This window comes from Macaca nemestrina, chromosome 7, assembly GCF_043159975.1.
Source record: "Macaca nemestrina isolate mMacNem1 chromosome 7, mMacNem.hap1, whole genome shotgun sequence".
Lineage (NCBI taxonomy): Eukaryota > Metazoa > Chordata > Mammalia > Primates > Cercopithecidae > Macaca > Macaca nemestrina.
In genome coordinates this window covers 69211560-69283648 of record NC_092131.1, presented here as the reverse complement: position 1 = coordinate 69283648, position 72089 = coordinate 69211560, and the positions used below count along the sequence as shown (strand labels likewise).

The following is a 72089-nucleotide window of genomic DNA, read 5'->3' as shown; positions in this document are numbered from 1 at the left end:
ACAACAACATCAACAAACCCAACTCCCGAGGCAAACAGACAGGTATTGATTTGCTTTCCAAAGGACCAGGGGCTTCAATGAATCACACTTCTGGCAAACTGTTCTTTAAACACTTGATAGTTTTGCAACTGAACTGTGAAACTCAGACTGGCACTTTCTCTCTAGGCTTTGGTGATTTGCAGGTAGGATGTGTAAAAATTTTCCCCTGTCAAAGAGCAAGGGGTTTTTTTCTTTTCCTTTCACAAAAAAAGGAAAAAACACTCACATCAGCAATGAAACAAGTATTTTTAAATCATTTTTTATATTAATTATCTTCATCAACCCCTCTTCATTCCCACCCCGCAACAGCTCTGTACACATCCTCCCACACCTTTATCATACAAATATGTTGAAACATAGGTACACATTCACAGTTTCTTGGTTATTGGACTCTATACAAATGAAATCTTGGTATGCATATTATTTTGAAGTTACTTTTACTAGCTTTACATATATCATGAACATAACTTCGGATCAATAAACAAAGGATAGATTCACTCTAGTAGCTAAATAACATATTATATATATATATGTGTGTAACATAGTGTATTTGATTATTTCCATATTGAAATGTATTCATGTTGTTTTCAGGTTTTTGTTTCTACAAATAATTCATCAATAAACTTCTTACGTACTGGAGCTTTTATTTTATAGGATAAATTTCCAAAAGTGGGAGTCCTGAGGCAAAGAGTACCCATTTAGCCTACTCTTCTTAAATGTCATGTAGTAACTTATAACCCTGCTAGAAAGAAAATAGCACATATTTTTTCTTTTTTTTAAATTTAACTTTATGTTCTGGGATACATGTGCAGAATGTGCATGTTTGTTACACATGTGCACATGTGGTTTGCTGCACCCATCAACCCGTCCTCTAGGTTTTAAGACCTGCATGTGTTAGGTATTTGTCCTAATGTTCTCCCACCCCTTGCCCCCCACCCCCTGACAGACCCTGGTGTGTGATGTTCCCCTCCCTGTGTCCATGTGTTCTCATTGTTAAACTCCCAGTTATGAGTGAGAACATGTGGTATTTGGTTTTCTGTTCCTGTGTTAGTTTGCTAAGAATGATTGCTTCCAGCTTCATTCTTGTCCCTACAAAGGATATGATCTCACTCTTTTTTAAGGCTGTATAGTATTCTATGGTGTATATGTGTCACATTTTCTTTATTCAGTCTATCACTGAAGAGCATTTGGGTTGTTCCCAGTCTTTGCTATTGTAAATAGTGCTGCAATAAATGTGTGCAAGAGCACATATTCTTTCATTGGCTATTGTCACTCTAGTATTTGCCAATCTGATAGATGGTAAGTGGTATTTCATTGTCGCTTTATTTTTGTTTCAACTTTTATTTTAATTTCAGAGGGTACATGTACAGGTTTGTTACCTGGGTATAGTGTGTGATGCTGAAGTTTGGGCTATTCCATCACCTACGTACTGAGTATAGTACCCAGTAGTTAGTTTTTCAACCCTTGGCTCCCCATCTATCCTCATTCTAATAGTCCACAGTTTCTATTGTTCTCATCTTTACGTCCATGAGCACTCAATGTTTAGCTCTCTCTTCATGAGAACATGAGGTTTTTGGTTTTTTTTTTTTTTCTGTTCCTGTGTTAATAATTTGCTTAAGATAATGGCCTCCATCTGCATCCATGTTACTGCAAAGGACACGATTTCTTTTTTTTATGACTGCATAGTATTCTGAGGCATGTACGTAACACATTTTATTTATCCAATCCATTATTGATGGGCACCTAGGTTGATTCTGTGTCTTCGCTACTGTGAATAGTGCTGCAATGAATATGCAAGTATATGTGTCTTTTTGGTAGAAAAATGTGTGTTTTCAGGAACAGAAAACCAAACACCACATGTTCTCACTCATAAGTGGGAGCTGAACAATGAGAACACATGGACACAGGGAGGGGAACATCACACACTGGGGTGTGTCAGCGTTGGGGTCTAGGTGAGGGATAGCATTAGGAGAAATACTTAATGTAGATGATGGGTTGATGGGTGCAGCAAACCACCATGGCACATGTATACCTATGTAACAAACCTGCACATTCTGCACATGTATCCCAGAATTTAAAGTTTTTTTTTTTTTTAAAAAGGCAAAACAACAAAAAAAGAAAAATGTGTGTTTTCTTTTGGATATATACCCAGTAATGGGATTGCTCAGTCAAATGGTAGTTCTCTTTTAAGTTCTTTGAGAAATCTCCCAACTGCTTTCCACAGTGGCCAAACTAACTTACATTCCCACCAACAGTGTATAAATGTTGCCTTTTCTCCAGATCCTCGCCAGCATCTGTTGTTTTTGACTTTTTATTAAGTTTTATTTCTCCTAATGTTGTGTTTTGAGATGGTTCTCATTGTGGTTTTGATTTGCATTTCTCTGATAATTAATGATGACAAGCATTTTTTCATATGTTTGTTGGCCACTTGTATGTCCTCTTTTGAGACGAGTCTGTTGATGTCTTTTACCCATTTTTAATGGGGTTATTTACTTTTTGCTTGTTCAATTGTTTAAATTCCTTATAGTTCTGGATTTTAAATCTCTGTTAGATGCATAGTTTGCGAATATTTTCTCCTGTTGTCTCTTTACTCTGTTGACAGTTTATTTTGCTGTGCAGAAGTTCTTTAGTTTAATTCGGTCTCACTTATCAATTTTTGTTTTTGTTGCAATTGCTCAAGGACTTCATCATAAATTCTTTCCCAAGGCCAAGGTCCAGAATGGTGTTTCCTAGGTTTTCTTCTAGAATTCTTAGAGTTTGAGGTCTTACACTTAAATATTTAATCCATCTTGAGTTAATTTTTGTATATGGTGAAATGTAGGGATCCAGTTTCATTCTTCTGCACATGGCTAGCCAGTTATCCCAGCACCACTTATTAAATAGGGAGTCCTTTTTCCATTGCTTATTTTTGTTGACTTTGTCAAAGATTACATGGCTATAGCTGTACAGCTTTATTTCTGAGTTCTCTATTCTGTTCCATTAGTATATGTGTCTATTTTTGTACCAGTATCATGCAGTTTTGGTAGCTGTAGCCTTATAGCATAATTTGAAGTCAGGTAATGTGAGGCGTCCAGCTTTGTTCTTTTGCTTAGGCTTGCTTTTGCTATTTGGACTCTTTCTTGGTTCCACATGAATTGTACAATAGTTTTTTTCTAGTTCTGTGAAAAGTGACATTGTCAGTTTTATAGAAAGATTATTGAATCTGTAGATTGCTTTAGGTGATATTGCCATTTTAACAATATTGATTCTTCCAATCCATAAGCACAGAATGTTTTTTCATTTGTTTGTGTTATCTATGATGTCTTTTAGTAGTGCTTTGTAGTATTCCTTGTAGACATCTTTCACCTTCTTTGTTAGATGTATTCCTAGGTTTTTGTGTGTGTGGATGGCTATTGTTAATGAGATTGTATTCTTGATTTGGTTCTCAGCTTGAACGTTATTGATTTATAGAAATGTTACTAATTTTTGTACATTGACCTTGTATCCTGAAACTTTACTGAAATTGTTTATTAGTTCCAGGAACCTTTTGGTGGAGACTAGGGTTTTCTAGGTATAGTCCATGAAGAAAAATAGTTTGACTTTTTCTTTTCCTACTTGGATACCTTTTCTTTCTTTCTCTTGCCTGATTGCTCTGGCTAGTACATCCAGTAGTATGTTGAATCAGAGTGATGAAAGTGGGCATCCTTGCCTTGTTCTAGTCCTCAAAGGGAATGCTTCCAGGTTTTGCCCATTCAGTATGATGTTGGCTGTGGATTTATCACAGATGGCTCTTGTTATTTTGAGGTATATTCCTTTACCATCTAATTTCTTGAAGGTTTTTATTTTTTCATGAAGAGATATTGGATTTTATCAGAACTTTTCCATGTCTACTCAGAGGATCATATGGTTTTTGTTTTTAATTCCGTTTATGTGATGCATCACATTTATTGATTTGCATGTGTTGAACCAACTTTGCATCCTAAGAAAGAAGCCAGCTTAATCATCGTGAATTAATTTTTTTGACATGCTGTTGAATTCAGTTTGCTAGTATTTTATTGAGGATTTTTGTGTCCCTGTTTATCAGGGATATTGGCCTTTAGTTTTCTTTCTTCATTGTGTCTTTGCCAGGTTTGATATTAGGGTAATGATGCTGGCTCCACAGAATGAGTTAGGAAGAAGTCCCTCCTTCTTAATTTTTTTGGTATAATTTCATTAGAGGGTACTAGTTATTGAACATGTGATAGAATTCAGCTATGAATCTATCTGGTCCAGGGCCTTTTTGATTTGGTAGTTTTTGTTTTTTTGTATTACCAATTCAATTTCAGAATACAATATTGGTCTGTTCATTTCAATTTCTTCCTGATTCAATCTTAGGAGGTTGTGTGTTTCCAGGAATTTATTTGTGTACTTTCTCTAGATTTCCTAGTTTGTGTGTGCAGAGGTGTTCATAATAGTCTCTGAGGATCTTTTGTATTTCTATGGGATCAGTTGTAATGTCACCTTTGTTGTTTCTGGTTGTGTTTATTTGAATCTTCTCTTTCTCTCTCTTTTTTTTTATTTTGTGTTAATCTAGCTAGTGGTCTATCCTTTTGGTTTTATTGGGTTTTTTTTTTATGTGTTTGGGGGTCTCAATTTAATTCAGTTCCTCTCTGATTTTAGTTATTTATTTTCTTCTGCTAGCTTTGAGGTTAGTTTGTTCTTGTTTTTCTAGTTCCTGTAGATGTGGTGTTAGATCATTAATTTGAGGTCTTCCTAACTTTTTGAGTTAGGCATTCAGCACTATTTAAAAACTTCTTTTAAGTATTTGAAATAAATAAAAACAAAGACACAGCATATCTCTTCTGCCTATTTAAGTATTCTTGGGAAGTCCTATTAGCCTGATGGGGTTCATTTTGTATGTGATTTGATCTTTTTCTCAGCTGCCTTTAAGATTTTTTCATTAACATTGACTTTGGACAGTTTGGTGACTTAAATGCCTTGGTGATGTTCGCTTTGTATAGTATTTTACAGGTGTTTTCTGGATTTCTTGTATCTGTCTACCTCTCTAGCAAGATTAGGGAAGTTTTTTTTTTTTCACTTATTCCCACAAATATGTTTTGCAGGTTATTTACTTTTTCTTCTTCTCTCTCTCAGGAATGCCTACAATTTGTAGGTTTGGTTGCTTTACCCAAACCCATATTTGTCAAAGAGTTTGTTCATTTTTTTAATTATCTTTTTATTTATATCTTGCTGGGTTAGATTGAAAAACTGATCTTCAAGCTCTGAAATCCTTTCTTCTGCTTGGTTCGGTCTCTTGATAAAGGTTTCGATAGTATTTTGAAATTTCTTAAGTGAGATTTTCATTTCGAGAAGCTCTGATTGATTTATTTTTAAAATGTTTATCTTTCCCTTCATTTTCTGGGTTGCATTAGAAGTTTATTTGTGTTGATTTTCAACCTTGTCTTGGATCTAACTGAGATCCCCTACAATCCATGTTTTAAATTATCTGTCATTTCTGAGTTTCCTTTTTGATTAGGGAACATTGGTAATGAGCTAGTGCTATTCTGATGGTTAATACTGAGTGTCAACTTGATTGAATTATAAGCATGCAAAAAGTATTGTTCCTGGGTGTGTCTGTGAGTATGTTGCCAAAGGAGATTAACATTTGAGTCAGTGGGCTGGGGAAGGCAGACTCACCCTCAATCTGGTGGGTACAATCTAATCAGCTTTCAGTGAATATAAAGCAGGCAGAAAAACATGAAAAGGCAAGATTGGCCTAGCCTCCAAGGCTACATATTTCTCCCATTCTGGATGCTTCCTGCCCTCAAACGTTGGACTCTCCTTGCTTCTCAGACTGGCTCTCCTTGCTTCCTAAGCTTGCAGACAGCCTATTGTGGGACCTTGTGATTGTGTAAGTTAATACTTAATAAACTCTCCTTTATATATATAAACATATCTTATTAGTTCTGTCCCTCTAGGGAACCCTGACTAATACAGCAATTCTCCAGTGGTGTCACTATATTCAGATTTTTCATAGTGCCAGAATTCTTGTTCTAGTTTCTTCTTCTCTGGAAATGCTGGCATTTCTAATTTTTGTAATTATTTTCATGCGAGTAGGATTTTTTCTTTTTATTTATTTCCCCATAATATTTTTTTCTCTTCCTTTCCCCTACTCCAGTGTGCAACTGGAGAGAGTGCTGGGTAGGGTCTTTTGGCTTTGCTTCTATAGCTCTATGCATTTTTTCAGTAGGTTTTATATTGGGCTGTGCAGTTCAACCTATATGCCAGTTGATGGTGCGTATAGGTAAGAACCAGCTGTGGAAAACATGGCTAGGTATATACTTGATCCTTGTTTACTGGCAGAAGCTCTCTGTTGCCTCAGGCAATGGGCTGGTTCATGGAATGCACAGTGGTCTGGGCTCCCTTCTTAGTCATAGCATGGGTGGGGGCCACAAAGGGCAGGGCCAGGCCAGGCAGGTCCACTTACAAGTCCCCTGATGACAAACACAAATATCAGGCACCAAGGAAGAATCCAGGGGGCAGCCACTAAGCACCCAAACATGTGCCTAGGCATGGAGCTGGGACACTTCCTCAGCCCCAAGTTCCCTGCACATGAATAAGGGGAGGTGGCCTAAATTCCAAATCCAAGAGAGTGGATACTCCAGATGCCTGGAGAGCTGCCTGAGTGTGGTACAGAGTGGGCCCCTACTGACCAAGATCTCTGCACAAGGACTGGTGACCCAGGCTGCTGGACCATGCAAATAGGTGCTCTGAATGCCTGGGGATCTGCCTGAGTGTGTAGCAGAGAAAGCCCCTTTGTACCAAGGTCTCTGCACAGGATGGGTGGGGCAGCTCAGGCAGCTGATCCAGGTGAGCAGATTCTATAGACTCCTGAAGATCTACCTGGGCATGGTGCAGAGAGGGCCTCCATGGCACCACAACTGATGTCCCAGGAAGAGGGGGCCAGCTCAGGCTATTGAACAAGATGAGCAGTTCCTCTCAATGCCTGGAGATCTGCCTGCACCAGGATCTCTGCACAGGAAGAGCAAGATGGATCAGGCTGTTGGTCCAGGTGAATGGGTATTCCAAATGCCTGGAGATATGCCTGGAAATATGCCTGGACGTGAAGCAGAAAGTCCCACTGCACCCTGATCTATGTCCAGGAAAGGTGGGCATCTCAGGCTGCTGAACCAGGCAAGAGTGTGGAGCAGAGAGGGCCCAGCTGCATTGCAATCCATGTCCATGAAGGATGAGGTGGCTTAGGCTGCTGGTCCAGAGAAGTGGGTGCTCAAAATGCCTAATTCTCTGCCTAGAGGTGGAGCAGAAAGGGTCCTGCTGCACCATGCACTCAGGGGAGCACCAGGGGCACCCAGCAATGGCACATGCAAATCAGTTCCAAGTCACCAAGTCAGTCTTGGCTGCAAGTCTCACCGCCCAGGAGAAATTGCAGCTGTAGCAGGTCTCCTCTCACCCCAGACTTACAATGGGGGAAAGCACAATTCCAGCATCTACTTCTGAGGCACTTCCCACATTTCTGACTGTGGGAGCTCCTATCCTACTCTAAAGCAGGCTCTTTAGTCTCTGGCCCAAGACTGAAATACCTGCATGGTTGCATTGCCAGGTCATCTAAGAATGGTTGCCTTTGTATGCTCGTGGAGTAAAAATGGCTTCCTGCTCAGTCCCAGGTCTGGGAAAATGTCTGCAGCTTTTCCTGATATCTTTCCCTTACAACATCTTCAAGCCTCTCCTCAGGTTAGCCACAGGGCTTGAGAGAAACAAAGTGCTTTCCCTCAGCCTGGGTTGCTTATATCCCCAGTGGAAAGAAAGTCATAGAGGGAGGCTATCTATCTCTCTCATACTGGGGCTTCACTCACTTTTATCAGCTGGACGCCATCATGAGAGCTGCTTGCTCATGCTCTCCTATCCGAGATCTGGGGTGTCATTCATAATTCCAGTGTACTCTCATTTCCCTTCTTGAATTAAAGCTCATAGAGTCAATCTTTATTTACTACCTTGCTATCATGAAGTGGCTGAGGAATGCTAAGAACCTCTAATCTGTTATCATCTCATGGTCGTTTTAATTTGCATTTCCCTAACTTCTCATGAAGTTGAATGTCTTCTCTGTGGTGTTTATTCTGTATTTGTGTTTTTCATTTGTTTGTTTAGCCTTTCAGTTTTTTAACTTGAGTTTATTTTTGCTATCAATTTATGGGAGAACTTTGAGGACTATAACCTCTTATTTGACATATTACTAATATCCCTCAAAACTCTCCCAAAAATTTCCATATGTGATGTCATTTTCTTCTCAGTCCATAGCTCTCTTTTATTTTTGATGTCTTTTACCATATAGGTTTTTTTTTTATTTTTTATTTTTATGTAATTGTGGTGGAGACTACCAGTTGCCTGCTAAAACCCATTCTACTTGCTTCTTTGGCATGTGGCTGCACTGTACTTCCCTGCTCCCTTGCAGTTAGGTGTAGCCCTAGGACAAATTTTTATCAATGTAATACAAATAGGATAAATGTGTACCTCTTCCCACATGTAGATCTTAAAAAGTACTCATGCCCCCTCCATGTTCTCTCTCCTTCCACCAGATAGAACTTGGACATGACAGCAAATTTTGACCATGGAGGGGACCATATCCTAAGAGACAACAAAGCCACATGTATCAGTCAGGTTCCAGTCAGAAACTGGGTGGGAGTGGGGCTTAATATAAAGTATTGTTAAACTCTGATAAATGAGTGACTGTAAGAGAAAACACCATGTGGTACCCAATACGGTTTGGCTGTGTCCCCGCCCAAATATCGAACTGCAGCTCCCAGAATTCCCACATGTCCTTGGAGGGACCCAGTGGGAGATTACTGAATCATGGGGATGGGTCTTTCCCATGCTGTTCTCATAAGAGTGAATAAGTCTCATGAGATCTGCTGGTTTTATAAAAGGGAGTTCCCCTGCACATGCTCTCTCTCTTGCCTGCTGCCATGTAAGATGTGCCTTTGCTTCCCCTTTGCCTTCTGCCATGATTGTGAGGCCTTCCCAGCCCTTCCCAGCCATGTGGAACTGTGAGTTCATTAAACCTCTTTCCTTTATAAATTACCCAGTTTCAGGTATGACTGTATTAGCAGCATTACAGCAGACTAATACAAGGGCTAAGGAAGAGCTCCTGAGGAAATCCAAACCTAGAGAGGACCCCCTTCCCCAAGGCTGGGGTTCAGTCCACTAGATAGCAGAGAAGTTTACTTGTTTGCCCAGGCCAGAGCTAACTGCAATCACTGGACAAGCAGGAAGCAATCTTCTGGAGTAGAGGCTGGGTACAGGCAGTCAGCAACTGGGGATCTGGTGGCCTGGGCATGCAGAGTGAGTGGGGCTCTTGGGCACAGGTCTGCAAAGCAAACTGCACCTGTAGGGGCAGGAGGCTTTCAGAAGCCATTTTTCAAGTGAGTCAGGCTACAGAAAGGTCATCCCCAGGCCAGGCTTAGGCTGTAACATTGTTAAAGGACCACTCATTCTGAGTGCATGGTTAGGGCAGAACTCTACGGGATGGCCTCACATTGACACTGCTGACCCACTGTGTAGCTGCCAGAAACAGCAGAAGCCCCTTTCACTAGCAAGGTCCCTCCAGCACCCTCTAATGAGAAAGTGTAACATCTTATCCACTGTAAATGGAAGATGGTTGAAGGAATTCTGTCCACTGTTATCACAGAACATATGAAAGAATGAATGTGGAGCTTAAAAGCAATGAATTGTTAACTAGCACACTGAGACTTGTCAACTTGAAAGAGCTTGAGTTCCTGAATGACCGCAAGGTCCCCACCAGTGGTCAGCAACCACCTGGAATGCTCGCCTCTGAAATGTTTCATGAGAGAAAAACAAGCTTTTGTGTCCTTTGAGCCACATGGAGAGGGGAGGTTATTTGCAATAACAATTTGGTTTTATCCTAATTCACTATTCTTTCCTTTTAGAGTTTCTTGGTTTCCTGCCTTGTTTAGGACGATTCTCTAGAGTTTATTTAAAAATATGTAGCAGGTGATTATCTGATTAGGAAAAAACTAGTCAAAAGAGAATATTGTCACTTTGGTTATGGTTAATTAACAGCTACTTCCTGATATAGACAAGTAAGGAAGAAAATAAAAAGGCAAAGGAACATTGTGTAAGTAAAATGCCATAAACATAAACCACTCTAGCTCCTTTGAGTAGCTTCTGTGAATACTTTCCAAAATGCAGACTTAAAGCAGCTACAGAGAGGATGTTAATGTAAAGTAATCATAACAATTAGGTCTCCTAGTATATCGAGTGTCTTGACCACTCTATACAAACATTGGTTAATTAAGCAGGAGGCGTGAGCAGCTGGAAACACGAAAGGTATAGTTCAGTACAAAGTTCTACACTGTCTTATGCCAGAGAATTCCTCTCGGCATTTGGATTGCCCTGTCATGTGAAAAGTTAATTATAGCCTCTCCACATCGTCTCCTTCGTCCTCCTTTCCTCTAGCATCATTTCCTTCTTTGTGAGAAGTGAGTGTGGGCCTTACAGATAAAGTCAGTCAACATTTATGGCTGTGCTGTGTATGCACATTATATTGCCTGGCACTGTGGGAAAAATACGAAGGAAAAACAGGCCCTCATTCAGATTCAAAAGCATTTATGGCCTATCAGGGAATCGGAACCAATACATCAGCAATACAGAATAGGCAGGCCAAAAGAACATATCATTAATGAAAGCACCAGTTGTAACAAGTACCCACCCATTGTAAGAACAATGGAGAGATGCTGAATGAACACATTTTCATCTCCCCTTTCCTGTGAAATCAGCATATATGTATGTGTAAATACTGGCTGACTAATCAAGTCCACCAAAAGACAAGTCAGAATTTGGTGATTACCTGAAGGTGAGTGGGGATAAATATTTTTGATGCTGGTGCTTTTTGCATATAATGGATTTATTATATTTTAGCCACTTGTTCTAAACAATAGCATAAAATCTACTGGCAAATATCATCTTTCTCACTGTTGTTTTGTTTTTTTCTGGGGCTCTGTTCTGAAAATCAAGGCTTATAGTTTAGGGTAACAAAAAACAAAATCACCTACCGTGCTCAACATTTAAATAACACCTTTGCGCCTTTCTACCTTCCTCCCTGTAGGAATTCCCTGCCTCCCCGACCCCACCTGCCTAATGAATTCCTGCTACTCTTTAGACTCAGTTCACACAAAACTCCTCTGTGGGGCTTTTTCTGAGTTCCTCTAGACAGAGTTTATTCAGCTAGTGTGAGTGTTGTCATTGCATTTTGGAAACATTTACTACATGTCTTTATCTTCTGCTGATCTGTGGCAAGGATTTTTGTCTTCGATATTTATATTACTATGGCATGGCATTTGTAGGTGGCCAATATAAGTTTATTAAATGAATAAATTGTCACTTTTGCTATATAGTTTCCATAATCTAGTGTCAGAACTTCAAATTCTTAAAACATGTCACGAATCGACTAATAATATTTTAGTAAAATTGTGTGTTGGTTTGTATTGAGAGCAGTGTTAAAATTTGTCTTTCCGCCGATTGTTCCACAGCCCATGGCAGCATTGAGTTGTGTCTTGGAAGTACACTGCCCTCTGCTGGCATACTTTTCAACAAGCACATCAGTGCAAGGTGAGCTTTTGTTTAGATGGTGGTTCTAATCCCCCCACCATGCTGGGCAGCAGCTAACCACATGGCCATACCTATTTATAGAAGGACAGTAGTGTAGAATATTAATTTTCATTTTATAGTCTGTGAAACATAGGCCGGGTATCAAATAGGAAATAAAGGCTGGTAAATTTCTTTATGTGTATTTTATATGGAGCCCTGAGTTGCTTAGAAAATTCATATCATTTTTATTGTCTCATAATTTGAAATGGCTTTATATCGGTCTTGCTAAGACCATGTAATTGTATCAAAGAAATATAAGACATTAACACCACAGATTAATACACACACACGTGGTGTGTTTCTAATTTTGTAAATACATGTTCTATATGCACATATCTGAAGGAGGAAAGTTCAGGAATAATGCATCAGGATGCTAGTAAATGACAAGATTTTTAGCTGCTTTTAATTTAATTTTTGTTATCTCCTGTATTTTCTAATCATTCTGAAATAATCATGAACTACTTGGAAATAAAAAAATGAGGAGAGAAAAGTTCATAGATAACGTTGCCAGGGGAAACAGTAATAGATAAGGCCTAAAGGCAAAATTAAAACTATCCTGCCTCGTGCAAGTAAAAGAAGTACCTTCTGATGCTAACATCACTAAGAAAAATAAATCTATAGTTGTCAGTTACAGGAAGAAATGTGCTTGTCCTCTCAGGGAGCTGCTGTTTAGCCCACCCCTCCAAGACAGGTCCTGTGAGGCTTGGTTCAGCCCCATTTACCTAGAAATTAATCATTAAGCCAGCCTGTTCTTCATTAAGAAGCCAGTGAAGTCTGTCTGCCATAGTCCCAGAAATATGGCTTGTGAAAGACTGCTTGAGTTATTCCAAAAAGAAACCAAATCAGGCACTTGAATACACTAAGAAAGCTCAAGAAAGGGGGGAAATGGCATGAACACTTGGCAAAGAAAGCTCAGTAATTTTCTTTTTAATTATTGAGATAAGAGAGTGAGTTTGGTTTCATTTAGCTGTTCAAATAGAAATCTATTTAAATATTTAAACAGAAAAGCCTCCTGATCTACCATCCTGCCCTCCTGTAACAGCTATGTCCTCTCCACAGAGATAAATTTTATAGTGGATTTGGTTTGGGAAACTTCTATTTTATGGGTTAGAAATTGATTTCAAGAGCCTTCAGCAGAGTAAAATACACACAATTGTGTATTTGCTTTGGGGGTAAGTCCACACTCCCTTGCAGTACAAACTAAATCTCCTGCTGGTAAACACTAGGATGTTTGGCGTTTGAATTGCTTCTCTTTTAGAGATGTGGTCCTGATAATCTCTTTCACAAACTATTAAGGGCCCAAACCCTCCACGAATGCCTGGCCCTTACTTCCTGGGCATCATCCTGCGCTGTTTTTCTTCATTCTATTTGGGCAAATAAAATGCAACAACCTCAAAGCAACAAATATTTGTTATATGCCTACTTGTTGTCCCCAGTGAAAATTTACCCTCCCAGGTGGCTCCTGATAATCAGACAAATCTTGCTGCTTTCTTCCACAACCAAGCCTATTCCAGAATTTAAAGATTTCTTTAAATTATACACCCTTCAAGAAGCAATTCCACAAGATGGGGAAAGGCAGCCTGTCACAGCATTTAACCCATCAGACATTTTATGCTTCCAGTGTTTTACTTTGCCTAGAACGTCCAGCCCATTTTTTCCTCCAGCAAAATCCTTTAACCTTAAAGGTCTAGCTTGATTGTCAACACCTCAGCCTCCCTTGAAGCAGCACCTCTCTGAAGATGTAAGTTTCAATCCTTCCCTGATCATCGTTTCCAATTTCCTTGATCCTACTTCAGACAGAGCTCTAACATTGTACTGCAATTTTCTGCAATGTCTGTTTTTCGCCTTTAAATTGCAAGTTCCCAAGGAAACAGACTGCCTCACAAAATAATATTCCCAGTACCTACTGTTCAATAAATAAATACTGAGTGAATGAATGAATGAATGTAACAGCCCCTAGAGAATCCAGTTTGTCTGTACACTTTTATACGTACAATAAAAAGATTACCAATCCAAAAATCGTGAGAGCTTTATTTCAATTCTTCACAATATGTGATAAAATAGAATTGAACAAGTACTATTTTAATTAATACTTAACAGAATGGCATTTATTAATATTTCTGTAGAGAGTAGTGTGAAAGCAGCAATTTTCACTTTGAGATTTCTCATGGGGAAAAAAAATCAGCTTTTCAAGAAGAAAAGTAGATTTTACTAGCAGCTCAAACTTCCTTTCACCAAATTCTGTTAAACCAAATCAGCTAGCCAAAAGCTGTTGCACATTTGTCACCCCAAAGAATGTGATTTTTTTTTCTTGCTATGTTGGTGTGAGCTTTCCCACATTGCTTTATTTGGCTGTGTGTGTGCCATTGGTGGCTGAGAAAAGAAAATCTCAGATATCATTCCTTCATCCAACAATTATAAATTTTGTAAAAATTTGTAAAAATACAAATTGTAAACTTGTATGCTCCTAGTTAATTTAGCATTTCATTTTTTTAAATCACACTTCTCTTCCTTGGGAAGCTTATGTCTCCTTAATTATGAATTGTACTTTTCCCCTAAACTATTCCCTGTTATTATTCCTGAACATTCCACACATAAATTCATCCTCTGACCTTTTAGATTAATCCCTTTGTTGTTTAAGATCAATTTTGTCTACTTCCTGGTAGCCAGCAAGCCTGTTGGAAAAATATATTCATTCTTTCAAGTCCACAGTAGCACAAAATGCATTCCACAAGCTAGTAGAAAACCATCTACAAACCAGAGGCTCCCAGGCTGGTAATTCAGCAAAGGTCCAAGCTGTCACTAATCCATCATGTAAATTGTTCACCTGTGAAACCACAGGTTCAGTATATGGAAATACAAAGTTAAGTCATTGTCCTCATAATTCAGGTTTTTTCAACCCTATTACCTGAATATTTCAGATGAATGTGGAGATTAGGTCAGCCTGAACAGTACAAGTAGAAATGGTAGGTTAATACCTTTGCAATAGCTAATGTCCATATTTCATAGGCAAATCAGTATACTTTGCCTAGATTGACACTTCTGTTTCCAACTTAAAGATTTGTTTAACTGATTCATCTCCAAAATGACTAAATTCTATGACTAAATTCAACCCTTAGGCAGTTTGAACATTACAGTTTTGTTGAACTTAGCAAAATGACCATTTATGTTATGCATACTCCAATTCTCAAGGCTGAGTTAACGTTAATATCACCTTGATGTGCTAAGATCTCCTAATGATGTGGTACCCAAAATCAATCTTCTTGCGTGCTGATTAGAGATTGATGTGAATTGAGTTGTGACTTTATTCATGATAGACACAAGACAAAGCTTTGGTGGTTTCAAAAAGGAAAAGACCATCCTTGGCAACATGGTGAGTCCCTGCCTCTACAAAAAATACAAAAATTAGTCAGGTGTGATGGTATGCACCTGTAGTCCCAGCTACTTGGGAGGCTGAGGTGGAAGGATCACCTGAGCCCAGGAAGTCGAGGCTGTGGTGAGCTGTGATCAAGCCACCGCACTCCAACCTGGGCAACAGAGTGAGACCCCATCTCAAAAAAACAAAAAGGAAAAGATTATAGAATATCAAATGTCTTTTATCTCCTAAGTTAGATGCATAGACTAGCTTAGTTAGATGCATAGACTTGCAAACAAGGATGAACACACTCCACCCGTGCATCTGTGGCAACCAGACACTATAGTTCCACGGTAGAATTATTATATAAAGTTGGATTTCTTTATTCCTAAGCTGCTTGGGGTTGTAAGTAGAATAAAAACCTATATTCTGAATTTAGAAACTGGAAAAGCAGGTGTGCTAAAATACAGAACATGATGGACAGCATAGCATTAATCTTGTTTTTGGATTTATTTCCCTCATGGAAAATTTCTTCACAAAGAGATTTACTGAGGGAGAGTCCAGTCCCCATTGTGCTGTAAAAAATTCAGGAGCTTAGATAGAGAGAGGCCATATAACAAAGTTAGAATATTTGGTTGTGATGCAAGGCAGGGGGTTTAGGAAATCTAAAAATCATATTAAAAATTTAAAACACTTTGATTTATCATAAATTTGACATATGATTTATCAAATTAGAAAAACATTTACTTTTAATAATGCTTGAAGCTAATACTGCAGCTACTGTAGTTATGAATAATTTAAATTTGAATTTACATGTTTAATCATTTCTGTCTTAAAAAAATAGCAAAATGCAATGTTAGGTTGACTGTTTCTCTGATTTCCATGTAAATTACCAGGGTTAGTAAATTTGCTTGTCACTTAACAGAGTCTAGAATTATTTAATTACTGAGTATTTCTTCCTATGTTTCTATATTTCTCTTATAAGGTCTTCTGGAAGAAAAACTTTGTAGTAATATAATACCTGGCTCCTTTGACATATTGGAGTAAATATTACATTTTTAAATCTAATAAAAAACAGATTATTTAAACAAAAATTAAACCTTGAATCCAACTATCTTATTTCAAATGTTTGTTTTCTTTACTTTTACTATTAATAACATCGTCTTTGAAGCTTAATAAATTTTCCTTTGTGTTTTGCTCAGTGCATTTGACATATTTGTTTTAGGTAAGATCTCATTCAATTTAGTTGAGATTCCTGTTCTCTAAAGGAAATGGGCCAGGGAAAGGTGAGAGGGGAGTAATAGAGCTGTCTGAGGAATTGTAGAACTTGAGATGATAAAACAACAGGTGGTCAATGATTTTAATAAACCTATACCTGAATACAGAGAAGAAAAGCTGTGCTCCAGAAGAAGACAAGCCCAGAGGTCATCAGCAAGTTGTGCTGTCTCAAGAGCTCTGTGTCAAAGGGAAAAATTTTCACAGATATCAAGAAGCTGACCCAAGCCAAAGACCACACTTAGACCAAACTTTTATGACACATGAGCTTCATCCTGTCACTCTACTTTTCCCCTCACTTTTCCATGAGCTACCACCAACACGTTCTTTTATTCACTTATGTATTCATTTAGCACATGCCTGTTGAGCATGAAGTGTGTGCAAAGCACTGGACCATGCACTAACGCCATAGGCATGGCTAGCCCCATGCCTGCACCTTCAGCCCCTTATGGAAGTCAGCAACCTGCACATGCTCAGACCCCTACCCACACCAGGAAAAAGCACACTGACTGTCTCCAAGTGTCAATATCAAACAAAAAAATTCCACAGAAACCACTTAAAATCAGAAGACAAAGTTGAAGCCATATATGTTGAAGTTGTTATTAGACTTGCTGCCTGTTTCTCTTTAGACTAGCAATTTAACCTTTATTCTGGTAATCAACACTTTTTTATGTACTTCAATATCATGGTGCCCAGACCAGGACTTATATTTTCATAGCTAATTACACAAATATACACATATTCCCTTAAAGGTATACAAAATTATTATCTTGGCCTAGATAACTTTAAAACCCTTTGTGCTTAAATTCCCCTATGGTTCATTGGAAGTGCTGCAGCCAGTGTCCTCAAGGTAGTGAAGAACCATGATGGGCAAGAGTAGATGCAGGAGATAACATGTGCAATGATGAAAACGTCTTTGTTTCCTTACCCTGTGCCAGGCTTCGTGCCGTGTGCTGGGGCTATAAAGATAGATTTGACCACAGGATGAAAATAATCACAAGTTAAATTCCTGCCTCAAGTTTCTCATGCTTTCTCAAGGCACACAGACACGTAAACACTAACCATGCAATTGAATAGACATATAAAGACACAGATGAACTGGATACTGTAAAACGGAAGCATTACAAAATTAATCTGAAAACAGGAGAGGAGTCAGAGAGAGTTTCACAAAGTAGGTGACAACTGACTCAAATCCTATCAGACAAGTGGGAGCTTTCTAGATAAAAAGAGTAGAAAGGCATTCAAAGCAGTGAAATAGCCTCTTGCATTTGGAGAATTGAGGAACAGTTTGACGTGGCTATAATAAAGATGTGGCTGAAAGATAAGCAGAGATAAGATCCCAACGAGCTTTGAATTCACCACTAAGGATAAGCTTGAATTTGGGTTTGGAGAGTTACATGATTAATTTGGGTATGAAGCTAGAGGTATAAATTGGGAGTCTTTGATTTATGGATTGAATTTAAAATACATTATATAGATAGAGCTTGTGAGTCAGAAGAGAGGCTGAGAATCTAACTCTTTTGAGCACCATCATTTAAGAAGCAGGAAGAGAAATAAGAGTCCACAGAGGAGTTTTTAAATGAGCAGCCAGGAAAAAAAGAAGAAAATCATAAATGAGGAAGAAACCACAAAAAGGGAGTTTTGAGAAGGAAGTCTCTAGCAGTGCAGTGAAGAGGTCAAGTAAGATGAAAAAATAAGATTCTAATAGACTCACCAAGCAGATGATCCCTGGTAGAAGAGGAGGGAAGTCAGATTGCAGGAGGCTAAGACAGAAATAAGAGACAAGGGAGTGAAGACAATTCAGCCATGCCTCATAAAGAAACATAAGGCTAGAGACGAACAGGGAGCCATGAGGTTTTGTTATGAAGATAAATGAAACTTAAGCATTACACCAGAGGAGAGGAAGAGGTTCAAAATATGAGACTTCCAGAAGGTCACTGCAGAATTGGAAGTGTCAAAGGCAGTAAGAGCAGACAGGACTGCAATGTCAACAGAGGAACTAACCTTGGACTCTAAGAAAAAGAGAAGAAAAGAAGAACAGGTGTAGTTGAAGACTATTCTTAAAAAAATCAATGTTAAGTTAACAGTGTTTATTCCTCCTAGGTCTGGTGAGAAGAAAGGGCTAGGGTAAGAGACATGAGGAAAGTCATAAAAGTTGGAACAACTTGGCATAGGAGGTAGGAAAGGAAATTCAACAAAACCTTGGAGGATCACTGGGTGGTTTTGAGGGTCTACTTAGGATTAGAGATCCTACCTTTTTCTAATGACATTCATCCACAATGCTCTGGGTTTCCAACAATAAAAGGAGAGATGAATTAATCCGGGTTTGGGCACCACATGGTAAATGGGCAAGAGAGTGGAAGGTGCTAACAAGAGAAGCTTAAAAGATGCAGGTGGAAAAGGGAAGGAAAGTAATCCAGCTGATGCATGTTACTCAGAAAGTAAAGGGAAATGTCAAGGAACTAGAAGTCTTCACAAATTCAAAGACCAAAGACGGTAAAACTTAGAAAGTGAGACAACTGTCAAGGACAAAAAGCAGTAGTTCAGAAATAGATGAGTTCCTAGTTCCTAGTGGTGACCAGATCCAAGGTGTGACCGTGAAAGTGAGTTCTGGGAGCAGAGTGAAGGTATAGGTACTGGCATTGAGATAAATGAACTCCACACTACTGATTGTGCATACCAACTGTGTGTTTCTCTGGACTTTATTTATTAGGTACCAAGCATAATACCTCTAACAACCCTATGAGATAGAAACTATTATTTTCATCATCCTCATTTTACAGATGAAGAAACTGAGACACAGAAAGATGAAGCAACTTGCCTAAAGTCATACAGCTATACTAGAAGGACCAAGGATTTAAGCCCAGGCAGTCTGGCTCCACAATTCTTGCTCCCAACACTACACTACACAACTTTTCCTAGAATGGCACAGCAGCATCTTGGAGCTATAAGCAGCATGGCTGAAATCAGGAGATATTTTTGTAGGAAGGTGGAAGATGAATGATCACCTAAAATGTAACGAAATGCCCTTCCTAACATCCGCAGCATAAGTACTGCATTTATTGAGCTTCCACTATGTGCCAGTTTGTGCTATTTTAAAAGAATTGATCCTAGTATAGCAGCTATAGAGCTAGGATTTCATTTTGTCCGTATTCCTTCCCTGAAATTTGCACAAACGTGTTTTGTTATTTAAAAAAAAAAAAAAAAATGATACCCTGATATTCAGCCTGCTGGGTAGCAGGATCTTAAGTTAAATTTTTCTATAAAAATCTACTGCCTAGCAGCCAAATATACTCATCTGAGAAATAACTGAACAATTCACAGTAGACTCAAATGGTACTGCATCCACCGGAATAACCAGCTGGTGACAGTTTACTTTACAGCCCACCTACAACAAAACTGAGAAGCTGCACCTGACACTAGTCAATCTGGCCATCCTAGAACTATCTATCTGCAATCTTAGCACATCCTAAGGAAAATATTTAGAGATCACACTCATTTTTTAACTCCGATTTTAAACACCCTAGAATACTGTGGCTATGTGAAAGAGCTCCTCCTCGCTCAAATATTCAACTACATCATGTTGCTTTTGTCCGTTTGCAACATTTTCTGAGAATTATACCACGAATTGTGGCTTGGCTGTCAGCATTGCATAAATTTTCTAGCACCTGAGTTATCGGTGGAAGTAGGATGTCAATATAATGTCATAACATACTTTATTCAATATTTGTGATAATAAACTTCAGAATGAACTATGACATACCATAATTTTTCTGTGCTAATAAAGGATGGAGTTGCCTGTGTTTAAATTTTATAGGCTCCTTTTATCAACAGTTACAATTTCATTGGTCTTCTTCCAAAAATTTTTGTAGGAAATATCTTATCCCTTCCCACCCTCCATCAAAAAATACTAAAGTCAAAATGCAGCCATAGTAAGCTAAAAATTTAAAGTTAAGAATCATCATTCTCTACAATGAGAATTATCAGGACTTACTAATCAGCCATAGTAAATGCAAACACTGGCATTGAAATAGGAATTTTTGGAAGGCAGGATAGCCTAGAGGCTTCAGTTTGAATTTCTTCATTTGTCTAAGTATGTTTCCTTGTCCATAAAATACTGACTTCTTCCCACGATTGTTGTGAGAATCACATTTATTCAAGCATTTGCCACACTGCTTAACTTAGCACAAAACTAAATAGTATCATTTCTCTTTTTGTCCTTTTCATTTGACTTCACAGCAGCTCTTGTCTCAGTGGCCCTCCTTCCTTCTTGATATACCCTCTTCTCTTGGGTTTTCTCATATTTTCTTTGTCTTCTGGTATCTTAAGGACTCCTTTGCTGGTTCTTCTTTATCTATGCTATCTCTAAATGTCACATTCCTTCACAACTTAACACTAAGCCCTCTTCTATTTTTCTCTCTCAGCTCTCTCACCAGGCAAACTCATCCTCTCCCAGGCCTCAAAGAATACCTACCTGCCAAATTAACAGCTCAGTTCTCTCCTCCTAGTTTCAGACTTGTGTATCCTTTGTAACTACTTGATATCCCAACATAGAGATCTTACAGACATCTCAAAGCCTCATGTTCAAAATCAAGTCAGAGCTGACCCCTGATGACCTTGCCTGCTCAGACTTGCCCTTTCTCATGCTCCATCTCCCTGGAAATGCTCCACCATCCACCCAGTAGTTCCAGGCAGCAATCTGAGCATCATCCAATTCTGTTCTTTCTCCACCATCCATGCCAAGCTCTGTCTGTGCCCTATAAGATGATTCTCATATTCCCTTTCAATTCTAAAGTCTCGGCTTCTTAGAGCTGGCATTCAAAAGAATTAGCATATTTCAAAACCCCCTACTAAAGTGTATCTTAAAGACTATTTATAAAGGGTTTGATCACAACTATAAAAATATTAATAGTTTAAAGGCAAAGAATATTCCTTAGAACACTCAGTGTTACTACATTTTAAAAAAAAGATACACGGTCAAATAAGTTTGGAAAATGCTAGATTGAATAGAATTAAGCAGGTTTTCACTGTTGTCATTGCTGTTTTTACTCCAGACTTCTCAGCATTTTTGAACAATCCTCATGAATCCATAAGAAGAACACGACCCGTGTGTCATGCATTCACTTCCCTCTGGTTTATTCTTTCAAAAGGGGCCCAGAGCCAACTTCATTCTTATCTGGACCACCTCAGTTTCCCTAAGGACTGCCATTCACTTTATATCTTGTTTTCATCTGGAACTCCTGAACTCGTTTTCCTTTTCACATGACATTCCTCTTCTTCTTGGCATCAGCTAAGGGGTAAATGTGAAGTTTACCACATATCCTTAACTGCCCTTTATTTCCCACAAGAGCACCAAACGAGTCTCCATAAAAATATCAGACTTTCCCAAGGGCTTGGAGAAGCAAGGAGCATTACGTCATAGCAATTCAAACACCTTAGAAGCAAAGATTAGATATCTCCATTCTTAAAAGTCCTCTCCTCCTCTCCACCAGAAACCTCTAATTGACCACCACTGTTCATTTATTCCAGAGTACTGACAGACTGCCTAATCTTTCTCCTTCTTCTTGCTCCCTTCCCTCTCTTCTCTACTCTTCTTGGCTTTTCTCCCCTCTCAAACTATACAGTATTTACTTTTAATGCATATCAGATTGACTATTTATTTGATTCCTTCTTCTTTTTCAATCCTGCCAATCTACTCCCAACTGCTTACCAAGTCATTTTTCTAAACAAAGCACTTCCTTCAATAGAAAAACTGCAAGATACAGCTTCAGCTACCAACCTAAAATAATTCAGCATCTTATAGTCAGCAATTGAGTTCTTTTGAAGGGAAGCGTCTTTGCTTAGAAAACTTTGATTGTGGTATCCCTTTATTTCAGAACATATCCTAAAATTTCTGTTTCATAGAATTCTTCTTGAATCACAAATTTTAAAAAAAGAAAGACAAGACAGAAACAAATTGACATCTCATGGTAGGTGAATGTTAGGAAGTGGATGTAAAGAAGAATCAACCTGCTACTTATATAATTGTCATGTGACCCAGGACCTCATGCCATGCCCTTACCCATCCCTGTGGGCACAGCAGTTGTCTCAACAATGATCAGACCAGCAGTCTGTTAGCACAAAATACCCTACTGATTCTCCTCCTTTTTCCCACACCATCCTCACGCACAGACACACATACAAATGCATACACCTTCCCAGGTTTTCCCCACGGGGCTCTCTGGATGTTTGCTCAGCAGTGTCTTAAACCCCTGCATTAGAGCAGGTTGTTGCCGGAGGTCCCAGAATCACTCAGGTCTGGATGGACCACAGTCCAGTGTGCTCAATGCCACCGTGTTCCAGAATATGTTGCTGAGACATCACTAAAGCCACCATGAACTCCGCTGCACCTCTCCTATCCATTGGAGTTGCTGCTGGCCATGTTGTTACCCTCCCCAAATCACCCACTTTGACTCTGATTGAGCATCAGTCAGCACTATAGCTTCGGCCTCCTGCACTCCCTCCTCTCTCCCAGCGCTCAGTTCTCCTCAAGGTTCTGATATACCTCCCTCTTCTCAACATTGCCTGCTCTTAAAGGAGCTCCTAAGCAGACCTGTGTTTTTCAGCTACTATGACCCTCTTGGGATTTTATGCTGAAAATTTTCTCTTCCCCAGAGGCATGTGTGCCATCAGGATGGCTAATCCCATGGTCATTTTCTCAGGGCTGCTATAGAGCAGGGAAACAATTCATGGGCCAAATCTAGCCTGCCACTTGATTTTGTGAAGTTTTATTGAAGAACAGTCACACCAATTCACCTACACATTGTTTAGGGTTGCTTTCTACTACCATGGTGGAGGTGAATGGGGTGACAGATAAAGACCTTGTAGCCCACAAAGCCTAACCTATTTACTTTTTGGTCCTTTTCAGTAAGTATGTTGATCCCTGCTATAGATGAAATAACAGAACTGTATTATTCCTTAATTTAAGCCAGCATAATTTGAGGAGGACCCCCTTGGTGCACACGGACCAGTAATCTTATCTGGAAAACTAATAGGATAAATCAATCAAAGGATAAAACACTATTCTAACACATGCCTGGGACACTGTTGGCCATTCTGATCATGAAAACTAAATAAACAAATAAAACAAAAAAATTTTTTGAGAGGAAGTCTCACTCTTGCCGCCCAGGCTGGAGTGCAATGGTGCCATCTCGGCTCACTGCAACCCCCGCCTCCTGGGTTCAAGCAATTCTCCTGCCTCAGCCTCCTGAGTAGTGGGATTACAGGGGCCCACTACCATACCCAGCTAATTTTTTGTATTTTTAGTAGAGACAGAGTTTCATCATGTTGGCCAGGCTTGTCTTGAACTCTTGACCTCAGGTGACCCACCCACCTCAGCCTCCCAAAGTGCTGGGATTACAGGTGTGAGCCACCGCACCTGGCCAAAACAGGTAAAAATTTAAAACTGCATGGGAATAATAACCCCAAGATAAAGATCCTGACTATCTGTGGGTAAAGGGAAAAGAACACTTTCAGGGATAGGTAGAGAGGATTTCAACTGTATTTATAACAAAGGCTTCGTAGATTCAATGGTAAGTACAAATGGATTCATTTATTTCCCTATGTTACATATCTTCCAGATTTACTCCCCCTTTCTCTGTCCTGCTCTGAGCCACAGGAGGCTGGCTATGTAGACCTCACCAAAGGGCTCTTTTGCCTCCTGTTTTCTGACTGGGTCCAGCAAATAGTCAACTGCAGCAGGACAGGGAAGAAAGACAGGGTTTTTATTCCCCCAACTTCCTGCACACTGAATGTGGCCCTTGAATGAAAGCCACAGCTCTTAGCAGGAGACCGTCACACAGCCATCTCTGACTCCAGGAACCGCTTACTGCTTCCTCCCCAACTCCTTGAATTAGCCACCTATTGCTACATAACAAGTGACCCCCAAGAACTGCAGCTTAAAACAACAATCATTTATTATCTCAAAGTTCCTAGGGGCTTCTTCCTAAAGATCTCTCGAAAAACTGTAATCAGGGTATTAACTGGAGCTGTGTTTTCCCCTGAAGGCTCAACTGAGGGAAGATCCACTTCCAGCTCACTCATATGGTGTTGACAGTGTTCATTTCCCCACAGATTGTTGGACTGAAGCATCCCTCAGTTTCTTCTCATGAAGGCCTTCCCATAAAGCAGCTCCAATCATGGCAGCTGGGTTCCCTCAGAGCAAGCAAGACAACCAGACAGAATCTACTGTCGTTTTGTAATCTAATCTCAGAAGTGACATCCTATTACTTTTAGTGTGTTCTGTTTATTAGAAGCATATGACTATGTTCAGGCTACACTCAAGAGGGAGGAAGTACCCAAGGGCATGAACACCACACTCACTGGGTAGTGGGAACCCTAGAGATGGTTTACCACACTCTTTTAGGCCTAGAGCAATAACCAGCTCTTACTAGTCCTAGGGTTACTGAAACATTTCAGATTTCCCTAAATTCTAGTAGACAGTCCCTAATTAAGCTCCCTGCAAATTATCTCAGCTTTCCAGGACCCTAATTTGAAAGTGTAATTAAAGTATACTCACACCAGGAAAGTGGTTGCAAACTAAGCTTAGAAATGAGGAAATCAAAGACTACTGTACAGAGAGTTTGAAGGCCACAAGGGTAACATTTAACTCAGGGCTGATACTTCATTTTTCCAAACAGCTCAGTGTAAAAAATAACAGTAAAAATTGCCTGAGAAAGGTTTTAAACAAGCGGAAAGTAGAGATACCCAAACAAAAGGAGGAAGAGAGAATGAAGTTCAAATAAAACTTTTCCATTGTAAGTAATTCCAATCCTTCCTTGGTCCTAATGTGAGAAATAGAATTCATTCTGATAGAACACGGAAAGATAAGAAAAAGGCAAATGGGGAACTAGAAATACAGATAAGCTAAAAGCAATAATGAAAATTAATTGTAACATCTGGGAAAATTTAGTTGACCTTTCTGGGAGCAGAGACACAAATTTCACTAAGACTAATTACCTTATTTTCAACTTTGACTTTATATTAAGGTGAATCTAGAGGGTAAAACAAATGTTTACCTTTAATGAAATAATTTTCAAGTAATAATACATTTATGTCTCTCAGGTTGAAAACTTCTTCCACCTCTAACATTTTTGCTGATACATAAGATTTTTATCAATCACTGTCATACTTATTAACCTGAACTTCAGTACTAATGTTAAAATAATTTACATTTTTATTAAAATTCCTGGTTTCCTAGAAAATTATTTTTATCTCAATAGTATCTACCATGCCCTGAAAAAGAAATAGTAGGCAAGACTTTACATGTTAGCTCAATAGCTACAGATATTAATAGGATCCCTTGTAGTTCAGAAAGGAATATAGAATAGAGCTAGGGTTCCCACCCTTCCCTTCAACTCTTCTCCATCTAAGTATAATTCACCAGGTCAGAGTGGAGGCAATTCATTTATGGGATATCCATCCATTAGATAAGAGATGCAGACATAATAGCCAAGGAATAGGTCTAAAATGCATGGAAATTTGTATCCTTAGTTATTGAATGAGTTATGTATTTTCTAATTTTCTGCTGGGCCTAGAGAAAAAAATGACCAATCACTTTGGAAAGATATTGATGTTTACGAAGTATAGCCTCTGAATATCTCATATACAAAGGAAAGACTATATTTAAACCAAGGAAAAAATTTTATAGTTAAACCAAGGAAAAAATGAGTATAATTTTATTACTAGGGACTAACTTTCATATATAATAATGGCTTACACATAAAAATTCATCTATGACATTAAATACCAATTATATAATTCAATTAACTTCATTTTTCCCTTACAATTATCTGAAAAATTTATTCTTTTACAGTGAACAAATTCTTCCCACTCTTCTGAGCAACCATCTCAAAATATAGTAAGTATTGGCCATTGAAATGAAATAAAATTCTGTAAGTAAGCTCATCATTGGTAGTGATGACTCACCACTCTGTTTATAAGTAGGCTATAGTTGAGTAAACACTGTCAACACAAATAAATCACTTCAGACCATTATGCTGAGAAGATCATGGTTGTATTAACTGGTTTTCACGTATGCCTCATTACTTCTTTTTCTAGATTATTCATTGAGAGGAGCATTATCTATTTAATTTTTTTAATGTCATGAAAGAAAGTAAAAGATGTGTAATGGGCACAAAAACTCTCCTGTGAATGTTAATGTTAACTTTCACTTGATTGAAAAACTGCAGTATAATTTTTACCTGAAAAGAAACTTTGCCTTGAGTATAATACCTTCAAATTATGTAGAGCTTTTGTCCCTTAGAGTTCACAGCTCCTCAATACCTAGAGAGAGATAACTGAGCTACAGAGTAATAAGCTGATATATTTGAAAGAAAATGCTGGTACATTTTATTTAATCAAAAGATTTTCAAAATGACATTATCAGCTCTTTCAGACAAAAAAAATTACTTGTTTGAAATTGGACGTCAAACAAAAATTATATAGTGAAATTCCATTATAACTAGATAATTTTTTTAAATAGTCACTCCTTCATGAACACACATTGGCTCACCAAATATGTATTGAGCTCAGCTATCATGTGCTAGGCACTGTGCCAGGTACTGGGAATACGTAGATCTAGGACATAGTCTCTAGCCTCATGATACTTAGAGTCTGCAGAGAAAAAGGTAACTAGATTACTAAAATATTGAGAAATAAGGACTCTAATAAAGGTGTACAGTACATGATAGTCTCTCATTACTGTTGCAATAGAGTTGGGTTGTAGTCTTTTTTTTTTTTTTTTTTTTTTTGAGACAGAGTTTCCCTCTGTGGTGCAGGCTGGAGTGCAGTGGCATGATCTCGGCTCACTGCAACTTCCGCCTCACGGGTTCAAGCAATTCTCTTTCTCAGCCTCCCGAGTAGCTGGGATTACAGGTGCCCACGACCACGCCCAGTTAATTTTTGTATCTTTAGTGGAGATGGGATTTCACTATCTTGGCCAGGCTGGGTCTTGAACTACTGACCTCATGATCCACCTGCCTTGGCCTCTGTAGTCTCTTTTAACAAGAGCTAAGACATTTCTTTAAAACTCTTTTGGTAATGATCTCATCTTGGAGGTGAGGAAAGAAAAGGTATCAGTCTATGCTTGAGGGATTTCCTTATATACCGTTAATACCCTTGTTTGAAAGAAATACACAATATGTTGATGTCCTAAAAATCTGATGAGAAAACATTGAACTGATGAGTAAAACTTGACAAAAATAAAGTTTTGATAACCAAACTCTACCTCCTCAAGCAATTAGAAAGAAATGAATCAATAGGAGATAACCCTACTCCATTCTACCCTGCAACTCAGTGTTAACAACAGCCTTGAGGTTAGAAGACCATTGAGGAGTTTATGAGTGTGTGCATGGAGGAGGGGAATCAGGAGCTCTGTGAAGTCTGAGTCCCAATCACAGAGACATTAAATCTCTCCCATTCAGAACATCCCTAATCTTTTCTCCTCTAATATCCCCTAAATTGGAGTTTTCAAGGTGAAGGACAGAGATTACACAGCCAAGTCAGCCTCCTCTCAGCTGCTTTCATTCTGTGAGAGAAAATGCCCCAGCTGACCCTGAAAGTTTATGGTCCTGATCAGGATGGGCAAACAAGAGGTGGATCTGTCAGTTGTTTCATGCTTTTGTCAAGGAGCTGGTGGAGAGACTGCTCAAATTGGTCAAAATACATAAACATTTAGGTTGGTGCAGAAGTAATTGTGGTTTTTGCCATTACTTTTAATAAGTACTAATAAATTAAGTAACCACCTAGAAAAAACTTGACCAGAAGTCATTCTACAATAAGCATTTACCATGTTGCAAATATGTTCCTGTTACAGGGTAGGGACTGTTAAAGACTGAAAGTTTGTGCCCCTTCCCCAAAAAATTCCTAACCCCCAAAGTGATGGTATTAGGAGGTGGGGTCTTTGGGGGATAAATAGGTCATGTAGGTGGAGCTTTCCCGAATGGGATTAACCTTATAAAAGGAACCCTGTAAAGCTCTCCATGCTCTTTCTTCTACGTGAGAATGCAACAAAAAGACAGCAGTCTGCAACCTGGCAGAGGGCCTTCACCAGAAGGGGACCGTCTTGGCACCCTGATCTCAGACTTCCAGCCCTCAGAACTGTGAAAATACATTTCTTGTTGTTTATAGGCCACCCTGTCTATGGTACTTTGTTATAGAAGCTCAAATTAATTCAGGGGCCAAGTCTTTTCATCATTATGTCCCCAATGTCTGGTACCAGTTTGTTTTACACTGCATGAGATGCTTCAGAACTTGATTATGTTGAAATGACTGAATGAGTGAACAATTCCCTAAGGGATTTATACTAAAGTCAAATATTGACTTCTGGTTTCCTTATTTTATTTTTAGGCATGGGTGTATAAGACAGTGAAATAAAGACCAACTTCACTCTTTCAGCAGAAATGGGACAGGCTAGAATCCCTTCTGACCAACTAGCCATGCTACCCTGAAATGACCTCAGGTTTCCTGTACACTTCTCTAAGTGGTGGAATATGCTCAGCATCTACCAGGTCCCAGATCCCATGAATGACATTAATTGTTTCCATTAGGTTTATTCAAAAAGGAGAGTGGAAATCGGGATTCTTCTCTTTACTACCGGCATGTTATAATGAATATGAATTATATGAATAAGTGGCAAGGTATGGCTCTCAGCATACTCTAATGGTCTGCTACAAAATCAATAGGAATATGGCCAGAATGTGACAAAATGGAAAATAATAAACTTCTAATTGACTCAGTTTTTTCACCTTTGCCCTGAGAACCATGATGAACCATGAAATTCCAAAGCGCCCATGCATCACTGCAAATGCTACTGGACCAAGGCGTCTTATTCTTCTTTTTTTATTTCCTCCCCTGTCTTCTAATCTCAACTCCATCCTAGGACCTAGGACAGTTTCCAGAGCACAGTAAATTTCAAATGTTGTTCAGATAACTGGCATTTCTTCATAGCTAATATGTTATAAGGGGAAATAAATATCCCTAGAAATCCTCATACATTTGAAAATCTCAACAGGCCAAGAAGAGATAATTCAGATGAAGTCTACACTGAAAAACCACAATAGAGAGAACCAAACATCTCATTATCTGAAAGCAACTGCTTAAGTCTGCTATAAATGTATTTTTGTAGGGTTTCCTTAAAACTTTACTGCATGACATTTTAACATTGAAAATAAAGCTATTTTAAATCATTGAAATTCAACTGCCCACTTGCTCAAAGAAGATATTTATATAGTTATTTGTTTCTCCAATAGGAAGAACTGGCTCACTGCATGCAGTATTGAAGTCTTTTGATGATATTTCAGTTTCCAAGTATATCTAAAAAGTAGAATGATCCGGCATTTTATTGAATTCTTTGATTCTATATAGGCTCGTATGAGTATCAACTTTTTTTCTATACTATAGATATCATTCATATTCGCCAAGATAAGAAATTGGGTTAACCCTACTTCACTTTTTTCTTCAAAAGTGTTGTCTTTTAAATATTGGGACAAGAAATCTATATTTGAGTTTGTTATTCAGCATGGTTTATAGTTTCTATTCAGAATTCTGCTTTACAAATAAATCAATTCTAATTTTCTCAAAATCAAAATAACTCCAGAAAAAATTTCAGCAATAGCAAACATTGATCCAGCATGAAAACTGAAATAATTTAAAATTTATTACTTGATCTGTTCTCTCATACATTCAGTATTAGAAATAAAATAATTCTTAATGCCCTTCCCCAAATTCTATGCCAGTAAAATTGAGTTGCTTCATCATTTTTTATATCAAAGATTCCTTTTTTAAAACAGTTATGCAAGTCAGGAATTGCTTCTCAAAGACCACATTATGTTTTATAATGATTTAATAACTATGTAATCAAAACTCTCCCAACTTTTAGTCAACATTATTTATTTGGTGAAACTCAATGAATTGTTTATGTTAAGTTAAACATAGTTTAAGCTTCTTTTATAGATGTTACTTTGAACCCATCTGTTATCATTAGATTGGGAGGGAGGAGATAGACTTTAAAATAGTTTAACTTTAGCATAATGATTAATTCTAAATGTTATTAAATCCTAATAACTTGCAGATATGTTATCTAATGTGTATGTTTATATAATATATTAAATATCTCTGACATACATAGGATGCATACATATCTCTGACATACATACATATTTTAACTCCATTTTATTGATAGGGAAAGTGAAAGACTAATGGAGTTGTAAAAATTAGTTTGAAATGAAAGGAATAAGATTTGGGTTTCCCCCTCCTACTCAAGTGTATCTTTTCTGGTTATTAACTTTTGGAGATATAGATTTTTAAATGAATTACATTAATATATTTTTTAAACCAAAATTTGTCTCACTTACTGTAGCAACTTGAAGTACAAAGACATTAGTAACTTTAATTTGTTCACATTGTTCAATTGCTGTAAAGATCAAGTTTAGAACACTGAATTCAATTCATTCGAAAGCACACACTGATGACACTGACCAATATGGAGAAAGAAGAAACTGCAGTTGTAGTGATGACTGCAAACGATGAGCGCAGATGGAAAAATACTGAGTGTGGGACCTAAAGGGAACTATTCAGGCAGAGATGTTCATCAGGTAGCTCTATTTATGAACTCTTACTGTGCATCAGTTTATTACAAAGGCACTTGGGACACAAAAACATATCCTAGTAAGGGAACAAAGGAGGGAATAGGTGTCAGTGTCTGTCAGGGTCCGGTTAGGATATAGAGGTCACACTAATTACTCTTAATAGGAAAAACTTTAGTGTAGATAGTTATATTGAGTAGATGAAAAGGCAAAGAGAGAACTCTAAGGTATCACAGAGATAACACCTGCAGGAAGCCTCTTCTACCCCTACAATTGGGAAAGCAAAGTGAAAGGTTGGGTTTATTAAAATTTAGAACGTTTAGAGGAGGTGACTCATCTGCCTGAGACCCAGACATCTAAGAAGGGGCACTGCTCACCTAATGTGTCTGATTCTGCCAGTGTTAGAGAACCTAAACTGCAAAGTGCATTTGATTGCTGCTATTGGATTCAACTGCCACTGCCAGGGTGAAATGAGACAAGGGTGACCCTGACAAAATTAGGAAGCACACATGAACTCAACAGAAAAGAGCAAGTGCCTTTTCCCTCCACCAGCTGTGCAGTCTCCCTGGAACCCCTGCGGAGAGAGCCTAAGAGGAGAGAACTGGCCAGGCAGAGATCTAATTTACAGAGTGCCAGTCCCAGCCCCACAGAGCAGGCTACACAAGGATATGGGTTTGGAGCTGATCATAGCTCCAATTGAGATCATAGCTCAATAACTGAAGCAGAATGATTATTCCAATTGAGGGGAAGGGGTTCAAAAGGTTTTGATAAATAAGTTGAGTTGAGTCATAGAAGCTGCAATTTATTGAATAATTAGAATGTGTCAAGCATGGTATTAAGCACTTCAAGTTCATTAGTTCATTTAATTTAATCCTCACAACAGCCATTTGTAGTAGATATTATTATTCCAAGTTTATAGATAAGAAAATTGAGGTTCAAGGAGGTTATGTGACTTGACCAAAGCTATATAGTTAGTTATTGGGGATCCAGGATTCAATCCCAGGTCCATCTGCCTCCAAAATACAAGCTCTCAAACATTATAACATACACTCTCTTGAAAGACTGGTAGGTGTTTAATAAATAGAAACTGAGCAAAGGATATTCCAAGCAGAGAGAAAGCATAACCAAAGTCAGAGAGGTAAGAAATAGCCTGGCAGCAGTAGGAAACCAAAAGAAATTCCACAGTTTAAATCTAATGTAAAAAGGAATACAGAGGCCAGGCACAGTGGCTCACACCTGAAATTCCAGCATTTTGGGAGGCCAAGGCAGGCAGATCACCTGAGGTCAGGAGTTTGACTCTACTAAAAAGAAATACAAAAAAATTAGCCGGGTGTGGTAGCATGCACCTGTATCCCAGCTAGTCAGGAGGCTGAGGCAGGAGAATCACTTGAACCCAGGAAGTGGAAGTTGCAGTGAGCCGAGATCGCACTCCAGTCTGGGCAAAAGAGCGAGAATACATCTCAAATTTAAAAAAAAAAAAAAAAGAATACTGAGTAAATGGTTCATTGGATAGTTCATTAGAAGCCAGTGCAAGGAAGACTCAATAGAGCGTGTTTTCATGGATCCATGTTTTCATAGATCAGCTTTATCCTGAGGGCAGTGGAGAGCCATTGAAAGGTTAAACAGCAGAATAGCCTAATAAAGTTTGTACTTTTTAAAAGTGTTCTTGCAAACATGTGGAAGGCTTACTGAATAGATGTCAGAATAGAAACAAGAGAGCTAGTTAGGAGACGTTTCCCAGAATCCAGAGAACACATGAGAACGGCGTGAATAAAAGCAGTAGTGGTGGTGATGAACAGAAGAGAATCAAGAGGAGAGATGCTAAGAAGGTAGAACGTATGAACTGATGACACACTGTAAGGGATTTAAAGGACAAGAGAGAGAAAGCAATGCAGGACAACTCCTGATCTTCTAACTGGAGGACCAGGTGAATGATGGTGCCTTTGATCAAGTCAGGAAAAGGTTGGAAATAAGACATTTGGGAGAAGGAGATATTAAGTTTTATACATGTGGAGTTTAAGATAGAAAATACAGGTTAAGATATGCAATCAGCAGTATGATATAGATTGCTGGTGTTCAGAAAGGAAGTATGGGCTGGAGATCAAGGTCATCATTTTTAGTGATTAATGTCTTTGTCTGCCCTTTCTGGAAAATGCACAAGACCAAGGGCCTAAACATTAGTAAAATCTCTTTTGACCTTGAAAGTATTAAAGCTTGGATTTGCAGCAAGCTAAAAAATCCAGGAAGATTAGAAGAGAGTGTTTCAAATCTATTACGTATAATTGGTACAAAAATTTCAACTAATTGAGAGAAAAAAATAGAAAGACACAAACGTCAACCAGAAATATAGCATTCTCAGCATGCTCCTTGAATTTCACTTTTAAATAAATTTAGAATTGTTCTTATTGCATAAAAAGTCTCATCAATTATATTAACAGATATCCCAAACCTACTCCTAATGTACTAGATTGCTATATATTTCGATTTATATATATTAGAATGTGGGAGTATTTGCAATAAATCAGGTAACTCAAGCAAATTGTACCAGAATACATTATCTTTTTTTTAAGACAAGGTGTAACTCTGTTGCCCAGGCTGGAGTGCAATGGTGCCATCACAGTTCACTACAGTCTCAACCTCCCAGTCTCAAGCAATCCTCCCACCTCAGCCCCAACAAGTAGCAGGGCCTGCAGGTGCACCACCAAGCCTGGCTAACTTCTTTTTTTTTCTTTTTTTTTTTCCTTTTTTTTTTAGAGACAGGATCATGCTATATTGCCCAGCCTAATCTCAAACTCCTAGGCTCAAGTAAACTTCCTGCCTTGGCCTCCCAAATTGCTGGGATTACTAGCATGAACCACCACACCTGGCTCATTATCTTCTTTTTAATAATACTTAGCCCTGATTCTTCATAAATTGCTACATAGGATTATAATTATTGATAAAAATAAGAACAATCTTTTCAAGTAATAATTAACATAAATACTTATCCACTCAAAAAGACAATTTTGATAGCTATAGTAATATTCAATCCCATTTCTCACTATTAACAGAATCCCTAATTTCCAATCATGTACTTAGGGATTGGTTTAAGCATATCAGCAAAATTACAAGCTCTGCCACAGTTACTGATTCAGGGATGGTGAAGGAACCCAAGCCTAAACAAGACAGTGCAGTATATAACACTCTCTTGGCATGCTATCTAAGTCAATCCAAGGAAAGTGATTCTCAGGACTTTTGTTTGATGGTTAGAAGAGAAAAAACAACATCACAGGAGGCAAATGAAGAGATAGGAAAAAACTGGTACTTGGTGATATCACTGGGTATTCGGACCAGCCCTAGACTAAACCAACATTAGATAAAACCAACTACCTGGTTTTAGTTAAACCAACATTAGATAAAACCAACTACCTGGAATTAGATAAATTCCAGCCTACTGCTTGTTTAAGTCAGTTTGAGTTGGGTTCTCTGAAACATCACCAACTGTTTCATTTTCTGCAATGAATAGAATTGATATTACTTACCAAGGTTTTTTTCTTCTATTAAGAAAGGTAATTAACAAATCTCCACTATGTAACTTCTTGAAGTCTATCTGAAATGATCACAAAAAAAAGAGTTTAAGTAGTTAATATCCTAAAATTAAGAATTTTTTTTTAGGCCGGGCACAGTGGCTCATGCTTGTAATCCCAGCACTTTGGGAGGCTGAGGTGGGCAGATCATGAGGTCAGGAATTCAAGACCAACCTGGCCAACACAGTGAAACCCCGTCTCTACTAAAAATACAAAATTTAGCTGGGCATGGTGGCGGGCACCTGTAATCCCAGCTACTTGGGAGGCTGAGGCAGGAGAATCACTTGAACCCAGGAGGCAGAGGTCTCAGTGAGCCAAGATCACACCACTATACTCCAGCCTGGAAAACAGAGCTAGACTCCATCTCAAAAAAATTTTTATTTTCATTAAAATTGCCTATGTTTATCAATAAGTTAATACAGATTATAATATTCCACAAGAAAAAAATTAGTAGTGATTTAACATTTTTATTTATACAGAGATTTTATTTCAAGGTTATTGTATTAAATGTTACTTACAAGTAATATCCATTGTTATTGAAAGATAAAATTAAGGTTCTATACTTTGAAACCTTGAAAATTTTATTACAAGACCTCCAGTTCCAATCACTCACATTTATAGACTTATATAACCTTATTAGGTTACCTACCTCATACGCTGTTTGCCTTTGGACAACATACCATCCAATTCTTCTGATATTAAACTCAGCACAACATCCTATCTTGCTCTGAGGTGGGCAGAGGATTGTTTTTGCTAGCAACATCCAATAATAATAAAGGGAGACCTTACACCTCAAACACCATATTTCTTCTCTCTGTGGCTTCTCTCATGATACTACCTCTTCTTCTGCCCATTGCACTCCAACCCAACCAATTTAAATAGGCAAATAAGCTTACCAACCTATTTGAAATTTCCAGATAGGAAATAGGAGAAAATGCATGTAGCTGAGGTAATTCACAAATACTGCCTCCCCTGACTTAGCAGACTATAGATTTAAAATATTCATCAGTCCCTTCTGAGACTCATTTTAAAAATTTTGATTAAGAAAACACTACATAACAGAAAACAACTAACAAAATGGCTATAGCAGATACTTTCCTATAACTACTTTACATGTGAATGGATTGAATGCCCCAATCAAAAAAAAAATAGAATGGTTGAATAGATTAAAAAACAAGACCCAATTATATGCTGTCTACAAGAAACTCACTTTAGATTTAAGGACATACGCTGAAAGTGAAGAGATGAAAAAAGATATTTCATGCAATGGTTACTAAAAGATAGCAGGGGTGGCTATATTTATAACACACAAAATACACTTTAAGTCAAAAATTGTCACAAAAGACAAAGAAAGGCATTGTATAAAGATAAAAAGGTCAATCCACCGGGATAGTATAATAATTATAAATATATGCACCCAACATCATAGTACCCAAATACATAAGGCAAACATTGACAAAACTGGAGAGAGAAATAGACAGCAATGTGATAATAATAGAATACTTCAATACCTCACTTTCAATAATGTTTGAAAACAGAATATTCAAATAGAAGATCAACAAGGAAACAAGAGAGCTTGAATTACATTATAGGCCAAATGTTCTTAAGAGATGTATACAGAATATTCTACCCAATGGCAGCAGAATACACATTCTTCTCATGTGGATCTTTCTCCAGAATAGATCTATTGTGATATAAGTCATGAAAAAAGTACTTGATGCAGCAAAACCAATACTAAGAGGGAAATTTAGCACAATAAACACATTTAAAAAGAAAAGGATCTCAAATAAACAACCTAACTTAACACTGCAAGGAATTTTTAAAAGAGCAAATTAAGTCCAAGTTAGGAGATTACGAAAATTTTTTTAACTACAGCAGAAAACACAAGAAATTAAAAATAGACAAAATAAGAAACTGAGTTTTTTTAAAGAAAATCAAAATTGATAAACTCTTAGCTAGACTAACTTTAAAAAGGAGAGAAGATCCAAATAGATAAAATGAGAAATGAAAGAAGAGGCTTTACAAGTGATGCCACAAAATAAAAAGGATTATATGAGAATACTGTGAATAACTATACACCAAAGAAATGGACAATCTGGAAAAATGGGTAAATTCCTAGAAACACAAGCTATCGAGACTAAATCATGAAGAACTGGAAAGCCTGAACAGACCTATAACTAACATGGAGATTGAATCAGTAATCAAAAACCTCCCAACAAAGAAAACCTTGAGACCAGATGGTTTCACTGGTGAATTCTAACAAACTTTTAAGGAAGAATTAACATCAATCCTTCTGGCCATTAAAGAAAGGGGAACATTTCTAAACTCATTTTATGAGGCCAACATTACCCTGATACCAAAGACCAGCAGACACTATGGGAAAAGAAAACTGTAAGACAATATCCTTGATGAATTTAGATGCAAAAATCCTAAACAAAATGCTAGCAAACTGAATCCAACAGCACATTAAAAGTTTCATACACCATGACCAAGTGGAATTTATCCCTGGGATGCAAGGATGGTTCAACATATGAAAATCAATTAAGGTGATACATTGCATTAACAGAAGAAAGAATAAAAATCACATAATCATCTCAATCAATGTAGAAAAAACTTTGATGAAATTCGACATCCTTTCATGATAGAAACGCTCAACAAATTAAGAATATAAGAGAAGTACCTCAACATAATAAAGATCTTACATAAAAATCCCACAGTTAACATCATACTCAATGGTAAAAAACTAAAAGCTTTTTCTCTAAGCTCAGGAAAAATGCCCATTCTCACCACTTTTATTCAACATAGTACTAAAAGTTCTCACCAGAGCAGGTAGGCATGAGAAAAAAATAAAAGACATCCAAACTAGAAAGGAAGAAGTAAAACTGTCCCTGTTTACAGATGATATGATTTTATATATCAAAAATTCTAGACTCAACTTAAAAACTGTTAGAATAAAAAATTCAGTAAAGTTGCAGGATAGAAATACCACATATAAAAATCAGTTGCATTTCTATACACTAAAAGCAAACTATCCTAAAACAGAAATTGAGAAAACAATCCTATTTAAAATAGCAACAAAAAAATAAAATGCTTAAGAATAAATTTAACTATGGGGGGGAACGACTTATATAATGAAAACTACAACACACTGATAAAAGAAATTAAACACGACATAAACAAATGGAAAGACATTTGATGTTAATAGATTTAAAGACTTCATATTGTTAAAATGTTTGTACTGTTTAAAGTGATCTACAGATTCAATGCAATCCATATCAAAATCCCTTGGCATTTTGTAGAGAAACAGAAAAAGCAATTCTAAAATTTATACTGGAACCACAAAAGACCATAAATAGTCAAATTAATCTTAAGAAAAAAGAACAAAGTTGGAGGCATCATACTTCCTGAGTCCAGAAAAATATCACAAAGCTATAGTAATCTAAACATCATGGTACTGGCAAAAAGACAGACATATTGACCAATATAACAGAATAGAGAGCCCAGAAATAAATCCACACATGTAAGGTCAACTGATCTTTGGCAAAAGTGCCAAGAATGCACAATGGGGAAAGGACAACCTCTTCAACAAATAGTTTTGGGAAAACTGGATATCCAGTATCCACATTCAAAAGAATAAAAGTGAGGCTGGGCACGGTGGCTCAGGCCTGTAATTCCGGCCCTTTTGGAGGCCAAGGCAGGCGGATCACTTGATGCCAGGCATTCGAGACCATCCTGGCCAATATGATGAAACCCCGTATCTACTAAAAATACAAAAATTAGCCCGATATGGTGGTGCCTGCCTGTAATCCCAGCTACTCCAGAGGCAGAGGCAGGAGAATCGCTTGAACCCAGGAGGCAGAGGTTGCAATGAGCTGAGATTGCACTCCAGCCTAAGCAACGGAGTGAGACTATGTCTAAATAAATAAATAAATAAATGTGGACCCTTATCTTATACCATACAAAAAAATCAACTCAAAATAGATTAAAAATTTAAAACTAAAACCTGAAAATGTACAATTTCTAGCAGAAAACATAGAAGCAAAGCTTCATGACATTGATCTTAGTAATGATTTCGTGGATATGACACCAAAAGCACTGGTGACAAAAACCAATATAAATAACTGAGACTGTGTCAAACTAAGTTTTTGCACAACAAAGGAAGCAATGAACAGTGTGAAAAGACAAACTACAGAATATAAGAAAATATTTGCAAACCCTATATCCAATGAGAGTATATAATCCAAAATGTACAAGAAACTTCTACAACTCAATAGAAAAAATAAAAACCTAATAATCCAATTTAAACAGGGGCTAGGGAATTGAATAGACATTTCTCCAAAGAAGATATACAAATGGCCAATAGGTGGGTGTATGAAAAAAAAATGCTTGACATCACTAGTCATCAGGGAAATGCATATCAAAACCACAAAGAGATATTACACCTGTTAGGATGACTGCTATCAAAAAAATAAAAGACAACAAATATGGCAAGGATGTGGAGAAATTGGAACATTTAACTCACTGTTAGTGAGAGTGCAAACTGCTGCAGCCACTATGGAAAACAGTATAGTGTTTCCTCAAAAAATTAAAAATAGAATTATAATATTATCCAGCAATTCTACTGCTGGGCATTTATTCAAAAGAATTTAAATTAGAATCCCAAAGAGATACTGGCACTATCACATTTATTGCAGCACTACTCATAATAGCCAGGAGATGAAAATAACTTAAATGTTCATGGACAGATGAATGAGTTGATAAAGAAATAGGATACGTAGATATAATGGAATACCATTCAGCCTTTAAAAAGCAGGAAACTCTGCAATGTGTGACAACATGGATGAACCTTGAGGACATTATGTGAAGTGAAATAAGCCAGTCACAGAAAGACAAACACTGAATGAATCCACTTATGAAGTAACTAAAATAGTCAAATTCATAGAATCAAAAAGGAGAATGGTGGTTGCCAGGGGCTGGAAGAGGGAACAATGTGGAATTACTAATCAACAGGTATAAAGTTTCCATCGAGCAAGACAAATAAGCTCTAGGAATCTGCAGAACATCATTGTACCTGTAGTCAACAATACAGTATTGTACACAGAAATTTATTGACAGTAGATCTCGTGTTAAGTGTTCTAGCCACAATAAAATAAAATCTTTTAAAAAGAAATCATTCATGGCATAAGTACAATGTGCAAGATTTTGTGCCAAAGGCTGGGTGGACAAAAGATGTATTAGATGTTGCTAGGCTGGGCTATTAAATACCAAGTACTGTAAGACACTATTTCTAAAATTTGTATGGCTGCTACCAATGATTCATGTGCGCCTAATTTAAATAAATCATCAGGATTTCCTTAGATGTAGATAATATCAGATGAACTTATCCAGATATTCTACATTGTTTCCCATTCTAATAATCAGACACTTTGATTAACATTCAACGTTTATTCAAAAGCAGAATTTCGATACTAGGGAAAATTTAAAAGAAAAGCCAACACCAACATACAAGTGTATTTATCACTAAGCTAATATGGCTATCTCAGTCTAAGCATTTGTTTTTCCTTTATAACTGGAAATAGTGGTTTTCAACCTGTGGTCTGTGGAACCCTCATGCTTCATGAGGTTACTTGAGGGGTCATAGTAGGAATCACAATCACATGAGGCTTGGACCCCATACCTGCTTCAAATTGCAGCAGCTCTATTTTTACGTATTTCATAAATGAAAGGAGTGCAGAGGACATGTGAGGAGTCATGTAAAATTTTACTTAGAAGAAAGGAATTTACTCCTGACAAGGTTTGAAAACTTCTCCCTTAAAAGAATAATATTGGCTGTGTGTGGTGGCTCGCGCCTGTAATCCCAACACTTTGGGAGGCTGATGCGGGCGGATCACGAGGTCAAGAGATTGAGACCATCCTGGCCAACATGGTCTCTACTAAAAATACAAAAATTAGTTGGGCACGGTGGCGCACACCTGTAGTCCCAGCTACTCGGGAGGCTGAGGTAGGAGAATCGCTTGAACCCAGGAGGCAGAGGTTGCAGTGAGCTGAGATTGTACCACTGCACTCTAGCCTGACAACAGAGTGAGACTCCGTAAAAAAAAAAATAAAAAAAAAAAATAATATCTTTGTTTTACCCTATAGCATTTCCCCTGAACAATTCCTGACTTCTTGGTTAACCATCTCTTGTCACCTATTCCAGTTTGTCTCTCAGATTAAAGGTAGGAATCGCTTCTTACATATCCTACTGGTAGTATTTAACTACTTCCTTTCTAAATTGATGGCTCCTACTAAGGAAAGATGCTTTTAATGTATGCCAGAGTAGGACAGACTCCACAGAGCTCTTGGCCCTCTGCGTTGTATCTCCCCATCTCCAGACTGAAGCTCAAAGGGAGCCTTCTCTCCCAGCCAGCTACAAATTCACCTGCTCATTACCCCTCCCAGTCAATGTTTGGCTTCTCCATTTTATAACCCAACCTCCTAAAAGTTTCTGTAGCTTCTTAAAGGAGAAAAAGTATTTTCTCCTCCAGAGAGTCTAAAATCATAATACATATATAACAATTTTAAAAGAAAGCCCCAAAAAGAAGCCTACTGACATCCTGTTCAGTCTTATATTTCCACAAGTCAGAAAAGTCAGACTGCAGAACAAAGGGAGTTAAGCACATGGGAGAGTGTGCCTTGATTTCACTTTGAAGAACTTTGTGCTAAGTCAAATCCATGCATTAAATAAAGGGTTACCAAGGAGTAGTTGTCCTTGACCTAAAATTTGTAAGTCTTTTCAATTATAAAAATTAATTTTTTTCCACTGAGTCTAATATTTTAGTCATTATGTGAAAGCTATATACAATTATCCTTTGTGAATAAGGCGGGGTAAAAAGATTTTAAAATTTGGATCATACTTATAATTGGTTATTAATATGCACATAAGGAAAATCTTTATGCATGTGAAGCTTTGTCAAAGACTTTCTGCAAGTATACTGAAGAGCCACAATATGACATTGGGTAAAGATGCAAATTAATTTTCAGGCATGTGGAGCCATTAAGAATGAGAATGAACATACCATGAAGAATTAAAGGATATTAAAACACTTATGACTTTTTAATCTGTGCAAAGCAAACTATAACATTTTATCATCATAAAGCAACTAGTCTTCATAATATTTAAATGCTCACATACGAATTAGAGAGAATGAAATTCCTGAGAGTAACTATGCGTCGCTTTGCCATTTACGAAATACTTTTCTGATCAATCATTTTAGCTAGATAATAATCCTTTGCCCAAGAAAGCTATCTCTATTCTCAATTTACAATACCCAGAGACATTTAGTGATATGCCCAAGATCACACAGAAAGGTAAAGAGAGAGAATGACAAGCTGGTCTTCTGACTTTCGCTACATCACACACAGTATCCTGCAAGGCAGTGGACATAGCAGTGTGCTTGTACCTGCACACTAGTATAAACACATGCTAATGCATGCATACATGGGCTCTTCTTATACCTTACTCCTAAAATAACCAAGAAAAATGAAAATCCTATTTTTAAAAATAGCATTTGGCTGCTACATGTTCTCACCTATAAGTGGGAGCTAAGCATTGGATACACATGGACATAAAGATGGCAACAATATAAACTAGGGACTACTAGAGGTCAGAGTGAAGGGAAAGGGCAAGAATTGAAAAACTAACTATTGATTAGTGCCCCAAACCTCAGCATAGTGCAATGTATCCATGCAACAAACCCGCATGTGTAACCCTGAATCTGAAATAAAAGTTGAAATGATTTCTTAAATAAAGAAAAATTATAGGAAAGCACAAAGAAAAAACAGCTTTTGGAGAGGCTTTATTATATAAAACTATAAACTCACATAGTTAAACTTAATTTTATTATATATACATTTATAACAGTCTGCCCGGTATTGCTGTATTTTTATACATCTCAATTTCACTACTAGACCACATATTATTTTATATTAAAACATACTTTTTGTACTCAGAGCATGTAACAAAATGCCAGGTATACAGTATATATACAATATGCGGGATGAATTCAGGCATAACTATGCCACAAATTTTAGGAATAAAACAAATTTAACTGTTTTTTGCAAAGAAGTCAACTGAAGCAAAGCCATTGTGTGAATCAACCAAGATAAGTTAGTGGCAGAGTCAGATCTAAACTCTAAAATCTAGACAACAATTAATTTTTGAGACTTAGAAGCCATTTTGTAGGCTATTTTACCCATCACCTTTGTTTGAGATAGATTTTGTTGGCCAGGCACGGTGTTCACACCTGTAATGGCAGCATTTGAGAGGCCAGGTGGGCAGATCACTTGAGGCCAATAGTTCAAGACCAGCCTGACCAACATAGTGAAACCCCATCTCTACCAAAAAAAATACAAAAACTAGCCAGGCGTGGTGGCACGAGCCCATAGTCAGCTACTCAGGAGACTGAGGTGGGAGAATCGCTTGAACCCGGGAGGCAGAGGTTGCAGTGAGCTAAGATCACACCACTGCACTCCAGTCTGGGCAACAGAATGAGACCCTGTCTCAAAAAAAAATTTAAAGACAGCTTTTGTTTTGATTATCATGTCAAAGTCCTAAATCAATGTACATTACATACACATACACACACACACACACACACACACACACACACACAATACTTATATTGAGCCGCTGCTAGCTTCTTAATAAAAATGTTATCTGTGAAGGAGTGGAAGGATGCCATCAGCAAGCAGCCCAGTGACACCAGAAAGGTGCTGATTTGTGTGGCTCGGGCCTCAGGCATTGACACCAAATGAGATTATCAATTGCTCCTCCAGCTCCTTCGAGTCCCCCCACTGATATGAAAAGCAGGCAAGTCACGTGACAGACCACTAACATCCACATCACACACCACAAAGAACCATAATAACTTGCCGCCCTTGAGACAAGAGTACATTGAGGTCTGACTTTTCTAGTAAGTCCCATCAGCTTCACTCACAGCTACTATGGAGGAGAAACACTCCCTTACACTAAAAACCTCATTATAATTCCACTTCTTTCGTTTTCCCAGAATGAGACCGGTAGGCATATGGACTCAGATTCTGAGCCAGGCCAAAGAGTGAATGAATCAATGAGTATTCTATCCAGCAATAAAGCAATTGTATCCCTAGACTTTATGTTTAAATCCTGTTTATATTATATTCCGCAGTTACATACAAACCCAATCGTTAACAGGTTTTCAATAGTTTGAAATTTCATTTAAAGACGATGAGTAGCTTGACTTTATTTCTGAGCACACAGCCATAACAGCCATTTCTATTTTTTAAATTCTCTATTGGAAGTTTCTAAAAAGTTCTTTGAGATTATTTTCAATGCTATATTGGATTGTGATTGTTTTCTATTTTTATTTTATCCTGTCCTTCCATTTTTTAACCTATTACTGAAGAATCACTATAGCCTAAGTGCCTTACATGAAACCATACTCAGTATTTCTCACAAGCTCTCCTGACAAAAAGTTTGGCTGTCTCTATTTAAGTAATAAACTAGCAAAGAGGTGAAGGAACTAACAGTATTAGTAAATTAATCCTTCTCAAAAGCAAATGTGAACAAATGCCACTTCACTGCATATATTACCTCCTTAGTAAAATTCTGTTTTAAAGACCATCCAAGATCTTTTCACAGAGTTCAGTTCAAGCAATTTGAACTGTAGTGTATAATTCCACAGCCTTTGTACTGTATGGCAATCGTGTACACTTTGTCTCATGGACCTCACATAAGAAGATGTTTTGGAAGAACCACATTTTTCAGATATTTCCTATCAAGCTCAGCACATTGAAATAGACTGAATATGAGAGAGAATTAAACTAATTTAAAATTTTGTGAGAGAACTGCACATAAGCAATACAATTTAAGAGCTCTACTGAACATTTACAGACCTACCCTCAATGCTGGGTTTGTCTCTATTATACCTAAAAATTAATTTGTTAACAAAGATATGTCCTACGTTATTCCACAAAGTCCACAAAGACTTTTTTCTCCAAAAGGCAACTTCGAAACACAGGAAAGTGTGACTATTCACTAATATGACAAATGGCAGAGTGACATTCTAAACAAGCATAGCTGTGATAAATGTATGTGCAAACATCCATTCAACAGAAAAATCTCTACAGTACCAAATAGAAATTCTGACCAAATTATGAGCTGTTGTGACAAGCCCTCATTATTTTTACAACCCAGGAAACTTATCCAGTTGGAATCTCAGTGGTTCGGCTATGCCTACTGGTGAATAACAACAGACAATCTCTGAACAAAATATTTATACTATAATGAGCACCTTCTCTAAAAATGACTTCTCTGAGCTCTCACAGCTTTATCTATATAACATAACCATGCAAATCACAGTTAGTTGGACTAAGGATGAATGCTTAATCCAATTAGCATAAACATACTTCTTCAACTAAAAATTTGGTGTTGGAATCAAGTAGCCTGTCAGCAATATGCAAATGTGGGGACTGCGGAGCACCTCAGAAAATGAGTCAGTGGGAGGATGGGGGAGCAGGAAACAAAAGAAGGGAGGTAGTGGCTTTGCAGTTTTCCCAGCTCATTTTCTGAGGCCCTGATGCACTTCTGATCTTGAGATATGTTTCTGTCTCCTTATAATAAATTCCTCTGTGTTGCTTACTTCTTGAGTTGACTTGTTATCTAAAACCCAGAACCCTAAGTAATGATACATGTATACATTAAGCTACTCTTATATTTTACTTACACTTTCATAGGTCTACAGCTTATCTCTTCATCCAAAGTATAAGCTCCCTGAGAGCAAAAACTATTCTCTATACTTGTTTGCACTCATATATGACATACACAATACCTTGAATAGAGTAAGCAGACTTCAAATATTTGCTCACTCACTGTGGCTCTATGTTATCTTTTTTCCTTTTTCATTCAGAAATATTGTTGTTAATTGCATTATCCTAAAAGTTTATAATTATGATCCATCGCATGACCTACATACAAGGACACATGTTGTTTTGGTGGTGTTTTCTCAGTATTTGCAAACATGAGGAATTAACCTCCTGGCTCTGTTTTCCAACTTTTGGATGACAGATTGTGTTATGTGCTGTTCCTTGTATTACTTCTGCAACTTGTCCATGTTAGAAATGCAAACTAAGAAAACTGAAGAGCAACCCATTAGATACACAGTTAAAACGAGTTTCTCTGGCGAAGCAGTCAGAGCCACTCACCCTGAGAAAAACAGTTTATGTAACCAAGTCAGAAAAAGTTCAACTAAGATACATGATTTGTTGAAGAGCAGATGGTGGGGAAAAAAGGGGCTAGCTTTAGTAATAGTCCACCTTTCTTTCTTTAAAGGTCTTTCCAGCCTATAACCATCAACTCCTCCTTTCAGAATTGCGTCTCTGAGCCATTTGGGGTGGACCCCTGACAGCCTTATATGTACTATTTAACCCCAAAGTGACCAGGAGCAGATTTCTTTGCTTCTTCAGTTGAGGTCCTCATATTCATACCTTCCTATTCCCAGTAACTAGAGTCAATGTTCTCATGGTTTCACCCGTGGATCACAGCAGCAATGTCCCAGCAGTACTCTTTAAATTCATCTCATTTCTTTTCAATTCATTCTCCATAATACTACCAGTTCTAAAGCCATCTGTTTCTACATCACTCCTTTATTCAAGAATCAACATGTCTTTCAGAGGCCAAAACTGATCCCTTTACCCGTTTGTCCTACTTTCCCACTACTGCTCATTATCTATTCGATCATGTGTATCAAAGACCTGATAGGGGCAGGCATTGTGCTAAGCACTAGGAACACTATGGGAAACACAGACAAATAAACAGGTTGTAATGCTGTGGTGATATGTAATATAATAGAGATAATCACACAGTACTAAGATGGCACACAAAAGGCACACCAAATCCTGTCTGAACAGCAAGAAAATGTTTCCCTGGCAAAATGAAATCCAAAAGGCAAGTAGTTATTAGGAACATGGTGATGAGCAAGAAGAAATATGCATGTATGTGCATGGGCCAAGATGCAAGTGGCAGCAGGGGAGATGATGGATGATGAAAAGTAGATGAAGATAGGTGGAATCAAGAAGACTTGGTAACAGATTGAATATGGCAGATGAAGGGATATGAGTGGTAAAGGGAGAGGGAGGTACCAAAAATGACTACAATGCTAGATATCTAGCATGAGCAGTCACATGGACAGGACTGCCTTATAATGAAATGGAGAAAAGTGTTTGATAAGAAGATCATAAAGTCTAAAAAAAAAATGTGTTTAATATGGCTTCTTGGATATGGGTAAGAACATTTTCAAAGTTGAGTTCTTGCAGACAGATCAATATATTTATAGAAAGAATATACACCAAATAGTTAACAGTTGCTAGTTCAGTATGGTGGCCTTTTTACTTATCTATATTTTCTAAATGTTTGGTGTGAACACATAACACTTTATAACATAGTGGTATTTTAAAGTATTACAAAGAATCTTAAAACATATGTATAAGCCATAATAAATGAAATAAGAGCATGAGACAAGATTGCAGCAAAATGTTACAATTTTTCCATGTTTCTGGGACAAATATGATCCCTATTTCTTCTTTAAAAAATAAAAGAATCGTATATTTGTAAAAATACAAATGAGGTAGCACCATCTGGTATTGAGAATGAACTCATCTGGTGAAGTGTGGCAAAGCAATATTTCAAGGCTCACAACCTCTACTCACATGTTCCCTACAGTGTTAACTTTCTCCAAACTGGAGAAAGCAGTAGGCAAGACTGAGGTTCCTGGCCCTCAACACAACTCATCAATAGTGCTGAGAAATTAAAGAAAAATTATTTCTCATAAATATTATAAACTTAATTATTTGAATTTGAGCCTTACTTCTGCCCTAGGTCTTCTGACTCATATAAGTTATTTTACCATTAGAATTACACAGGGGTTTTTTAATTTATTCGTTATTTTTTACCTTTACCTCAAAGAGCTTGAGATGACTATAGACCTTTAGCTCCCCTTTAAAACTGAGGAAAATGCCTTACACTTCCCTTATAATATTCAGCATTTGAAAAACTAAGTAATGCTGTTAAAAAGTCATTATCAGATAATACGGATGGAGAAGAGATAACAACCATCTGCTGATGAACCAGTTTGGCATCCATGGCAAAAACTGCTCAGCTGCTCACCAAACAGGCTTCATATTCTTCCTGGCTGTAGGACTATCCTGCATGTAGTTATATGGCTATTTGGGTGAGAATGGTGGTATTGAAGATGGAGAAAATTGATGGACTTGTTAGACAAAATCATTGAGGGTCTGTGGCAGATTGAGTATGAGGAGCCAGGAGAGAGGAAAGTATCAAAAACGACTGCAAGACGTCTAGCATGAGCTGCATGGACACGGTGTCATAAGGACATAGAGAAAAGTACTAGACTGATAAGGGGATCATAACATCTAAAGAAAAATTTTGGTCAATATGACATCTTGTGATGGGTGAAAACAATGGAATGTGAATAGAAATTGTGTTTGTCATTTACTTCCCTGCTTCATAAAAATCTCCCATGTGCCATCCCTCATTCTCTTTCTCCACTCACTGGCTAAAATAAATGCAGCTGATTAGAACGCCTCATATCAGAGCCATAAAATGAAAAGAGACTGACTTCCTGAATGACTACCTGGAAGGTGGACTACTTTCCTATCACTGCTGTAACAAATGATCACAAACCCAATGGTTTCAAACAAGGTAATTTATTATCTTACAGTTCTGGGGACCAGAAGTCCTAAAATCATGTTGGCAAGGCTGTTTCTTCTGGAGCCTTAAAGGGACAATCTGTTTCCTTGCCTTTTCTAGCTTCTAGAGGCCAGCGGCATTCCTTGGCTCATGGCCCCATCCTCCATCTTCAAAACCAGCAGTGCCACATCTTCCAGTCTCTCTTTCCGTCCCTCTGTTTCCGTCATGGCCTGCCTCTGTGTCTCTCTTGCCTCCCTCTTTGTCTTTTCAGAGTCCTTATGATTAGATTGGGCCCACCCAGATAATTCAGAATAATCTTCCCATCTTGATATCCTTAACTTAATAACATCTGCAAAGTCTCTTTTGCAATGTAAGGTAACCTATTCACAGGTTCTAGGAATTAGGATGTCTTTGTGGGGAAGGTCATTATTCTGCCTACCACAGAAGGTATTTTGGACTTCACGTGAGTGAGAAAAACTTCTGACTGTGTTCATTCATTAACTTCATGGGGCTTGTCCCTTACTAGCTGATATGACTAAGCAATAGTATCTAAAATACAGTAAACCATAAAACAGTAAACATCTGTCTCCAGCTGAACTGTAGTTTAGACAGCAATGACCTCTTACTACACTTTGTTACTAACAAAGTGTCCTCCACATAATAACATGTAATGATAGTCCAACGATGTTTACTAATGATAAGAGCATCATGTTATCATAGCTAGAAATAGCCTAGGGGTCATTTAAAATCTTATTTAGCAAACAGCTTCAACCTTTTCCAATATTAAAACTTTAATTAGAACTTTCAATACCTAAGGAAAAATTAGTTCATTTATTAATATATCTTACTTTTTTTGCCTAAATTATTTAAGGTAAAGGTGCTCCCAAGAAATGAAGGGCTACAAAAAGAAGCAAAGACATAAGAAGATACTGGTGAGACCAACAACTCATTGAGAAAGTCTAAGTAATCATATATTTAAAGTTCATTTTTCTCCATTTCATGAAATGTGGGGCTGTGGAATTATTACCCAAAGGTCAAGTTGACCTCAATGTCCAGGGATTTCACTTTCTGTAAACTTTCTATTGCAATTATGATTGGGTTATCTCCAAATGTTGTTTTTATCAGAAGAAAACTAAAAGATGAAGATGATTAATGTTCCCCCTAGATACTCATCACCAACAATCTCCTTATTACTCTAATGACTCTTTACTAGAAAAATATTTTAATGCACTTTCATGTTTTCCAATTTAGAAAAAGAATCAGACTTTAATGTGAATGCATTTTTAACATTTTTCCATGCTTTAGGGAAGCTGCTTTTAGGAGGAAAATGTAATGAATGTTTTTAATCTTACTAAAGTGGTTTGCCCAGAATCTGTGGTTTAATTCAACTTTTCAGTGACAACAAAATAAAAAAGACTAAACGCATATATCAGTTAGGACTCCTCCCTTCTCAACATGGCTACCCATTGTTTAAATATATTTGAAAGATAAAATTCATTTAGGGAGATAGGAACAAAAATAAGCTTGCCAGGTTAATTTTCACAATATTTTTCCCACACAGATCTATACAGATCATTGCCATTCTTCTGAGAACTCCTGACTCCATCCCTCCAAGATGGCTCTCATCCTCAAAACACACTTCACCATATCCCACAGATACATCCCCTTCCCCTTTCTCTAGTTTGTTCTCATGTGCCCTTCAGGTTTTCAATGTATTCTTAATGTCATCAGTGAAAATGTCACTACTGAAGAGATTTAAGTGCCATTTGTCTATGCAGGACTTTAACTTCAATGTAAACAACCTGCTTTCCATAAGTTTCTCCTCAGATTCAAACTGAACGGAATTTGTCCAGTTTTTCTTTTCCTTGATTTAACTCATAGTCTCAGAGGATGCTCCAACTGCCTCACCATCTCCACATCACCTCACTACCTACTAAAGCGTTGTAACCAAACCTCAGTAATATTCTAATAATGTTGTTCTCTGTCCCAGTCTAGAAGATAGCAGATAACAAGGGCAGGCACATTTGAAGACTGGAATAAGGCATGTGATAAAGGCTTCTGCACACAATAAAGAATTGATCTACAGATGTTGACTGGTTCTTGAGAAAGAAAGAGCTGATGCAGAAAATAAATCATCTGAGGGAAGGGTTTTCTCCCCCTAACCAAGATATTGTATAATGTCTCAACTGATATCCATAACCTTAATGAAGTTACCAGGAAATGAAATATTTAATCAAGTTCATATATTCTACCATTAAACCTGCTTCAGGACACACATGAGCAATTATATAATATCACACTTCCAAGTTTTCCGTTTAAAAAAAAACTCATAGACCATTAAAAACTACTCTTCAGACGACCTATTTTGTCAATGCATCTGTTAACTTCCCTCTCTCAAGAACTACTCCCAAGGATGTAGGACAATAGACTTTATTCTAAGGACTTCAGAATTCTTCACTAAAAGGTGCGATTAAGGACTAAAACTATTACTATCCAAACTAATTAGAGGGAGTTATGGTCTAATTTAGTTCTATGATGTGAAGCTATTCTGAGTTGATTTTATTGGAAACACAAATTCTATTATATTCTAAATTCAATTGCACAATTCCACAGCAAAGAATGGGTAATCCGTAGAGCTCTTCAATTTTCTTGTGAAGATTCAAAGTTTTGCTTATTTTGAGTTATGAAATGTGAATTATTTCAGTGAATCAACCTCTAATTTCAAGGAGATTTGAGGAACAACTCTTTAATTAATCTTTATCATGCTTGCTTAAACTTTGCCAGCCATCTCTCTCCTGAAAGTAAATTAAAGTGAGAGGAGAAAGAATCTGAATGACCTGCCAGAACACAGCTGGCTACTTGACAGATAAGTCTTTATAAGACCCATCATCCTGAAGAATGACATAATTTTAGTTTCAAGCACTATGCGTGCTCAGAAAAAGTTATAAGGCAGTGCAATAAGAAGTCAGAGTAATAATTTGTGTGTGTGTGTGAATAGACTGCCTAGGTAAATATTTACATCTGATAAGTAATGAATACTCATTATTATTCTTATTTAATAGTTTTCAAGCCTTAAAAATACTTCTTTACCCAATCAGATATTCAGCTTCTCTGTAATTTTTAACTATTACCAACACAGAGCATATTAACTTTTACTACCGGCATATATTTTTTCATTATTATGATGTTTTCAGCTACAATTCACAAAACAACCACCTAAAAACCAGGTCTTACCAGCTCCAGTAAATGTCAGTTTAAAAAGTAAAAAAAGAAAAAAAGATTCAAAGTTTTGCTTATTTTGAGTTATGAAATGTGAATTATTTCAGTGAATCAACTTACTAATTTCAAGGAAATTTGAGGAACAACTCTTTAATTAGTCTTTATCATGCTTGCTTTTTCTTTTCTTTTAGCCACCAAAAAACATTGGGAACAGAAAAAGACACAAAATAAATAGACTGGCAAATATTTCCATTCTATGACTCACAGAAGTAGCTGCCACCATGTATTCCCAGATATAGCACAAATTACTTTACATGTCTTATCTTATTTAATTCTTTTAAAAACTATCTAAAGATGTTCTGTGTTATCTCTTTTGATCAATGAGGAAGCTGAGGCTTAGAAAGGAAAAGGAACTTGTCCAAGCCTCACAGCTAGAGACTGACCTATAGCTTAAGTCCTGATTTGTCAGGACAAAATGCTTAATTCCTATTACATGTTGCCTGTATATGCAGACATAGGACCCACTGCAAATTGGCATGTGATACCTGCTAATGTGCTATGGTGGAAATACTAAGATGCCTAACTACGATTTGTGCCAACCTCCCATAGCATAATATTGATGTAGATAAATGTCCACCCATTGTCAATCCCCCTTATGTATAGGTGTGGCTATGATATAGATAGGTTGTTACCAAGAAAATGTGCCCAAAACTAATTTGCCACTTTCAGGCCTGTACTATAAAAACTTCCCCAAAACTCTTCCATGTTCACCAGTCATCTCATTTGATGTCAACTGGGGTTGCCAGATAAAATGCAGAGCACATATTTAAATTTGAATTTCAAAAAACTAAATTACGTTTTAGTGTAAATATATCCCATGCAATATTTGAGACATATATTTACCAGGGGCACTGACATTCAAGTTGCCAGATTAGCATATAAAAAGCATCAAAACTGTCCCAAATATTTCATGGGATATACTTGTACTAAAAAGTTATCTGTTGTTTATGTGAAATTCAAATTTAGCTGTGTGTCTAGTGTTTATATTTGCTAAACTGGCCGCCCAAACAGCAACACCTCTAGTTACACTGGCAGCAGCCACATGCTAAAGGCAGTAAAGCGACCATCGACACAGATCTGATGACTACAACCAAGGGTACCCCGCCTTTGAGCTTTACATTAGGGAGAAATAAAGTTCTACTGTGGTAAGTCTCTTAGGTGTGTGTGCTGACTAATACAACACAAACAATACTATGTGACGATATTAATCGAAGTGCCAAGAGCTTAGCATTCAAGTCTAAAAGGGAAGCAGCATGGAGAGTATAAATCATTTAAGTCTGGAGTCACGCCAGCATGTCCTGGGTTCCAATTTTTGCTGTATCACCTCCTAGCTTTGTGGCTCTAATTTCTCTAGCTTTGATTTCTTTACCTATAAAATAATGAAGTCAATGCTTTCTGGAAAAGATATCTTTAAAAAATAAATAACAAATGCAAAAGAAACCTAGAATATTTAGCATATAAATGCATAATATATTAATACTATTACTGATTTTTATCATTAAAATGAATAGGCTAATTTCCCATTTTTTATGTTTATTGAGCTGCAGAGTGATGAATTTATGCCTTTTTAATGAGAGTTCATTTTATCGTTTATAATTAAGTCCATATGGCTCACTTTTATAATTAGCTATTTTTTAATCTCACTGTCTTTGAACTCGGTAATTGACTTTGCCAGCAGATTTTTAAGCTGAGATCAGTCTTTTCCCTGAGTTTTCCAATTGGGCTAGCACTGCTGTTTTGACTCATAGACCTCAGTGCAAGCCCAGTAGGCACTCTGGATGGTCTGAAATCTGCCTTTCCTCTTCATTGTTGAGCACATCTCAAATTGATCAACTCAACAGGTAGAATTCAAAAGTGTCTTTTATTTGAAATTAGATAACCACCAAATCACCCTATTACAATTAAAACTCAGAATGCTCTACACCATAAAGCCCAAGACTGAGGCACAGTTCTCAAACATGCACATTCCCATGCGTTCAGAACCTAACCGCTTCCAAGCACAAAATGTTGGCCCTTTCTGTCTTAGACAACTTGCTTTATAAGAAGAAAATCGAAGCCTAACTTGAAATACCTTTTTTTAATGGTATTTGTTGAAACATTTTAATCAAATTTTTTAAGTCTTCAGGTGCTCAAAATTAAGCTGTGTTTTCAGTGTCAACCCGTTCTCAAAAATCTCTTCTCAAAGAGAAAACCAAAAAAGAAAGTGAATCTCTGATCTCTTACTGATTTGGAATAATTCACTTTGTGTCACTTTCTAACCTTGGCTACAAACCACAAAAATAGACCATTTAAGAAAGGGACTCTTGATCTGAGATATGCAAACTTCCTTAAGTTGTAGACAAAACTCTGCATTTGTGCACAAATATGCTTTTCTCAGATTCCAAAAGGGATTGAGAGGCTTATACAGGTGTTCCACAGGGATTCTGTCATTAAAAGCAACAATGGGAAGCGTTTTTGGGGAAAAAAGTCAATAAATACCCAACATTTTCCCCTTTAAAATAACATCTTGAGAGCCCCTAGTTATTAATAAAGTAACTTTAACTACCAGTAGTGCAGATCCGAAGAGCATACCTGTAACCCAGGGAGCCACATGGCTGAGCACGCTAGCTGCCAGAGGGCACGTGGCCACAAAACAGTTATACAGTACTTTTTTTTAGCCATTTTCTGCTTAATTTACACCCATAATGGACTATTGGTTAAATTCCGGATGTTTAAAGAGCATTACATTAATACCCAATTTAAAGAGGCACAGCAAGTGACAGTAATTCTTAAACATCACCTCAAGATCTTCTTTTCCAGAATTCTAAATTGTATCCATCTGATAAAAATTCTTATATAGCATCTCAAGACATATTCAATACTTTAAAAATAAAGAAGATGAAATTGCCTGGCAATTATGTTAAATTTGTCTTTCAATTTATTGAAAATAATACTTAACCACACCTGTAAGATGTTACAGAAAAGTGCTTACCAAATAGCAAGAAGAAATTTTTTTGTATCTCATCACAAGGACCAAAACACGAAAAGATACAAAATAAAGCAGCTCCTTTGAGACACAGTCTAGCTCTGTTGCCCAGGCTGGAGTGCAGTGGCCGGATCTCAGCTCACTGCAAGCCCCGCCTCCCGGGTTCACGCCATTCTCCTGCCTCAGCCTCCCGAGTAGCTGGGAGTACAGGCGCCCGCCACCTCGCCCGGCTAATTTTTTTTGTATTTTAGTAGAGACGGGGTTTCACTGTGTTAGCCAGGATGGTCTCGATCTCCTGAACTCATGATCCGCCCATCTCGGCCTCCCAAAGTGCTGGGATTACAGGCTTGAGCCACCGCGCCCGGCCGCAGCTCCTTTTTATTTAAAGTGTAAAATGCAAGAATTGCAAACATCAATTTTTTAAAAATGTTCTTCTACTTTCGATGTCACCAAAGAATTAAAATGTAATCTCCTTCCTTCGTACTATCCAAAGGCCATGTGAGGAGGATTCTGAGACAGGCATCAAGTCAGGGGAGGTGGTGGCTGAGTAATGGTGGTGTCAGAGCCTGAATGAGCTCCCACTGATCAAGTCTATGACAATTTGAACATCAGACTAAATGATAATAAGGGGAAGTGGCTAAGATGGCCAACTAGATGCAGCTTAGGTGTATGGCTATCAAGGAGAGGAATAAATAGGGTAACTATAGCACCTTCAACAGAAACATCCAGGCACTCACATTGGTACTAGTCAAGGAAACAACTTAAACCATGGAGAAGACCTCCAGCCACCCTCACTAGTGTTCCCTGGCAAACATTTGAAAGCTCCCCAGGGGAGAGCTCCCAGAGGAAGAGGCAGGCTTCCATCTTTGCTGTTTGGATGACTTAGCAGTTCTAGCCTTTGGACTCTTGGAGAACCCAAGCCAACTGGGACAGGAGCAGCACCCCAGCACAACACAGCTGCTCTAAGAAAGCATGGCCAGACTGCATCTTTAAGTGAGTCCCTGATCCTGTTTCTCCTCACTGGACAGAACGTCCCAACTGGGGCCTCCAGTCACCTCCACCAGCGTCCTCTGGCCTACAGAAATTAGAAAACTACCTGAGACAGAGTCCCAAGGAGCAGGGGCAGGCCACCATCTTTGTGGTTTGGGCAACTTAGCAGTTCCAGCTTTCAGGCTTTGGAGAGCCCAAGCTGACCAGAGTACTACTGGAAGCAGTAACCCAGCACAGCACAGCAGCCCAAACAAAAATGTGGCCAGACTGCTTTTTAAGTGGCTGCCTGACCCCATTCCTCATCACTGGGTAGAGCCTCCCAACCAGGGTCTCTAGCTATACCCACCAGTGTTCTCTGGCTGACAGAGGCTTCGGGCCTCCCTGGGATGGAGCTCTCAGGAGGAGAAGCAGGCTGTTGTTCAGGCAACTTAGCCATTTAGGAAATTTAGCTGTTTAGGCAACTTAGCCATTCTAGCATTTGGACTTCAGAGTGCTTGAGGTGACCAGGGCCTAAGGTAGATTCCCAGTACAGCAAAGCTTCTCTACAAAAACATGACCAGACCACTTTTTTAAGCGGGTCCCTGATCCTGTTCCTTCTGACTGAATGAGACCTCTCATTCAGGGTCTCCAGCCACCTCCTACAGGTGTGGTTGAGTCAGCAGGAGGTCCGTACATCCTTTGGCTGGAGCTCCCAGAGGAAAGGGCAGGCTGCCATCTTTGCTGTTTTGTAGCCTTCACTGGTGATACCTCCAGGTACTGGAAAATCCAAAGCAAGTAGGGATTGGAGCAGACCCCCAGCATTCCACTGCAGCTCTATGAAAAATTGGCCAAGTTGTTAAAAGAAGAAAAGAAATCCAAAGATCAGCAAACTCAAAGACTTAAAATAGATAAGCCCACAAAGATGAGAAAGAATCAGCACAAGAACACTGAAAACTCAAAAAGCCAGAGTGCCCTCTTTTTCCAAATGACTGCATCACCTCTCCAGCAAGGGTTCAGAACTGGGATGAGGCTGAGATGGCTGAAACAATAGAAGTAGAATTCAGAATATGGGTAGAAACGAAGTTTACTAAGCTAAAGGAGTACATTGTAACCCAATGCAAGGAAGCCAAAAATCATGATAAAACATTGCAGGAGCTGACAGACAAAATAGCCAGTATAGAGAAGAATGTAACCAACCTGATAGAGCTGAAAAACACAATACAACAATTTCATAATGCAATCACAAAGATTAATAGCAGAATAGACCAAGTGGAGGAAAGAATTTCAGAGCTTGAAGACCGAATTTCTGAAATAAGAGAGGCAGACAAGAATAGAGAAAAAAGAATGAAATAGAATGAAAAAAACCTCCAAGAAATACAGGATTTTGTAAAGAGACCAAATCTACAACTGATCAGTGAACCTGAAAGAGATGGGGAGAATGGAACCAATTTGGAAAACATAATTCAGGATATTATCCATGAGAATTTCCCCAACCTAGCTAGAGAGGCCCACATTCAAATTCAGAAAATGCATAGAACCCCAGTAAGATACTCTACGAGAAGCTTATCCCCAAGACACATAATCATCAGATTCTCCACGGTTGAAATGAAGGAGAAAATGTTAAAGGCAACTAGAGAGAAAGGCCCGATAACCTACAAAGGGAAGCCCATCAGACCAACAGACCTCTCAGCTGAAGAGGTCCTACAAGACAGAAGAGATTGGGGGTTAATCTTCAACATTTTAAAAACAAAGAAATTCCAACCTGGAATTTTATATCAAGCCAAACTAAGCATCATAAGCGAAGGAGAAATAAGATCCTTTTCAGACAAGCAAATGATGAGGGAATTTTTTTTACCACCAGACTGGCCTTACAAGAGCTCCTGAAGAAAGCACTAAATAAAGAAAGGAAAGATTATTACCAGCCACTACAAAAACATGCTGAAATACAGACCAGTGACACTATAAAGTAACCATATAAGTCTCCAAAATGACCAGTTAACATCATGACAGGATCAAATCCACACATATCAACAGTAACCTTAAATGTAAATAGGCTAAGTGCCCCAATTAAAAGACACAGAGTGGCAAGCTGGATAAAGACCCATAGATATACTGTCTTCAAGAGACCCATCTTACACACAATGAGACAACAGAAGCTCAAAATAAAGGGATGGAGAAAAATCTACCAAGCAAATGGAAAACAGAAAAAAAAGGAGGGGTTGCAATCCTAGTTTCTGACAAAACAGACTTTAAACCAGCAAAATCATAAAAGACAAGGAAGGACATTACATAATGGTAAAGGGTTCAATTCAACCAAAAGAGACAACTATCCTAAATATATATGCACCCAACACAGGAGCACCCAGATCTATAAAGCAAGTGATTAGAGACCTTCAAAGACACTTAGACTCCCACAAAAATAATAGTGGGAGACTTTGATACCCCACTGACAATATTAGACAGATTATCGAGACAGAAAATTAACAAAGGTATTCAAGACCTGAACTCAGCACTGGATCAAATGGACCTGATAGATGTATACAGAACTCTCACCAAAACAGAACATACATTCTTCTTGGTGCCACATGGCATTTACTCTAAAATTGATCACATAATCAGAAGTAAAACACTCCTCAACAAATAAATGCAAAAGAACTGAAATTCATAATAAACAGTTTCTCAGACCACAACACAATCAAATTAGAACTCAAGATTAAGAAATTCACGGCCGGGCACAGTGGCTCATGCCTGTAATTCCAGCACTTTTGGAGGCCAAGGTGGGCAGATCACCTGAGGTCAGGAGTTCAAGACCAGCCTGGCCAACATGGCAAAACCCTATCTCTACTAAAAATACAAAAATAGCCAGGTGTAGTGGTGGGTGTCTGTAATCCCAGCTGCTTGGGAGGCTGAGGCAGAGAGAATTGCTTGAACCCAGGAGGAGGATGTTGCAGTGAGCCAAGATCAGGTCATTGTACTTCAGCCTGCATGACAGAGCAAGACTCCATCTCAAAAAAGAAAAAAAGAAAAAAGAAAAAAAGAAAAGAAAAAGAAAAGAAAGAAAGAAAGAAATTCACTCAAAACCACACAGCTACAGGGAAACTGAACAACCTGCTCCTGAACGACTTTTGGGTAAACAATGAAATTAAGGCAGAAATCAAGAAGTTCTTTGAAACTAATAAGAACAAAGATACAATGTACCAGAATCTCTGGGACACAGCTAAGGCAGTGTTAAGAGGGAAATTTATAGCACTAAATGCCCACATCAAAAAGTTAGAAAGATGTCAAGTTAACAACCTAACATCACCACTAAAAGAACTAGAGAACCAAGGGCAAGCAAATCCCAAAGCCAAAAGGTAAGAAGTAACCAAAATCAGAGCTGAACTGAAGGAGATAGAGACATGAAAAACCATTCAAAAGATTAATGAATCCAGGAGCTAGTTTTGGGAAAAAAAATAAATAAAATAGATAGATCACTAGTTAAACTAATAAAGAAGAAAAGAGAGAAGATTCAAATAAACACAGTCAGAAATGACAAAGGGGATATTACCACTGAACTCACAGAAATACAAACAACCATCAGAGAATATTATGAACACCTCTATGCACATAGAAAATAGAGAAATGGATAAATTCCTGGACACACACACCCTCCAAAGACTGAGTCAGGAAGAAATTGAATCCCTGAATAGACCAATAACAAGTTCTGAAATTGAGGTGGTAATAAATAGCCTACCAATCACAAAAAGCCCAGGTCCAGACAAATTCACAGCTGAATTCTAGCAGATGTACAAAGAAGAGCTGATACAAAGGCTAGACACAGTGGCCCACACCTGTAATCCCAGCATTTTGGGAAACCAAGGTGGACAGATCACTTGAGCTCAGGAGTTTGTGACCAGACTGGGCAGCATGGCAAGGAGCAGCAAGTCACATCTCTACAAATAATACAAAAACTTAGTCGAGCACGGTTGTGTATGCCTATAGTCTCAACTACTTGGGGGAGCCAGGCAGGAGTTTGTGACCAGCCTGGTTGACAAAGTGAGACACTGTCTCAAAAAGAAGAGAAGAGAAAAGAAAAGAAAAGAAAAGAAAAGAAAAGAAAAGAAAAGAAAAGAAAAGAAAAGAAAGGAAGGAAAGGAAGGAAAGAAAGGAAAGAAAGAAAGCGAACTGGTACCATTTCCATATGTCTTCTGAAATCTAGGCAGGGGTTCTCAAACCTCAATTATTGACTTCTGTTCACCCACAGGCTCAAGACCACATGGAAGCTGCCAAGGCTTGGGGCTTCCATCCTTTGAAGCAACAGCCCAAGCTGTACCATGGCCTCTGTTAGTCAGGGCTGGAGTGGCTGTGACACAGGGCACCAAGTCCCTAGACTGCACACAGCATGGGGACCATGGGGCTGGCCCATGAGACCATTTTATCCTAGGCCTCTGGGCCTGTAATGGGAGGGGCTGCCATGAAAACCTCTGACATGCCCTGGAGACATTTTTCCTATTGTCTTGGGGATTAACATTTGGCTTCTAATTACTTATGCAAATTTCTACCAGCTTCAATTTCTCCTCAGGAAATGGGTTTTCCTTTTCTATCAAATTGTCGGGCTGCAAATTTCCCGAATTTTTATGCTTGCTTCCCTTATAAAACTGAATGCCTTTAACAGCACCCAAGTCACCTCTTGAATGCTTTGCTGCTTAGAAATTTCTTCAGTCAGATACCCTAAATCATCTCTCTCAAGTTCAAAGTTCCACACATCTCTTGAGCAGAGGCAAAATACCACCAGTCTCTGCTAAAACTAACAAAAGTCACCTTTTTTCCAGTTCCCAACAAGTTCCTCATCTCTATCTGAGACAACCTCTGCCTGGACCTTATTGTCCATATTGCTATCTGGCTTTTGGTCAAAGCCATTCAACAAGTCTCTAAGAAGTTCCAAACTTTCCCACATTTTCCTGTCTTCTTCTGAGCCCTCCAAACCATTCCAACCTCTGCCTGTTACCCAGTTCCAAAGTCACTTCTACATTTTTAGGTATCTTTTCAGCAGCACACCACTCTACTGCTACCAATTTACTGTATTCGTTCACTTTCTTACTGCTGATAAAGACATACCCAAGACTGGATAATTTACAAAAGAAAGAGGTTTATTGGACTTACAGTTCCACATAGCTGGGGAGGCTTCACAATTATGGTGGAAGGCAAGGAGCAGCAAGTCACATCTTACACGGATGGCAGCAGGCCAAAAAAAAAAAAAAAAAATGATGCTGTACAGGAAAATTCCAGTTTTTAAAACCATCAGATCTCTTGAGACCCATCACTATCATAAGAACAGCATGGGAAAGACACCCCTATGATTTGATTATCTCCCACTGGTTCCCTCCCACAACACATGGGAATTATGGGAGCTACAAGATGAGATTTGGGTGGAGACACAGAGACAAACCATATCACATGGAATAAACCTAAATGTCCACCAACAGTAGACTGGATGAAGAAAATGTGATCAATATACACCATGGAATACTATGCAGCAATAAAAAAGAAAGAGATATGTCCTTTGCAGGAACACAGATGGAACTGGAGGCCATTGTCCTTAGTAAACTAACAAAGGAACAGAAAATCAAATATTGTATGTTCTCATTTATAAGTGGGAGCTAAATGATGAGAACACATGGACACACAGAGGGGAACAACACACACCAGGGCCTTTTAGAGGCTGGAGGGTGGGAGAAGGGAAACAATCAGGAAAAATAACTAATAACTAAATAACTCATGAGTACTAGGCTTAAGATCTGGGTGACAAAATCTATACAACAAACCCCCATGACACAAGTTTACCTATGTAACAAACCTGCATTTATACCCCTGGACTTAAAATAAAACTTTTAAAAAATAAATTAATGATAATAGCAGATTATGGCCCATTTAATAAACTAGGAATTCATGAGTTCAAATTACATAAACAAACAAATAATTATTCCTTACATAAGAATGCTAACTACTGTATGCAGAAGGAAAGGTAGAACTGGAAGGTCATTATTTGGCAACTATTATAGTAGTAGTTGATTGAAGAAGAAAGCATCAAAAGATACTGAAACAGTGAAGTTTTGATGACAACCAGGATGTTTACATGGTCTCAAATTATCTCCCCACAAATGTTGCTAACTGCAAAGGGGAGATGAGTAACTTTGCAGTCAGAAATCTTATATCACTGGGCACAGTGGCTTATGCTTGTAATCCTAGCACTTGGGAAGCTGAGGTAGGGTATTTTCTTTTAGTAATTTCATGGCCTGTGGTCTTAGATTTAAGTCTTTAATCAATTTTAATTTGATTTTTGTATATGGCAAGAGATAGGGGTCTAGTTTCATTCTTCTGCCTATGGATATCCAGATTTCCAAGCCCCACTTATTGAAGAGACTGCTTTTTCTCCAACATATATTCTTGGCACCTTTGTTGAAAACGAGTTTACTGTAGATGTATGAATTTGTTTCTGGGTTCTCTATTCTGTTTCATTACTCTGTGTGTCTGTTTTTATGCCAGTACCTTGCTGTTTTGGTTACTGTAGCTCTGTAGTATAATGTAAATGACAAGTTAAAGGGTGGAGCACACCAACATGGCACATGTATACATATGTAACAAACCTGCACTTTGTGCACATGTACCCTAGAACTTAAAGTATAACAAAAAAAAAGAAAAGGAAGAGAGGAAAAGAAGGAAGGAAGGAAGGAAGGAAGGAAAGAAGGAAGGAAGGAAGGAAGGAAGGAAGGAAGGAAGGAAGGAAGGAAGGAAGGAAGGAAGGAAGGAAGGAAGCAAGGAAGGAAGGAAGGAAGGAGGGAGGGATTAAAATGAGAAAATTGATTAGTTCACAAATTATGCATTAAAAGGCCCACAGTTTACTAGGTCTATAAATTTCTCAGAACCCCTAAATATATTGGCTCTTTAGAATAAGTATTAAATACACACACACACACACACACACACACACACAATACAACTGATGTGGCCTTGTGGAAGGAATACGTCAAGCTATTTGCATTATAGTGCTAATTTAGTTTTTCTTTACATTAAACCTTAATAACCAGAATCTGCTGCTTTGTAACTTCTCTCCATTTATCCAGTTTCCACCCAAGGAGACAGAGCAAGTCTCATTGCTCAGCTATTCTAAATCTGCCACCACGACCCTGTAAATCTTTTCCAGGCTGAACACTCCAGATTTCTTCTACTCTTCCTTAACTGATAGGACTTTAGTTCTCTTGGCTGCTTTTCTCTGAAGTATCCCATTTTGTCTGAGACAGTACTGTCACAGTACTATGATACCTCTGAGACAATACTATGATACCAGAGTGTCTGAGCAGAATGGACTGGCACTCACAAAACCAGATATTGTGTTTTCAGTAGTGCACCCAAGGGTGATACTATTATTTGTTTCTTTTATGGAATTTCCAGCTGGAGATGCAGTCTGGCATGTGCTATGAAAACAATCACCAATTTCTGCACTTGATTAGTCTGCCAGTCGCTATGCCTCAGCCATTGTCAGCCATGTCCCATTATTCGAAAATGCACTGCAATGTATTTAGAATTATGAAGTCCTAGAGTTTGTACTTCACTCTGTAAATAAATTATTATTATGGCTATTAAAACTTTTTAAAAGCAAATTCTCCTCACCTGGTCTTCTTTGCCCAAATTAATGAGCTTTCCTGAAGATGTTTAATCTCAGAAGTTCATCCTACAGTATGTAAGATTAGTCACTGCAAGGTAATGTTACATTTCACATCTGAGTCAGAATTATATTATTTGGAGCTGTCGCAAAATTTAGAAGATCAACTAGATTTAGTATGAGTTTTTAAGATGAGAATCAAACAGAAAAATCTTTACTTCAGACTGAATTAAGAAACAATATACAAACTATCAATATGAAAACATCAAACCAATGTTATCACTGTATCATTTTAATTATGTAAGAAATAAAACAGCTAATGTTTGTTTACTGTTTCATATGTGCCAGGGATAACTCTAAATGCATTATGTCTATCATCTCATTTAATCCTCAGAATAACCCTGTAAAACTGGTATTGCTATGGATGAGGAAATGAAAGCCCAGAAAACTTGCTGTGTCACAGAATCAAGATTTAAAACCAAGCTGTCAGTGTTAAACCCATACCACCTCCTGGTTCTCATTAGCTGCAGTCAAAGGCACTCTGGCTGGAAAATCCAGTGGCAGTGAGGACGTGGAGTGTGTGGAAGCAGGCTTCCTGTGCTACTGGCAGGACTGTCAGCTAGTACAAGCTTTCCAAGGGAAATCTGGCATTCTATATCAAAAGCCTTACCATTTATTCTGCAGAAATTGAACAAGTGTTAAAATATGTCTTCTGTAAGGTCAATTGAGGAAATGTAAACAACAACAAAAAAAATTTAAATGACCTACTGTTGAACACAGGTGATTTGGTAAATAAACAGTGATACATCATAGAATGAGGTTATTGTTCAGCCATTAAAATTATGATTTAGGTATGTAAAGACAAAAAATGTATAGACACAGCTCAGTGAAAATTCCTGTATAAAACACAATCTAAAATGTGATATTGTTTATAAAAATGTACACATAACATTTATATATATATATGTACTCATTTTTAAAAGCTCAAAAGTATGTAGACTAAAATGAAGTCAAAAACGTATTTCTGCATGGTTATATTAACAGTTGTTTTTCCATTGTACTTACCTGTATTTTTTCACTTGTCTGCATTAAGCATGTATTATTTTAGAGAAAAATACAAGTTTAATTCCCCTTTTTAATGATAGATTAAAAAATAATGACTTATAAGATACATACTATCTCTTAAATAAGGAAAGAAGAATTCAAAACAGAATAATGTGATCTCATCTTTGTAAAATCTCTACAGTTTATATTAATAGTATATCATAAAAGTACACTTTTTATATTTAAGTATATTACATTATAAAAATGCTGGTAAGTTCAGCATTATATCCGAATAGTAGAATTAAGGATGGATTTTATTTTACTTCATTTTGCTTATCTATATTTCTTATTGCTTGCTGCTTTTATAATTAAAATGTGTTATTTTTTAAATAATCTATTATTAGTGATGAATATTAAAGAGTTGTATAAAAAAGAGAGTTCAAAAATTACATAACCACAGAAAATAAAAGTACTTGCATTCAAAATGGCTTAAAGAAATATAAGTTGTTAATTCTCACCTAGCACTCAGAGACTTGTCCACCATGGTACCCAGGGAAGATTAAAATTAAAGCACTTAACATAACTTGAAAATATGAGGATCCAAGCAAGCAACCCTGAAATGCCCTTAGTAAAGCAGACACAGGGAAAGCCATCAATGTGTTTGTTTCTGGAAGGTTTTTTTAAGTGACAAATGGAAACATTATAACTTACATTGTAGCTTTCTTATGTGAAAGTGATTAGTTCAATAGTAGCCTTAGTACTTATTAAATATACCCTGAAATTTCTCCATAATATAAAAGTTAACTTTTCAATCAAATGTGTAAAAATTGTATATTGTACATTTGTGTAATAACAATTCCATGTTGCACACGCAAGAAAATAGTCAAAATGGGGAGGCACAACATGTCAAAATATTCTAATTTAATGCCAGTATAGCTCAATATTTTCTTTCTACTAGCTCTACACTAAACTGATGAACAGAAGGCTAAATAAAGAAAAAGAAGAGCTAAATGCATGCTGAACAAAGCTTACAAATGGAAAACAATTTGCTGTTAAAGAGCAAGAAAGGATGTGTTATTTAAGGTTACATCTCAGACAAGGATCACTAATAAAAAACCAATCATTTCGACAACCTTAGGGCAATTGCATTATTTTAAAAAGATAACCATATGAGGTAATCAAAAAATATTTAACAACGATAATTAGAAATAATATAATTACTTGAGTCTCATTTTATTCTAATAAAATATATGGCAAATCTGCCTTCCCTTAGGGATGAGAAATAGAATGGCAAACAATGAAAGTATTTAAAATGGAGAGAGGAGAGACAATCCTAAGAGGAAGACCCACAAAAACCATGGTGACTCAATTTTTTACAGGCTAGATGTGATCAATACTCTTTCCAATCATTTGATTAAATGATTAAAGGGCTAAATATGCCCAATACTAAAAGGTTTACTTGCCATATTCGTCTGCTTTCACACTGCTATAAAGAACTGCTCGAGACTGGGTAATTTATAAAGGAAAAAGGTTTAATTGACTCACAGTTCCACATGGCTGGGGAGGCCTCAAAAAACTTACAATCATGGCAGATGGCAAAGGGAGAAAGCGAGGCCCTTCTTCACGTGGTGGCAGGAGAGAAGAGCTAGCAAGAGCAGGGAAAACTGTCTTATAAAACCATCAGATCTCACGAGAACTCACTATCACAAGAACAGCATGGGGGAAACTGCGCTTCCCACCAGGTCTCTCCCTAAACAACTGGGGATTACAATTCTATATGAGATTTGGGTGTAGACACAATGCCTAAACATATCACTTGCCTAAGATTAATGTGCACTCTTACCAGAAAACAGACCATTTCCAAAGTAATGAGTAAGTGGAACCAACAGAGGCTAGATTGGGCAACGTTTGGTTGCCTCATAAGCAAAGAAGAGAAATATTTTAGGACAAGCCTTCGTGTTATGTGGTTTCAAGGCAGACCCTACCATTTTACCCAAGAAAAGCAAGGCTATGGTACTGCACAAGCCCAGAAGCACAAGTCACATAGAACACAGTGATGCCTGGAGCAAACTGGTGACTTCATACCCTGGGATGCAAGGGAAGAGCTGACAAGACAGATCTAATAGAAAACAAATGCAGTAAAAGGTAGCAATTTTAATGTCTTTACCTACAAAGGAATGTACTTTCTACTGACCAGGTTTCATATCTCAATTAATATCATTGTTTAAATACACAAGAAAGACTCTTGTGTGTGAAAAGTGTATTGTATTTTTTCCATAAAACTTTTCAGCTGACACCCTGTTTCATTAGCTAACTTCACCATAGAAATGCAACTGTATTAAAAGGCAATCACAGGGTGGATACAGCCACAGGGTTGGTTCTGTCTTTGGACAGCCAGCCACAGGATGAAGATTGAAGGACAACAACAAGTCAACCCCAAGATCCCTCTTTAATATGTCCACCATTAGAATCCATGGAATTAAATTATGTTACCTCTTAGAGGCCCCAGTTAAATGCAACTAGGAGACACCTGAGCAATTGCTCAGTTGAGATTGCACTCAGCTGCAAGTAACAGATGCCTTACTCACCTGAGAGGAATTTACTTATTTCATGCGAGGAGTCTTACAGGAATAGCTACAGAGTTGGTATGTCACTGAGGACCCAGATTCTTCTATATTTTTGCTCTGCCTTTCTTGGTGTCTGACTTTCTCCCTTAAGGCCCCAGAATGGCACTACAAGTTCTATCTGCTATTACAAAGCTGAGTAACAACAACAAAAAGTAGCCTAGCAATTCCAGACACCTGACTGTCTTTTAAAGGCCCCCTCTCAAGCCGAGGCAGTGGCTTACTCCTGTAATCCCAATATTTTGAAAGTCCAAGGAGGGAGGATCTCTTTTGGCTAGGAGTTTGTGACCAGCCTGAGCAACATAGCAAGACCCTCATCTCAAATTAAACACAAAATTTTAAGCTCCCCTCTCCCATTCTTCCCAGGCAAGAATAAGACTAACTTTTGATGCATATGATTACTGACTCTATTAATTTTAGTTGTAGTCTAAGCATCTATTGTTCCTCTATGGTAGCAATGACAAATTGCCAAAAATCCAGGAAGTGACAAAGCTGGATTTAAAGCCAGACTGTCTGAGTCAAGCGGGAGGTTGAGACTCAAATGTTCATAGTGCCTTTCTCAGATGGGCTGTGGCAATAGGCCACAGCTTTAGCAAAACATCTATTTCTCTCCCAAAAGCTGAGAATACTTTCAACTAAACTAAAAGAAAAGGGGCAATAATGCGAATTCAAAATAGACCCTTTGGTTATAGAAACCATTTTCTAGATCCAGGGATCCTGAGCCACACAGCTTTAAAAGATTTTTGTAAGTGTTAGTTGCTAAAAGCTTTTGTATGAACTACTATATTTTCCCATAGATTAAACATGAGCAAATATAAAACACCAGCATCAACTTAGCTTAAAATACTGCATTCTCTTCACAATGTATCCACTGCTATAGGAAAGGACCCTGTTTGATCACCACCCCAAGAGCATAAACACCATTCCTGCTAAACTGCATTTTTCATATTAAGTAAATACATGCTCGTAACGTGATAGAAGCAATAGCAAAACAAAGAATACAAATAATGAGAGTTATTAGTGACCATTTCACCATAAACTAAATTGAAGAACATAGTACTATAATCAAGTCTTCCTCACAAAGATAAAAAATATCCTTTAATAAGTTCGAACAACATATTAACACACAAAAACTACACAGACATGGTGACAGAGCAGGATTGTTGACATTCCCTTAAGTCAGTAAAAACCTGCCATCAGAAAGTCTCACAGGTGGCAAGGTAAGTCATGCCCTTCTGAAAAGTAATAAACAAGCCTAATAATTTTAAAGGTTAAAAAATAATAAGTTTGTCCTCTGTGTTTTAGGGATTTTTTGTTTTGTTTTTTAAAGCAATGGTCGATCGCTTCTTGACCTCTCGATTAAGATCAAGTGTAAAGTAAATGGCCTGTTGTTTTATGAGGCCGGAGCTTGGGAAAGTTAAGACTTGGAAGCTGTGTTTTTGTTTTTGTTTTTATTTTGCCTTTTCTAAATCGAGGGGAAATTCACATAACATAAAAGGAACCATTTTAAAGTGAACAATTCAGTGACATTTAGTATGTTCACAATGTGTGCAACCACTGCCTCTATCCAGTTTCAGAACATTTTTGTCACTCCAAAATAAAACCTTGTACCCATTTAGCAGTTATTCCCTGTTACCCCTACCCAGACCCTGGCAACCCCTAATCTGCTTTGTGTTTCAATAAAGAACTTATGACATATCTATTTTCATAACTTTACCTAGAAGTTTTAAACATATTAAGTCTTTACTGTAAAATGGACAGACTTAATAAATAAAATGGACAGACTAAATCAGGGAAATAGTATAATTTAGACAGAGCATTTCCAATGGAATGCTTCCTCCTTTTTTTCTTCTTTTAGTATTCTTATCTACAAAACACACACTGCCATAGACTGTGAATGTAAACAACTGGTCATTTCACAGTAGTGGAAGGTGCGAAAGCCCCCAGGGTCATAAAAGCACAAAGATTCTCTGTCCTTCCGTGTCTGTGCCAGTTGTCTATTATTTTATTTGGCAGATTCTGATAAGGCCACAATATAGACTTTTAAGTGATATTCTTGGAACTACTTAGCTTTACTAATGTCAAACCACTCCCCAAAACAACCGTGAGCTAAACTGTTATCCATAATATTCTGCTCCAGAAAAAAGTCAAAATACAAGCTGTTACTTTATGGCTCAATTCTCCCCCAGAGTGTATGGGAAATGCTGGTGACAATATAAAAATTTCCTTTGTTGCAGTCCCTACCTACAGATCTTATTGTCATATTAGATATAAGTCCATGTGAAGGGAATGAAAAGGAATATGCATAAAAGATGTTCAATCATTTAACAGACATTTATGATGTGCCAGCTAGGAACACAAGAAAAAGGCACTTGGAAGGATAGCCAAAAATAATCACAAATACTTAAATGGTGCTTACTCTGCTCCGTGCGCTGTTCTATGTGTATGTGTGTGTATTTATATATATTATATACAAATATATATAAAGAGTGTGTGTTAAATTCATTCATTTATTCATTAAATGAGAAGATATATATGCTCATTTAATTTTTATAACAACCATGCAAGAGAGCTTCTATTGTTATCATCCCCACTTCACAGGAAATAAAACTGAGACAGCATGGTCAAATGACTTGTCAGAAAGTCTAATATCCCGAATCTATAAGGAACTTAAATAAATCAACGAGCAGAAAACAAATAACTCCATTAAAAACTTGGCAAATGATCATGGCAGACAGGAGGCAGGACCAGATTCCAGCTCCAACTCAGGTAGACAGAGCAGCGTGTGGAGTCTCGCATTGTGAATTTTATCTCCAGAATGACTACAGGAATAAATCAGGAATCCTGAGAGGACCCACAGACCCCTGAAGGAAGCGGACTGATCCTGCAGGACCCGGGAGACACTCCAAATACTGTGAGTGCCCAAACTGTGGAAGTGGGAACGGGAGATCCTCTGCCCCTGACCACACACCCCCAATGGGGAAACTGAAGGTCTAGATTGCAGGAGAAGATTCCAACCTTACCTGGAGCTGAGTCCATTTAGAGAGCTGCGTGAAACACAGGGGTAGAGGAAGCGGCAGGAAAGGCCCTGGGAACTTGCTGGGCCCCCAAGCAGGCCATTCCTGCCTGAAACCACAGGGATCCTTCAGGATGGTGACCAGAGGTGCAGGGAAAATGCCACAGGGAGAAGGAAGTCTCCAGCTGAACTTTATAACAATTTGAACCAATCAAAAAGCCCCCCCGACCAGAACTCCGGGGAGGATGCAAATCCTGTGTGCAGACTCCACAGGCGGAGGAAGAACTAAAGCCCTTTTCTTTTGAGGCTGGTAGGCAGGTATCCTGGGGCAAATTCTCAGCCCTGCTTGCCCACTGCCTGCAAACAGACTTGGCACTATTAGGGGGACATGGTGGAAGTAAGACCAGCCTTTTGGATCACATGGGAGCTGGGTGAGGCCTATGACTGCCGGCTTTTCCCTACTTCCCTGACAACCTGCATGACTCAGCAGAGGCAGCCAGAATACTCCTAGGTATACAACTCCAAGGACCTGGGAACCTCACCCCATCCCCCACAGCAGCCACAGCAAGACCCGCTGAAGGAAAGTCTGAGCTCAGACATGCCTAGCCCTGCCCCCATGTGATGGGCCTTCCCTACCCACCCTGGTAGCTGAAGACAAAAGGCATGTAATCTTGGGAGTTCTAGGCCCCTGCTCACTACTGGTTCCTCTCCATACTACCACAGCTGATGCTACTGGAAAGAGCCACCTCCCGGCAGGAGGCCAACCAGCACAAAAATAGAGCATTAAACCACCAAAGCTAAGAACACTCACAGAATCCATTTCATGCCCCTGCCACCTCCACCGGAACAGGTGCTGGTATCCACGGCTGAGAGACCCATAGACAGTTCACATCACAGGACTCTGTGCAGACAACCCCCAGTACCAGCCCAGAGCCTGGTAGACTTGCTGGGTGGCTAGACCCAGAAGAGAAATAACAATCACTACAGCTTGGCTGTCAGGAAGCCAACTCCATAAGAAAAGAGGAAGAGTACTACATCAAGGGAACACCCCATGGGACAAAATAATCTGGACAACACCCTTCAGCCCTAGGCCTTTCCTCTGACAGAACCTATCCACTCAAATGAGAAGGAACCAGAAAACCAATTCTGGTAATACAACAAAACAAGGCTCTTTAACACGCCCAAAAAATCACACTAGCTCATCAGCAATGGATCCAAACCAAGAAGAAATCCCTGGTTTACCTGAAAAACAATGCAAGAAGTGTAGGGAGAAATATTCAAGGAAATAGATAGCATAAAGAAAAAGCAATCAAACCTTTAGGAAACATTGGACACACTTACAGAACTGCAAAATGCTCTAGAAAGTCTCAGCAATAGAATTGAACAAGTAGAAGAAAGAAATTCAGAGCTCGAAGACAAGGTCTTCAAATTAACCAGATCGAACAAAGACAAAGGAAAAAGAGTAAGAAAGTATAAACAAACCCTCCAAGATGTCTTGGATTATGTTAAACTACCAAACCTAAGAATATTCGGTGTTCTTGAGAAAGAAGAGAAATCTAAAAGCTGGAAAAACATATTTGGGGGAATAATTGAGAAGAACCTCCCCAGCCTTACTAGAGGCCCACACATTCAAATACAAGAGGTACAAAGAACACCTGGGAAATTATCGCAAAAAGATCATCACCTAGGCTCATTGTCATCAGGTTATCTAAACTTAAGACGAAGGAAAAAATCTTAAGAACTGTGAGACAAAAACAACCAGATAACCTATAAAGCAAAACCTACCAGATTAGCAGCAGATTTCTCAGCAGAAACTCTACAAGCTAAAAGGGATTGGGGCCTGATCTTCAGCCTCCTCAAACAAAACAATTATCAGCCAAGAATTTTGTATCCAGCGAAACTAAGCATCACATACGATGGAAAGTATATTCTTTTTCAGACAAACAAATGATGAGAGAATTCGCCACTACCAAGCCACCACTATAAGAGCTGCTAAAAGGAGCTCTTAATATTGAAACAAATCCTGGAAACACGTCAAAACGGAACCTCTTTAAAGCATAAATCTCACAGGACCTATAAAACAAAAATACAATTTACGAAGTAAAAACAGGCCAGGCACAGTAGTTCACACCTGTAATCCCAGCACTTTGGGAGGCAGAAGTGGGCAGATCACCTAACGTCAGGAGTTCAAGACCATCCCGTCCAACATGGCGAAACCCTACCTCTACCAAAAAAATACAAAAATTAGCCAGGTGCAGTGGTGGGTGCGTGTAATCCCAACTACTCAGGAGGGTGAGGCAGGAGAATCACTTCAGCCCAGGAGGT

General features: G+C 38.0%; 1 long non-coding RNA gene across 1 annotated transcript; it reads left to right on the top strand.

Annotated features, from left to right (window-relative positions):
• The first annotated feature begins 22266 nt into the window (after positions 1 to 22266).
• Positions 22267 to 63078, top strand: LOC139364308 (uncharacterized). The gene is made up of 5 exons (XR_011625920.1): positions 22267 to 22278; positions 26163 to 26207; positions 49097 to 49157; positions 51636 to 51683; positions 62870 to 63078. It is a non-coding gene; the product is annotated as an uncharacterized lncRNA (long non-coding RNA).
• Positions 63079 to 72089: the final 9011 nt, after the last annotated feature.